The sequence below is a fragment of the Colletotrichum chrysophilum genome (assembly GCF_026319265.1).
Source record: "Colletotrichum chrysophilum strain AFK26 chromosome Unknown scaffold_210, whole genome shotgun sequence".
In the NCBI taxonomy this organism is placed as follows: Eukaryota; Fungi; Ascomycota; class Sordariomycetes; order Glomerellales; family Glomerellaceae; genus Colletotrichum; species Colletotrichum chrysophilum.
Window position 1 is genome coordinate 1 of NW_026517497.1, and position 66,303 is coordinate 66,303.

Here is a 66,303-nt window from a genome sequence, read left to right on the forward strand (position 1 = left end):
GATCACCTTAGCCTCTGAAGACCTGATCTACTACAAGCCTACGACCTACGACCCAGACCACGACCTCAGTGTACTGTTACTACGTGTCAATCCCCAGCTTCTGTTAGCAGACCCTACTGTCGGATAGCTGACCGTAACAATTACTATAATTTATTTCCTTTAGTTATAGTTTTTTAACTACTTAATTACTTTTTTATTATCTAATTACTTTTTTAATTTAACGATAATAAGAAGCTTTTATAAATTTATAAACTTTATTATAATAACTATAGTACTTTACTATTAGACTTTACTACGTATAACTTATAAGTATAAATAAAGTTTTAACTTATACTTAGTTTTATTTTTACTTATATACTTAGTAAACCTATCTACTTATATTCTAAGTATACTTATAACTTAACCTATTTAGGTAGGTACCTATACGTATCTATAGTATAGGTAATTTAAAGCCTATTCCTAGTTATATGCAATTAATATTTCTCAAGCCCTATCAACAACACTAACTACCGTTTGCTCACTAAAGCCTTTGTTGGATTCTCGTCGGCCTTCGCTTTCCTTCGAATATCAACCACCACCCCCTAAGCCATCATGATGCGACTCGTCAGCACGGAGCCTGTCAAGGACCCTAAGACCCGACTCATGATGGTTTTCCCTCAGGATGAAACTCCACCTTATGCTATATTGTCCCATCGATGGAGTCCGAAAAGTGTAGGGGAGGTAACCTTCCAGCATCTCGATCCCAACTCCGAATCACCGAAGGGTCCTGTTAGCTACAAGAAGATCACAGAGTTCTGTAACAAGGCCTTTGACGCCGGATTCGAGTGGGCGTGGATCGACACTTGCTGCATCAACCACGAGGACTCTCAAGAGGAGGGAAAGTCCATCAATTCAATGTACAGCTGGTATCGCAAGGCCGAAGTTTGCTACGCATATTTGGCAGATGTCACTCAGGTTGGGGATATTGGGAAGAGCAATTGGTTCAAGAGAGGATGGACGCTACAGGAGCTCCTAGCTCCCCGGAATCTCATTTTCTTCGACCGAAATTGGATTGACATCGGCTCGAGAGCTCTTCGGCGAGACATCATCAAGGAGACAACGAAGATTCCATCCGAAGTTCTACTCATAAACACCAACACAGACTACAGTGTAGCACAGATAATCTCGTGGGCCACGGGCAGGGAAACAAGTCGCCCTGAAGACCGCGCGTACAGTCTACTTGGTTTGCTCCGTATCACAATGGCGTTGGATTACACCGAAGGAGGTGACAAAGCCTTTGTCAGACCCCAGCAGGGAATTACTAAACGATCTACGGACCATTCTATTTTCTCTTGGGCAGCCAAACTTGAAGAACCTGGCAAACTAAGGGACGCTTTTGCAAAGAGCCCAGATGAGTTTGCGTCTTGTGCGGACGTCGAGCCCAATACCACCTCTCGAGAATTCGCGCTCACTAATAACGGTCTCCGCATTCAAATGCGCATCAACGATAAGGATCCTAATATGATATGGGGCGTGCTCGATTGCACGCGCAAAGGAAAGCACGTCGCCATACCCCTCGAGCAGATTGGGGATGCTGCAGAGCGTCGCTACGGACGGGTTGGACGTCGTGGTCCGGATGATGGCGAAGTTGGAGCTACCGATGTTGAAGCTGCGATCTTCGATGAATTGGAATACAGGGAGGTGTATATTGCACCCACTGGACCACGCAACTTCAATCTTACTGAGTGGATGGACGCTGGGGCGCAATACACCTTTTTCATGGAGCCACCCATGACGCCAGGCAGCCCTCTTGTCATCGATCTGAAAGCCACTGGGAAAGGTCGATGGAAATTCGGACCCAGGGCCTGGGAACTGAAGCTGGAAGAAACAGGTCACTGTGGAGCCATGCTCCTGCAGCATCCACTTGGCGAGGATCAATTTGTGGTCATGCTGGGAGTCCACAACAACAGAGTGTGGACTAACATTGAGCCAAAGAACGGGAGTGGCGAGAGTCTTAAAGAGATATCGAACAACTACCTCGTGACTGCTAAGGACTTTCTTACTTCAGAACGGGGCAAGCCTGTTTTGAATGGCTTGGACGAGCGTGTGCAGGATCTTGGGGGAGGGAAACATGTGAGTGTGAAGATTCGGAATGGGGAAGTGAGGAGAGAGAAATGTTTCAGGGTACGAATCTCGTTCTTGGTTTATAATTCGAAGTTGTAGAAGCACCATCGTTCGTTCAATTGATTCGATATCCATTCTTGACATCTTGCATGTACTCCTCCCGAGTACCCTTCTCACTGCTCCTGTAAATCGCCTCAAGCATCCGGTGCCTCAACAAAGCATCCTGGAAATCAGGCACAGCACCCTCACCCTCCCCAGCAAACGCGTCCCACGCCCTGCCCGTGTTGAACGAAAAGTCCTTGGCCTCCTCGACCTCAATCTTCTCCAGCTTCGCTCCCGCCTCCGCCTTGGCAAAGCTGACCGTGGGCTGAAACCCCTGAATATTGCCCATGGGCCCCTCCAGCACAAGCGTCCCCTTGGTCCCCGTGATTTCCCAGAAGAAATTCTTGTCAATGGCGCTCATGCCGCCTTGGCACACGGCAGTCGCTACGCCGCCGCCCGCAAGTCTTCCCGTGACGGTGCAGTGATCGTGGGACGTCTTCGTGATTGTCCCCTGCTGTTTCCCTTCGCTGTCGACGAGGGGAACCACAGGCCGGTTATTCGCGAGAGTTCCTTGCACTCCCCTAAGCTCTCCGAGCACGAAACAGAGGGCATCCAGCGCGTGTCCAACAGAAATCGACATCAGGTTGGCCCCATTCTCAATATCAGTTGCGAAAACAGCGTCCGCCGGAAAGCTGGCTCCAAACCAAGGACTCGTGAAGAGCATCGTGGTCTGGAGTATGTCGCCCAGCTCGCCACCGGCAACCATGTCCCTTGACTTGAGCACCGAAGGATCATGACGGCCCTGCAGACCGACCAGCGTCCTGACGCCCTTCTCGGCCGCCAAGTTCGCGAGGTACTCGGCCTCAGCGACGTTGCGCGCGAGCGGCCACTCGGAGAAGACTGCCTTGCCGGCTTTGAGGGCCGCTTCGATGATGGGCAGGTGTGCCGGGACCTTGAGGCGGACGGCGACGAGGTCGATGTTCGGGTCCGAGACGGTAGATTGGATGTCGCCGTAGGCTGCGACGTCTTCTCCGAGATTATGGATGCGAGCGGCTTTCTTTGCAGTCTCGGTGGAGGAGTTTTGGAGCGCTACGATCTTGTAGCTGGACGTCGTGGCGAAGTACGGTAGGTGTGCCGCGACGGACCATGACCACGCTCTAGAAGCAAGTCAGCATTTTTTTTTTCTTCCCTCTCGATTATCATCTAGCGACTTACGGCTGGGATGAGAGGCCTACGAAGCCGACCTTGATAGAATTTTTAGACATCTTGGTGACTTTGGCTAAGACGATGAGGTTGAAGGATGAGGAAATAGGCTTAACGTCATGATCACGATATCTTCGGTATGAATAATCGCCTTTTATACGTTCAGACAACTGAAGCCATCAATACTGCTTACAAAAGTGTTCGGCGACACCATCGTTAACCTGACTTCACAAATGCGGATGAAAAGCTATGGCCCGTGTGTCAAACGTCATCCTATTGCCTTACAAAGCTCTGAAAGTTACAAATGCGACGGAGCAATCGCCCTTTTGATTCCGCCTACGGCTGTTCAGACGCATCGGATCTGCGGTACGATTCGTTCTGTTTCTAGCCTAATCGTACCACTACACATACGAACATACGAACAGATTGTCACAGTAGCCGATGCGAAAGGAGTCAAGCACAGGTTTGGGTTAACAATGTGTGAAGGCAGTGAACGAGTGTATTCCAGCTTGGCTAGCCTACGATTTTCCTAAATTGCTCGTACCCAGGCCCATCTACCATTCTATGTGCCCTAGTCTTACCTTTAAAGAGCGTCATGAACGCGCCGAACGAGTGACGGAAAACCAAATCTCAGCCCATCCAGAGACAATAACTCCACTCAGAGCTCGTTCTCCTTCTTGCGGGCGTCGATAACAGCCAACGCCTCCTCGGCGGCCTTGACACCTGAGAGAGCCATGGCGCCAAAGGTAGGACCTGCACCCTAGTCAGCGTCTACGTCAAGCTGAAGTTCAACGGATAAGAACTCACCCATGCGGTTCGCCCCGTCAACCTCCGAGAGCTCCATGCCACCCACAATCAACCCCTTTACAATCTCCCTCGTCCCCTTCACGATCGCGTCCTCGGCCTCCTTCATATCCAACCCGCGCATCCCGCCAAGCTGCTCAATCTGCTTCATGCTCACGAGCCTCTTCACAGAGAACGCACCAAACGGCCCATCGTGGCCCGTCGTCGAGATCACGAGCGGCGCGTTGATTGTGTTCGGGTCCATGCAGCTCTGGTCGTCGTGGTGCATGCTCACCAGCGTCCAGTTCGTCACCACACCGGCAACCCGCACGCTGCCGTCCGCCTCCTTGCGCGTGATCAGATCCTCGACCGCCGTCGCGTTGAACAGCTTCACGTTCGGGAACTGCAGCACGCGGCTGAGCACCGTCGACGTGAACAGCGCGGCGTGCTTCACCACCACAAAGTCGCCCTCGTCGTCGTACGCGACGCCGAGCTCATCCAGGAACACGTCCGCCGGCTTGCGCATGACCATGGCGCTGAAGAGCTGGCCGCCGAGCCACGCGCCGCCGCCCGGGGAGACGCCGGCCTCGACGATGGCGATCTTGAGGTCCGGGCGCGCCTTGGCGAGCACGTAGGCCGTGGACAGCCCGCAGGAGCCCGCGCCGACGATGACGATGTCCGACTCGGCGTAGGTGTCGAGGTCGGCGAAGTAGCGCCGCGTCATGGCGCGCGAGACCTGCGACTCGCGGATGGGCGCGAAGGTGAAGGTGTCCCACTTGCCGAACATGTCCTCGACCTTGGTCTTGGCCTCGGCGGCGGCGGCGGGGACGGCCGGCGCGGACTTGCCGGTGGAGTAGGTTACGGCGAAGTCGCGGACGGGGGAGATGGCGGTCGGAGGAGCCATTGTTGTTGTCTTGATTGTACTTCGAGTGCGAAGTTGTGTGTGTGTGTAATCTGCTTGTGTTAGGGTGCATGATCCTTTCGCTGGTATTACCCAGATCAAGTTCAAGGCCGTATGTTCTCAGCCCAGCCCCTTCACCCGCGCCGGTCGCTGGCGGCACCATGAGATGGCAGCGACATAGGCAGGGTAAGAGACTGGGCACCGGCTCATGCGTTTTGCGTTCCAGAGGTCACATACTCTAGATTGTATGGCTCGAGTAGAGCCTTCTCTGTGGGTGTGTCAGCTGTACCGCATCATCGATCTTACCAGGAGGGGCATACTGATTGTGAGTCTGTTGCGTATAGTACTTCGGGAAAACCTCAAATGAGAGACGATTTAGTTATGCTGTCACCGACGATGTTGGGGAGATGATCTCCTACTTAAATACACCTTCGATAAGCCCAAACGAAAACCTTGCCCTATCTCCTGCGGGGTAAAAGCAATAGTAAACATCATCCTCACATCACGCCCAGCTTCTCCCGCCGCCCATTGGGTTCACCATTGGGAAGCGGGCGTGATCGGCTGCGTGGAATATGCAACCCCGCGACCAAACAAAGTAGAAGCAAGCTACGCAGCTACCTCTCGCCCGCTCGCGCCTTCGCGCTCGTGTAATTCAGCGGGCAAATACATCACAATAGTGGGGGTTCCTTCGCCCCGTCGCCCAACAATCGAGCCGGAAACCAACGGAGCCCCTCCCGAAAGCCGATGTCACCCGCTCCTACGCCGCAACACCCGTCGACGGCCGGGATCGCTGCATGGCTGCGCGCCGACGATCCCCCGCGCGGCGGCTGGGGGCGACCCTGTGTCACCAGAGAAGGAAAAACAACTCATCGTCGCTGCTCGTCAGTTCCAACCTCTCATCGCGGAGCTGCCCGTTCAGGCAATATGGCTTTCTCCATCGTTTGCCAGAATGTCTGTTTGCTGTACCGACCACATCGGCGAAAGGATGCTTCGCCGCCGAACCCGGACGCACGCACGGTTCTGCTTACCTCTAGGGAAATAGTGTTCGGTCATTTTTACGTTTAAGCAAAGCACGAAGTACTGCGTAGCAGAGTAAGAAATTCGCGCATATCGACTGGCATCGGGCTCCATTGAGTTCCTCAAGACTTTCCCAAGGTTTGCTGCCAACTTGGCAGGACGACATGATTGGAGGGGTAAAGGTGAGGTTGAATGGAAACACTTACGAATGCTGTCTCTGTGAGTGGTGGGAAGCAATGGGCGCGGGGGTTTGACATGTTTTACGTAGGCGTGATTTAGAAGCATGTGCTTCGTTGTCTATCAGTGACCTTCACATTATCGGTGTGATTAGTCACTAGATGCTGTGGCATGTCACACACAATTGGCGTGACGCTGACCTCACGATAGATGCAGTTCATGCTCATTAAATCATTCTTACATGCCTCATGTACTTTAGACGGCGCGGCACACCCTACGCCATAGCTATGTTCCATATGCCACGCCAGCAGAGCAGCGTCCAAAGACGCCAAGAGCCTGCCCAGTTCTGGTCGATCTATCGCGTAAGATCGTCGTATGCTCCCAATGCGTCAAAACGCCATGCATTACCGCGCCTTCGCAATCATCCCCGAGTAATCTCGACAGCTCGTCGTCACCGCGAACCCCTTCCCCTGCCGATATTCCTCCCCGGTGCTCAACATCAAGAAACCGCCTCTACGACAGCCGACGTCTTCGCTCTTGACGGTCGACGGCGTTGCCGGACCGGTGGTGCTTCCATCGGTCTCCGAGCCCGTGCAATCTGAAAGCCCGTCGTTGGACATGTCCGCCGCCATCGTCTCCCAGAACTTCTGTGCAGGGCTTTCCGCCAGCTGGCTCAGCTCCTTCAAAGCGCTGCCATGCCCGCGATCGTACCACGCAATGAGGTACCACCTTCTCGGCGCCAGAAACATGACTTCGCACCAAAGCACAAAGATCATGAGAGCCACGGGCTCTTTGAACCGTAGCAGAGACAGGTACTGTTCTGACACGAGCGATGGCCAAAGGATGAAGTGTTTCCATATCCGCGGTCGTCCTGGGAGCGAACTCATCCAAGACTTTAGCGCTACAAGGGCGCTGAGGTAGACCTTGGTGTCGTCTTCCGGTATCCCTGTTGCTTCTGACCCGAGGGACAGGAAGTCCACGAACCGGGCAATCTTTTGTAATGACGGCCGTAGAGCAATGTCGCTGCTGTCGCGCCATTCTTTGATATCAACTTGTGCTAGCTTGTCTCGTATTGGACTCTTGAAGACGTGCGGTGTTACCGTGTCGGAGAACTTCGCTGCTACCCGCATGACGTTTAAAGCTTTGGCCGGCTCGAACGAGTTCACCTGCCCCATGACTTTCTCGTCCGCAAAGGGCCTGTAGTACCCAAAGATTCCGTTGCACATCGCGAAGACGAATGTCGCGAGCCAGTTCTCTTCTGTGACCTCCGGGACCGCCAGTCGAAAGTAGTTACTTGCTTGGATGGCATGCTGGCAGGCCATAGAGTAGTATCGCTTCATCTCGGGCGGCTCGAGGTGGCACAGATGAAGAGCTGCGATCGACAGCATGCTCTGATATATGAAAACATTTCGAGATGCCAGCTGTGGCACCCACCGTGACCAGACGTCACATTTCCTAGGGTCGCTCTGAAGGGAGAAGGTGAACCACGCTTGTGTCAGGAAGTGATGCTTGAGTTCAGCCTCGTCGGCGCGTAGCTTCTCGGCCGGTAATGAGGCATTGAGGGCGTCTCTTGAAGAAGCATGAGCAGCAACGGTCGCCGCACGGCGGACCATGCTTATGGTATCGCCGGTCTTGTCTCCGCCATTTTCTCGGTTGAGGGCGTCTGCCAGGAGACCCAAGTAGCTGCAGTGCTCTTGCCGACGACGACAGTTGGCGCAGACGGGTCCGACGCAGTCGCACTATGTAACACAGTGGTCAGCATCTTCAAGTGGATTGTGAATATTGTACGTGATAGAAGGAGGCTTCGGTATGCTGAGATCATGTCTTGTTCGTGTAGCCGTCCTCATGACTGGCCAAGGCAAGATCGAACAACCCGGGATGTGTGCATGCATACATGTAGCCCATTCGGTGCCAAGTACTTGAACAAGCTCCAGAGCACACCGCGGATTTGCAGATGAGGCCCGGAGGATTTTGCGCTGGGATGCGGGTCATCCTCACCTTGACACGACGCTTCTTGCACTGTCGACACCCGTTCTTCGTCTTCCCGTGATATTGTCTTGAACCCTTCGGCATTCTATCGTTACATACGTCCGTTCTTGCGGCGCAACGCTCTAGATCTTTGTCTTCTTCCCTCGGTTGGGTCGGCAATCGTGGACGTAAGCGGTACCCGATGGATGGCGGGAGCGGGAGAGCGACATGTCTAGCGGCTTGGTGTGGGCTTGCTCCCTGCTTTTAAACCGATCCATACAGTTTGATTTACGAAACATGAAAACTTGGGAGATGCTTGACGTTGTCAGGGATGTATGACCTTTCTGACGCAAACTCAACTGTGGTGGTGGCACGTCCCCCGCTGTGACAACGGGGTGACAGAAACCCGAGCAGCAGCGTGTGAGAGGCTGAGGCCGCAGACCAATTCCACATGAACATCTAGAGCCATAGGCCGTTAAGGCAGCTAAATCCCGATAGCGAGGTGCATCCTGGCCATGCGCAGCTGCCCAGTTCTGGCAAACCATCCGTGGGTAGACACCTGCCAGCTTGAGGTTTCTTCCGGTTCGTGGTGGCCAAAGTCAACGTCAGGCGATGATAGCACTTGTAGACCCTCTGTTGTTTCTGAACTCGGTCATCGTGTAGAACGTAAATGTTATTTGAATTCGGACTTCACAAGTCTCCCACAGAAGATCAGCCAGATGCTTAACCGGAGCAATGTCGTAGAGAATGAATGGCATTTGTGCAGTGTCCCCCCTGGCGAGGGATTTTCAATGACGCGATGCGGGTGTTGTGCAGGCTTGGCTCAGAGATGAACATTTCTCGAAGCGTCACCGATGTGCCGGCGATGGGATAGAGCAGAATTTCATGCCCACCCAGCAATGCCAAACGGGGCTGCTAGCGCTGCAAGGTTTGAAACAAATTCAACAACGTTTCGCACGGCGATGGTAAGCTAAGCCGATATGCATTGACGTGGAGTTAAGCATTCAGGTACCACGTTGGCTCTGCAACGCAGATGTCGCAGCTGCAGATTGGCCAGGCCCTTGGCCTAAGGCTGGTGCGGGCAAAGCACATCGGCGGCCTTGGCTTTCGAGCCTTTACCCGTAACGATTCTGCTTGTGATGTCCACCCAAGAGCGTAGATTTGGAAAGGAACGGCCCAACTGTTCGCCGCTGAACGAGCGCTGACCATCTCCGTACCTGAGACGGCTGCATCGGTCTTCCTATTGCGTGCTTGTGGAAGTGTATGTGCGTTTCCCAGCAGCAGGACAACCGATCTGTGGCGTCAAGCGGCCGATGACTGGATGCTTGTGTCTCATTGGTGTTGGCCGTGGATGAATTCGCCGGAGTTCAGATGACGTTTTAAACCACTACTGCCATCTGCACGCGATGTTTCTTTTCGCCTTGACTGCCCCGCAAGCTTTGTCGTAATGACACTGATGCTTGACAGTAGTTCAAGGTTTGTGCGCGGGAAGGCTAGATCGTTACGCGCCAGGCTAGACCGTCTACAATGCTTCGTTCAGTCCGTGTTAAGGGAGCTGTCATGTTTGAGGGTCGTAGGTTTCCTGGGTGCGGAGCAGGTCAAATGCAACTGATGACTGCACATTGCGTGCTTGAAACACTCGCAGATCAGCAAGTTCGACGTCGCTAATTCGCTTGGTTCTCTCTCACAAATCGCTTCTTTAGAGCTAGCAACCAGGGCGATTTGCTCCAGGACGCCGCCTAGCAGCATTGTTAGAGACACTGAAACTTGATATTTAGAAGTGAAAAAAACTCACCACACGCTGAAGGACGTTAAACGCGCCGAGGAGACTACAAACGCGCCAAGAGACGTTGAATTTTGCAGATGACCTAACAAGCTCAGCAAGGCGCCTCCCTGATTTCTTGGTGCTTCCCTAAGAACGCCTGGATCCTTGCTAGAAGGACGTCCATCCCTGAGCTCCGCGTGCCTATCTGGCGAATGAATTGCTGCGGAATATGGCTTTTGGCGGTACAGTCGGTTAGTGCTGACGACATCTTCAGCCACGTAGGAACTGGTAGCTGAGCGGCTGATATGCGCCTAACAACAACCAAGCGGGGAATCCAGGTTGTTTGGTCTTCATAAGAGGAGCGACAACCTGATCAATGGCATCGCTATTCTTCATCATCCACGGAGATGCGAGACTGAACATCATTCCGCAGGTGTCTTGGAGCAACATGGCGAATCATGAGAGCCTCATTCATGATGCCGGCCAGAGTAGGTCGACCGTGCTTTTGGCTGCGGCCACGTTCTTGATGGTTCCTCTAGCAGTCATTCTCAAAAGACTTCTTTTTCCGACGTTTGACCCTCGAGAGCCACCGATCCTGCGGCCTAAAGTGCCTTTCTTTGGCCACGTTGTATCGCTTGTAAAAGAGGCAGCGAATTTCAATAACCGTCTCTAGTAGGTCCCAACAGAGGCAGAAGACCGTGGTCGTCGTTGACTCTTCCTGCAGTAGAGAACACAAGATGCCGATCTGCACGTTGCCCATGCTGCATGGCAAGATGTATCTCATAAACTCTCCGGCTTTAATCGCAGCAGCAATGCGTACAAGCGACATTTCGTTCTTCCCTATCGAGATGGAGGCCACGGCTTCGATTCTTGACATGCCGCCTCATCACCTCAAAAGGCTCGGCCCAGAGGTCATCCATCACTTCGGGAAGACGATGGCCACAGCCCTCATGAAACAGCCACTGCATGCCATCAACAGTGCTTCGCTAGGATACTGCAGTGAAGTTATGAATGCCATTGGCGCAGGTCCGAAGAAATTACCTGCTTGGGATTGGATCCAAGAGGTCATGGCCATGGCTGCTAGCAGAGCGCTGTACGGAAGGCATAATATGTGGGATATGGAAAAGTTCAGGGACCTCTGGTAAGTCGAAGCAAGTCCATGCAGCCAAAGCTGAGTCTGACTTTGCTATAGGACGTTCGACGACAACTTGGCCATCTTGGGGGCCAACATAGCCCCGAAGCTGCTTGCTCCCAAAGCAGTGGCAGCTCGTCAACGTATGAATGCCCTGCTGCGGCCGTTCTACGTTAGCCATCTGGATGATAGCCCCGACGTTGCGAGCATTGTGAAGGAACGCGCAAGGTGCCTGCGGGACGTGGGAATACCATCTGAGGATCTCTCGAGTATGGAGTTCCTGCTTCCTTGGGCCGCCACAACGAATACTATACCGATGACGTTCTGGTTTTTGATGAATATCTTCGCCGAACCAGAATATGTCGACCAGGCCCGCCAGGAGATTCTAGAAATCACAGAGATTGTCGAACGGGAAGACGGACGACGGGATGCGACTGTCAACACTAGAGATCTCGAGCCGCGGTGTCCCTTCCTCATGGCCTGCTATCGTGAACTCCTCCGATTATACGTCGCCCAGGTCTTCAACCGAAGAGCAATGCAGGATGTTACTCTCGAGGATAGCGACGGTCGTCAATACTTGCTGAAGAAGGGCACCAATATGCAATGGGCTACTAGTGTCATCCATCTCATGCCGGATATCTGGGGCGACGATGTTACGTCGTTCAAACCTGAGCGCTTCCTCAACTTGACGCCGGAGGAGGAGAGACGGAGACGGGGGTTCATGCTGCCGTTTGGTGGAGGCAAGCACATGTGCCCCGGCCGGTTCTTTGCCCAGACCGAGATTGTAGGATTCGTCGGTGCTCTGGCACTCGGCTTCAATATCGAAGACGTCAAAGTTCCCCCGGCGGGTGCGCCGACGTTGGCAGGTGCGGCAAGACATCCAGAGCGGGGCCGCCGGAATGACGAGATTGTAATCTCAAGACGCATAGGATGGGAGGACGTCAACTGGCAGTTCGCATGTTGATTCGTTCAAGATGTAGCAGCCAGCAATTGGGATACCTGTCCGTCAACTGCCGTAGATATCGAAAGGCATCGTTGACAAAAGCCAGTGGCGGGAGTAATACGCATGTCTCGGCTGACGAGCATCCATTCGAGACCCAGTGTGGCTCTCCAACGTTAGCCATTGGAGGTCAAAGTGGTTGCAGCCACCAAGTGGCACCCCTGTCAATCCCCGGCGTCATGCGTCAAGCTGTCAGTCAATAAGCTGCAGTGCAGATAGCGATGTATGGCGATTGGTAGAGGGGTATAGGCGATGGCGAGTGACGAGCTGGACGCAGTGCAACGAAGCATATCAGACGTGATTGCGCCAGCCAAACAACAGGCGGTTGGCAGTCCGGAATGGTCGATCCTGTCAGACGAGCCAGCCAACCAGGTCAGGTCAAGGTCACGTAGACGCGGTCCGTTGGTGATGCGACGCAAGGATGCGGAACGGGGGCCGGACAGTATTCGACGACCTCATTGTCTGATTAGATTGATAGACGGGAACAGGCGGGCGGGCTGATCTCGAGCCGTTGGGGAGTCTCGATTCGACAGCTGGGCGGAACAACGCAGCCGTGGGCCGGAGATGCAGGCGTCACGGTGCTCCTGCAGTTTGTTCAAAGTTTTTCAGGCAGGCGTGGAGCAGAGTGGGCTCGAGACTCGGGGTTCTCTCAAGGATTGTTGCGAGGAAGTGCTATCGGTGAAGGAGATGGCGCAAATCCGCGACCTTTTGCGCAGCTCACCGCCCTATGGTGCTGGGGTGGTGATGACGTCCCCTGCAATTTGTTGCAGATGGTACCCGAAACATGCTGAGCCTGGTGTTTGCGCTGGCAATGGGCTGCAGCATTGGGTACGAACTGAGGGGGCCGACTGAGATGAAGTGCGGGTTGCAACTTGGTGACTGTCACTTTGTTGGTGGGTTGGCACGTTGGCTGTAATCATGTTGTTGGCTGTTTTGTTTGTCCGTTCGGTGGTTCCCGGACGACGATGCACCGAAAGAAGCGTCTGTTTGTTTGCCTATCCGCACCCAGGTAGAGCCGGTAGTGTTTAGTGACAATGATAGTGGAAACGATAAGACGATAATCTTTCGAGAAGAGTTCTTCGCCCGGGTCAGTGGAATCAAGGCCGATTGTCGGCAGGAGCCCAAGTGGAGTGGGTTTTGCCGAGGAGCTTCTCTCAGCTCCTTCAGTGTTCCTTGGAATAGTTGTGAGGTAAGAATTGGCCGGCAGGCGTGGCCAGTGACACCTACTGATGAAGAGCTTTTTTCTTCCCTCCAAGCTGCGGCAGGTAGACCGTGGAGCAGCTGCCTATCGCGGAACCTCCTGCGGGTCACAGGTACAGACAGATTGAAGGTGCGCCATCTGGGGTGGGAAGGAACCAACCCAGGGGGGAGGGGGTCTGTGTGGGGACCTTCCCAATCACAATGAGAACCGACATGGACCGCAGACAGACGGGAGGAAGCAGTAGGGTCACCGCGAACTTTTTTTTCCTTCCTTTTGGCTGTGACGGAAGCTCCAGTCCTCTGCGCCTGCCGTCGCGTTCACGTTGCGTTGTGTTCACTCGTCAGGCCCAGGCTTAGGCCCCGCAGCAGCCAGCAACCACGTCCAAGATCAGCCGGTGGGAGGGAGATACGACATGAAATTGTACCGGAGTCACGAGTGAGATGGTCTTGGGCAAAGCAAGCAAGCAAGCACACACGGCACGGGTGGCCCCGAGTTGGCGGCGGCGGCTACCTTCCCAAGCTTCCCTCGGGCTTCTTCCCGGCCCATGATCGCGCACCGCGCCAATCCGAGTGCATCTTTCCCATCTGCACCGCAACGGAAATGTCAGTCAACCCTCCTCGAGAAAAAGAGAATGCGACACCCTTACACACTGGATGACATGTCCTGCCCGCCAGCATCCGTCACAAATCACGAGAAAGCAAAGGACAACAAGAGAGCACCCCAAAGTCTGCGCGCTTGTGTTACGACCCCCGCTTCCTCAGCCCAGGGCCCAGCGGTAACCCATGGACGGGGAAGCAACAGGTCGGGTGGTTGGGGCCCTAAACCCTGCCGGGAGGAGGGTGCCCCTGACACTCTGACGCAGAGCCGAATGGAACGGACGCCCAACATCTCTCTCATCACTCCAGTCTCTGATTCCCGAGGGTCCAGAAGGGGACCAGAGAAGCGTGAGCGTCCAGGGAACAGCCGCACGGGAGCCCTCTTCTTCTTCTCATCTGGCGGCAATCGAAGTCGAAGCACCAAGGGTGCAGGTCAATTCTCACTCTCTGCGACGCCGCCCTCTGCACCCTGCCATGGCCATGACCGCACGCTTCCCTTCCCGGCCCGGCTGGGTGCACAGCTGATGCAAAGAGCGAGTCTCCCAGGCACAAAAACACAAAATTGGCGATCCGGTCATTTGGTGCGTCATCATTGGCTGCGCAAGGCCCGGGGCAGACCAGGGTAGCAGTCTGAAGGGGGGAAAGCTAACTGCTACCTCACGAGTCGGATACGTACCGCCACCGTCCTCGGCCTTGCAAGAGCGCCCTCCAGACCAGGATCATCTCGTCAGGCTGGCTGCCGCTGCTGTTCGCTATTGGTGATGGCCGAAGATCATTCAGCACCCCAAGGAAGCTGCCAGGTGAGCTGAACTCTGCCTCTCGTGTCAGAAAAGTTTTTGATGCTGTCAACAGATAAATAACTTTTATGATACACAACCTGTCTTGTGCTGTACTATGCTATGCTGTTGGTACTCGACACAAACCCGTGCCTCCTCAAGCAAAGTGACACGAAACATCCTCGTGCAGCTGTGCGTCCGCCACGAGGAATCCCAAGCATGGTGGCCGCCAAAACCTTCAACTTCAAGCACGCCCTGGAAATGAGGCAGGCGCCAGCAAACATTGGCATTCCCGCAGACGGAACACCACAGAAGCCTCTGTCTGCAATTTAGTCTTTTTCGATGCGCATATCTTGCATCGGCAGTGCCGCCGGCAAAGGCAGACGTTGTCCACAAACGTGAACTGCATCGACAGATACTTGATGGAAGAAGATGGCCAACCAACAGTTCTAACTTCACCCACTTGGTTGAGATGCGCCTTCGCCTGTTACAATTCAATATCGCCAACAGCGGTAGCCATCACCAAAGTCGCCATGGCTGTTAACTGGACCTTCGCATCCTAATCACCGCATCATGCTTGTGTCTGTCGGCAACACATACCTTTCCGTTGGCGACCAACATACACGAGGAAATGACCTAACCGGATTCTACTTGCTTCTGAGTAGCCGAATGATTAATTACTGTTTGTTGGACAGAGATGCGGACTCGTGCTCCGGCAGAAACAGAAACACTGGCATAGGCACAGACACTCGTCAAGACACGCCACCTTATTACCCCAACTCGTGCCTCCATTCCCCTTCCCTGTCAGAGAAAAGGTAGATGCTCCGCACGAGCACATGAAGCTTGGCTATCGAATGCCACACTAGAGGAGTCGCACACCACCTTCACAGCTCTTCTCGGCTCTCCACGCCATCAATACAAGAGACGAAGGACTGGAAAGCGGCGCGAATCAACAGTCAGCCAGCCAGAGACCAGCAGCGACAGGCCACAGCCCTTCCCGCGCCGCGCGACTCGCCCGAGCCCCTCGCCCTGGAACCGGGATCATCTTTCTTCACTGGATCAGCAGCAGCATCAGCAGCAGCCGGGCTGCTTCACGTCAGGTCGCGCCCGCCATCCACCCATCCACATCTCCATCTCTGTCATCCCGCCGTCGCTCTTGCCGTCGCCCATCACCGCTAGTTTCCTGCTTTCACTCTACGTACCTTACACCACCTTTCCTCATCCTGCAGCTGCAGCTCCCGCATTCCCCATCCAACATTCTGCATCTGTTTGTGCCCCTCCTTCTTGTGACGCCCGTCGAGTCGTGCATCTTGCAGCAGCTATGCCACTACCATCGCCGTCACCGCATCACCACCATTCTCAGTTGTCACCACTCGACTAACACCCATATTACTCACAGACAACGTACAAGACTTGTCTTGCAGAAAAGCGCATCGACAGCTGTCCCGGCTACTACGACTCTAGCACTGCTGCTGTTTCCCCACCCGCATGAGGTGCCTTGGACCTCAGATGCTTGATGCCAGCACTATTGCCCAACGGACAGGCACTAACAGCCTGCGGTCCGCCTCTTCCTGCATAAGCTTAGGGTCCTCGATCGTCTCGCACACGTCTTTGTCCCTTGCGCAAGATGCTTGACGCTTGTTCTCCCCTCATCTGCTCCCTGCTGCTCCCCACGCCGTCTCGTTCCCTCTCGTCGTTGTGCCTCCTGTCAGTGACCACCACAAGTTCTGCGTTCGTCGCGAGACGCGCCACCTTTGCAGCTTCACCCACCCTGCAGAAGCAATTACCATCACGACTCAATAAGCAAACGGAAGTTCAGCCACACGGTATTACCCTTGTGGAAACCTAGACAGTTGGGTTTTGTTATGCTTTTTGTTTATTTTGCTTTCGTAAGCTCTATACTACCAGATATTTCTCAATCGGCGCAAACCGCATGGCCACAGACCTTGCAGCGAACCGGCTGGATATGTTGAAGGTGGAAATCCGACTTCAGCAGAAAACAACAACGCCGATTCCCTGACCGACACACCACACACAAGACAGGGGCCCAGGGCAAGAAAAACAACCCACCCCGGGCGCGGCGCATCGACATCATCGTTTCCCATCAACGGGGGCCACCTGTCGCACTAGCGCGAACGAACCTCCCCCGGTATCCCTGTCGCGTTCCGGCTGATTTGCGCCCATTTGCCAGCAGCGGCCCCATGGTCACGCAGCCACCAAGTCACCAAGACACACACCACAGACAGGGTCCCTGTCCATCCCCGGCCGAGCGACCAGCAAGACAAGAGGGCCAAGAAGAAAAAAACGAAAAGTGAGGTGTGAGCACAAGCACAAGCTGCTCAATGCCAGTAGCCGGCCAGCCCAGCTCCACCGAAACAGGATCCGACCAGGGGAATCCAAAATAATTCTGCCGTCCGTGTAACAACAGTGTGTCGCGATCCTCTCGACCTTCTCGACCCTTTCTCCTCTTCCACCTTTCTCGCTACTCGCCAACCCGTCCAGAGAGAGAGCCTCATCCCAGCTCCCCATCCTCTCAAACCGACCATCGACGACTCCATCGCCGTCTTCTCCAAAGGTCGACTTTCACGATACTCGCGATCGCCTACACTGAGTGCCTCGTCGCCGTCACTCAGACGCACGTTTGCCTATGCAATCCACCTTGTGGGCTTTGAGCTAAAAACTTCGGCGCGATGGATCCAAGACAACCGCCACAACACCCCTTCTCGCGCAATGCTGCATCGCAATACAGTCGCTCCCCTTTCCCTCCGAACCAAAATCAACCAGCGACTTCAACACCAAACCAGGCTCCTTTCCCGACCGCATCGTCACATCCGCCGCCTACTTCGAACCCTCCCTATGCCGAGCACCAGAGAAGAACATCCGAAAACCCCTACTACGGTCAGGGCCCGAGGTCATATCCTCAAGAACAGGGCTCTGGTCCTCCTCAACCAGGCCACTCTCGACATGCGAGTGCATCCTCGTTACCTCCCGGCCCACCGATGAACAGAAACATGCCGCCGCCGGGTTCTCCTCCCCAGCCGGGGAATCCACAGCCGCCGTCGCATCAAATGGGTCATTATGGGCTACCAGCGCCGCGAGGTCCGCCTCTCAATGTTGGTCCTCCGACCTCGTTTCCCGGTGGTCGCGAGCTGCCGTCGTTAGCATCAATACCGAGGACGGGAAGCACCGGAAGCTCCATGTCAATATCTTCAATGCTTGGGGGACCACCCCCGGTGCCCAGGGACTCTCAGCCTCCCCCTTCGCACTACCCTCCTCCGGCGACCTCTGCCAGCTCCGGGCCGACGTTTGCACCGTCGATCCAGGCGTCGCCTAGAATGCACTCTGCGTCTTCCGAGTACCAGCCCTTCAGGAGACCTCAAACACCTGAGCATGCTCGTCCTTACGATCCGAGAGGTAGTGCCGCAGCATCGCCGCAGGGTGCGTATTCTACAACACCGGAGATGCAGCGATACGGTACACCACAGGCGTACCATCAGCGGGGACCCTCCGCACAAGATGGCAGAGACCCCAGCCGAATGCCCCCGGGCCCTCCCCCGAGACCTACGAGCCAGCCCAAGTCTTTCGCGAGCATGCCTCCGAGGCCTGTTGACATGGGGCGTAACAACGGACCGGAAGAGATGTATGCTCGTCGCGAAGAAATGCCTCGAGGTGCAATGGAATACAACCCTGAGAGGCCCGGTCTGAAGCAAATGAATTTTGACGAACGCTACCGCGCCGAGCGCGAGCGCCGAGAGGAGTTTGAGTTTAGGGAAAGAGAAAGCAGACAACGCGCATACTCGGGGGGCGAGGGAGGACGGGGACCTCCACCGCCGCAGGGCGAGTACCGTCCTCAGGAAGTTCCGCGTGGGCAGCCTCCGCCGTTCAGTCGCCCTCCTGAGCACCGAGAGCAAGGGCCGTGGCCACCGCGGCAGCCCCAGCCATTTGAGCAGCAATCCCGAGTTCCGTACGACCCTGCTGGCCTTCATCCGCGACACCACGAATATCCTCCCACCTCAGCGCCAGGCTACCCGAATCAAGGCCATCCTGCGCCGGCTCCTCAGTACCCGCAGCCGCCTCCAGGAGATCGCTATCCCCCACAGGGTCATCCCCAACAGCCTCCTCCCGGTCAACAACAAGCGCCTCCGCAGCAACCCTTCGATTCTCCTGAGCGACAGCGAATAAGTCATCTCCCTCCTCAAGCGCAGGCGCCTCCGGCGCATCGTCGCCCCGTGGAGGAAGGCCCACCTCCTCCGTCGGTTGCGTACAATGCTCCACACGGCACTCCAGCGTTCGTTGACTCGCCTCGTAATCGCCCGGTGGAGGAACATCCGAACAATGGACAGAGGCACTTGCTGGCGGTTCAGGAGATCAGCCGCAAGGGCCGAGTATCCCCTCTGCCGCAGGCAGTGCAGGGGGCACAACCACAGCTGCCTGGCCCTGCAGGAGAGCCTGGCATCAAGAGCGAATTTGGACGCATGTTTTCTGGTATTGGCAGTGGTGTGACCGGGATTGGTGTGTCTAGTCCAGTCACCGCTGGAGCGCAGTTGCCATATACCAATGCAAGCCTTGCCCGTCGAGACGAGACGGACGGTCCGGCGCAGGACTCTGGGCCTGACGCTGCGCCCAAACCACCAGCCAAGGGCAGGAGGAGGAAGCTCAAGGAGGAAGATGTCAAAGGTGATGAGGAGAGCACAGGGCGCCTCACACCAGTGGGTCGGGCTAAGCGCCCCAAGACTCATCAACACCACCATCACCAGTACGAAGTATCATTATCCCAAGTAGAAGAGACCCGGTGTACTAACCATGATTGCCCTATTAGCCATCATCATCACCATCACACCCATAATCATGGCACTGACCATGCCAACGTTCCTGCACCTATTGGTGTCACCCCTTTTAAGAACGTCAAGGGAACCACGCCGGTTCCATCGCCTACAGGGCTTGCTAAGGACTTGCCGACCGCGCATCACCACCACGTCCCGCGGCCAACAAACCAGCATACTCACCAGGTGAAGGAGGCGCCAGCCAAGCAGGCTGTGCAGAGTCCGACTGCAGTGATCCCTCCCAAACCTAAAACAGTCGTCAGCTCCAAGGCTGTATTGGAATCGGTCGCGCATCTCCCGCGGACTCACCTTGGCGATGTGCTGTACGAACCCAAACTGAAGCCGGCGAGACAAGTGCCGAACGTCCCCTCTTCTCGTGGCTTTTCGACGACACCTACACCTCTGCCATGGGATATGATCAAGAACAAGGAAAACTGCACCCTGACGGTCAAGGTCCCTAAGGTACACCTGACCCCCTCCGCACGAGAGGAGATTACTGCACGGAGAGCAGTATGGGGAACAGAAGTGTATACCGACGACTCGGACATTATTGCTGCCTGCATTCATGGCGGCTGGATTCGGGGAGAATGGGCCGACGACATCGATGCGGACATGCTAGACCTGGATCGTGGCCTAGCCGCCCCCGAGAAGGAGGTTCCAGCGAACAAGAGACGCAAGGAGAAAGAGAAGGAAGAAAAGGCCAGACAAGAAGCGAACGCGGCCACGTTCCTGGACAAGCCACCCAAGACTGGGCCCGTCACAGTCCCTATCGAACGCGACATGCACGTCACTCTCCTGATTCTCCCACGACTGGAGAAGTACAGTAGTACAACTCGATTCGGTATTCAGTCACGCGAGTTTGGTGGCCGCTACAATGGACGGAAGTCGATTCACGACGGCATCAGTTTCCAGATTTTGGGGATCCGCTGGGTGACCAACGGCGCCGGAACACAGAGCCGACTCCGAGGCAAAGGCCGTCGGGAACGCATGCGCAAGGCCATGGGAGAGATGAACGCCGCCAGCCGTGGCCTCAACGGTGCCGAGCTGGAAAAAGAAAAACAGCGCCTCGACAGGATTCGAGACGAGATCGTCTCTGGTCACTGGTGGAAACGAGATGAAGCACGCGAGAACGGAGCGGGCAAGGATGAGAGGACCCCTAGTGAGGGCGACAAGGAGAATAGGCCTGCCGAAGAGCAGCAAGGTGCTCGCGCAACCAACGGTGCAACCACGAACGGCGTGGCGTCGAACAAGGCCGACAAGATGGATCTCGACGAGAGCACGAAGGAGGTGAAGGCATCGGCGTCTTGAAAGTCGGAAGTCAATCTTGGATAACAGCATACTCTTGAAAAGCAGGCGAAGCAGCGGATGATTAAAGCCACAGGCATTGTAGGAGTAGTGATGATTATAATACCCAATTCCTTCGAGTACACGATTGGGATTTTCTTCTACGCTATTGGTATCTCTTTGTGACTCTGTCTTTGCATTGTTGTACAACCGCTATTCTTACAAGGTCGTCTCGCTATCGCCCTTGACTGCCCGTCACCATTCATTACGCAGGTGCCAAACACCATCTCAGAAGTCCGTCACACGGCCGTTGTAACTCCAATCGCCCCCAGACCCCCAGCGCAGCGGCTCCCTCTTGGGCCCGCCGACCTCGCCGGTGCGCGGGTTGACGTCGCCCTCGAACTCGGGCGGCGCGCCGCGGACGTAGGCCGGGTGCATCGTGTCCTCCTCCGAGGCGGAGATGGTCGGGTTGACGGGCTTTTCTTGGGGTTGCGCCTCTGCTGCTGCTGCTGCTGGTGTTGCGGCGGCCTCGGAGGATGTGGGTGTGGATGCTGCTGCGTCGGTTGAGGCAGGAGGGTTGGCGTACTCTTGGAAGGCGGAGGACACGGAGGCGGCGCGCTGGAGGCGCTCGAATTCGGCTTGTTGGTCGGCGGGCAGGCGGGGCGGGGCTGGGCCGCGGGAGAAGGTTGAGGAGGCGCGGGAGGGGATGGGCAGGCGGAGGATTGGGGTGCGGAGGCGGAGGAGGCGGGACATTTTGTGAAGTTGTGGTGCTTTGATGGGTTTCGTGTGTTTTCGGTGAGTGGTTGCTGAGGTTGGGTTGGTGGTTGTGGTTTTGAGGGTGGTTGTGGTTTTGAGGGTGGTGGTGGTGGTGGTGGTAGAAGTGAAGGTAGGAGGCGAAGGTCGGGAAGTTTTGGAGAGGATGGAAAATGTCATTGACCCGCGGCTTTTCGAATTTAAAGTGGGTCTGTCTTCTCTTTCTTGCTGCAGAAGCTTGGGCGCTGCGCCGGTGGCGGAGGGCGGATGGGGCCGAAGGTGGCCGATGCACGGGCCGTGTGAGGTGGTTTCTGGGGCCGATGTGGCGATTGTTTGACGGTTCCTTTGCGGAATCTTGGGGCGTTGACTTGGTTTCCATTCTCCACTCGTATTCTCGTCGGATCATGGATCTTCATTGCGTGATCGATGGAAGCATGTCAGCGAGGTTGACGTCGCGCAATTGTGCTGGGTGAAAGGGCTTCTTACGACTGGTCTCGGACCTGAGCTTGATCGGAGATGCCGCACGAGGGAGCTTCCGAATGCCCTTCGACGCTCTGGATTTCTATTTTGAGCTGTTCATGCTCAGATTTGAATGGATCTTTTGCCGGAATTGGATCAACTCCCTACTTCAGGCGCGACATTCATAGTATGTACTCACGCCGCGGCATTCGCCTCACCCACGCGCGGCCTATTATATGAATTACTGTGGTCTCTTATGTGAACAAACAAGCCAATGGCGGCATTGTGTGGGAATCTTCCGATTTTTCGAATACATAGGGCCGACCACAGGAGGGATAGCTGCCTTGTGACGAGACGCTATGCGATGCCTGTACTCCGCGCATGTGTTTCTTGTAGTTTATTAATTCAGTGCTTGAAGCATAAGAATGCTTCATCGACTACAGTGACAGCACCGTTGATCGAATGCATAGATATTTGTTGGGGTGCCGTATCAGGAATTGATTGGTCCAGCAACTCGGATACAGTATTATAATGAGACGACGATGCTCGACGAAGGCAATGCTAGATGGCAATGTTTACGATCATAAGGGTCGGATCTGATTGTCAGTGGGATTCAAAGACTGAGAGCTAGACGAACCTAATAGTAATTAGTCAACTGAGAAGTTCCGAGAACGAACCTGAGAACGAAAGTCGAGTTGGGTGGCGCTGGGAGAGTCTCAGCAGCCCGTGAAGTCGTCTTTTACTGACACATCAGCAAGATTAGGCGCATAATAGTGTTGGCTAGGTTGGCGGGTTGAATACAAGGATCTCATTCTTCTTCTATCGATACGTATCATTTGCTCTATATGAGTTTCGGGTAGCTTTAAAAGGGCAACCTTTAATCATCATGTCTGCCATGAGTGATTGCAAGAAGATAGAAGATCCAGGAGCGCAACCCGTGATGAGAAGACTTCCTTTTTTTACTCGCAGAGGACTATGCAATCGAACCGATGCTCTTCGGGTACTTCGCGTCGTCTGCAGTGTATGAAAGCAATCTCTTAAAAATAAGTGCCGGGCTGGAAACGGGGATCAGAAGCGCTGAATTGAACAGAGTTTTAAGTGGTGCAGGAATCTTGCAGGTGTGGTCTTTGACTTGCAGGCAGACAGCACATCGTTTTCTGCGTGATTCTTTTCGAAGGAGACTACAAGGTTCATAATTACAGGTCGGTAAGCTGTCGCGTCGAAAGACTCAGCCCGGCTAATAAATAGTTCCTCAACTCGGCTGCGAAGGCCCTTCTCCCCCAGGTCTTCAGGTTCGTACGCGCATCACAGCTTATAAAAGATGTAGTAAGATCATATCATAATTCAAGCAGCCAATGCGACGTGGAAGTTGTAGCTTGGATGCGCCATTTCACGATCATGCCATTTATGAATATTAAGGAGTCTGAAGAGGGACAACCAGCATAAGTGCTCCTAGAACACATCACCCGTCTACCTGGAAACTAGTCGCCGTCACCGACGTTTTGTATCTTTCCTGAATGATACCCTGTTGAACGTGACAAGTAAGGACGATAATGGAGGACATAATAATACTTATACGGTATACCGGATAATTTTACGTTCGTGCAGGCTGAGATCTTTCGCGAAACCACCTCTGTATGAGCTCGCCCTAGATTGGAATGCCCCGAGGAAAGACCGACTGTGAATTCTGGAGAGAATCCTCAGTGTCCGTTGTGTTGCTTTTATGATGATTCACAGAACCGTGGAACTACCACATCTCTAGTCAGACTTACACGCACAACAACAAACCTCTAAATTAAAAGTTAATGTTCTGGTAAGCTGCGTCGATGAGGGTGTGTGAAGGAAATATACCTTCTAACAACAGCACCAGGTTCTCTATCTGCTTGACAGCATCTTTACTTATCACATTATGTTCTGCATAAAGGGAATTGTGAGTTCACTCGACACAGGAGTCGTAGCCATCACGCGTTGCATCTAAAGGACTGGATGGCTTAACAGCTTGAGTAGTTAATAAGGCCCTTTAAATTGATAATCAGTATGAAGCTGCGCTACTTCGAACGGGTCCAAGTCCAAGCAAAGTATATATAGGTATGAATAGTGATCTTTCAAGCACACCGCAGACATCAAGGCGCGCAATGTGGTTCACGAACTGATCCTGGATTGAAAAAGAGAAACGCCAGCCCACACAGTACAGGTCATACCTTACAACAGACCAGTCTATGAAGTTGACAGTTCCTACTACTCTGTCTTTAAGGTATTCAAGCAAATAACATAATACCAAGAGATCATAAGGACGGTATCCGCTCACTGAGGGAACTACCACATAGAAGACGGTCATGCTAACCCAAAGACTCGTGCGAGCGAACTCCATAATTGTCAGACTTTGCCTTTTCCACGTCTTGAAACCACCTGGCTTGGGCGTATATTTGCTTGGTTGTTACATATCTAATCCGTCATTATGGGCTTCTCTTTTATAGCTGGTCACGAAGCATCACACAGACCAAGTGGCGTGTTTTACAAGTTAGCAAAATCCGACGCGTTCATGAACCGCATAAAAGCCCCCCGACAGTGAGTAATTATGTTTCAAGAAAGGAAAAATCGACAAAGATTAAGAACCTTTGAGTCTGAAAATAAAGTGGCGAGCTGTGATCAACTTTGAACTATCTGGAAAGGGGAGAAGAGGCCATCCGTCAGGTTGCCCGCAAACGCAATGAGATCTAGCAGGAGTGTATTCAGTTGCAGTTTCGACGTAGAAGGAAAGGATAATGAGGGAAAATGCCGGCCGACGAAGAAAGCCACTCATCACTCATATGGTCAAGCCTTGATGTAAGACTCATGGTCGGTGACCTTGTGGCTAGCCAGGAGATGAGACGCCATCCTCCATGATGAAGAACACAGGGAAACACCAAGTTGCGAGATGTCTTTTAATTGTGCCGCTTCAAGGAACATGCAACCAGAAAACCGCGGTGGCTTATAAATACGTTACTGATTCCTATGCAGCTGCATACGAGTATGTTTGATTCTGGAAGCAGATAGCTGTAGTTTACATGTACTGGTTAACAAGACTGAACATGGTTATGGATAGACGAAGCTGTTAGACGTACTAGCGGAAGCAATCAATGATAATGGCGTGGGGCTCGAGTGTTACTTGGACAAGAGAAAGATCCGATTCGTCTGTCTACGATCGGTGGATAAGCTAGTTGAGAAGGTATCAACCAACAACCGCTCCATCTCCAACGTATTCATACGACTCATTCGAGAGCACCGGATGTCAGGGACAGCACACTGTTATGTGATCGAGTAGATGAGCCCGTTACGCATGTGAAGAGGCTCACTCGAGAACTGACATCAACTGCCGAACAGAATATTTCGCACTGAAGTGATCGGCGAGAATCATTTGCCCATTATTCTACTATCTTCCTGTGGTATTATATAAGTACCCAAGTTCAAAGCAGTACCCGTGCAGAGTCTTGCCACGCGTCACAGACTACATGCCGTGAAGGTTATTGCGGGCGGTTGAACGCATTGCTTCATATTTAAGAAGCCACGACAACGACTGTTGCGCCTCAACAACGCATATATCCTTCAGCTTCATGATCGTCTCATAGGGTTACAAGATTTCATGTACATGAGTTCCACATCCCGACAAAGATCGGCTGACGAGAAAGGGCGCCACATGGTTGTGCTCAGCTTGCGCTCGATGAGTTCACTGAATACGCGAGGGATGCGAATGACCGACGAAGACATCTTCAATATGCTTAACATTGTGAGTATACTTCGAATTCATCTTTCCTGTGGCTCCCCCAGACTGGAGTAGTCGCACATAGCGTTGAGCCGCTCGAGATGACATGAAGTACCTCACAGATCATTGTGTGGTGGCTAGAGTGCTTGGAGCGAAGCAAAAAAGAGCCGACTTATAAACACATTACCGATCTGTTTTTGGCGGAAGGTTTGATGGCGAAGTTATTATTTCAGTGATGTTGCCCGGCTTCGGAGAGGACGGCGGAGCGGAGATTGCAGGAGAAATATCGACCATGTTTGGTTGAGTTCATCCTCCAGTTCATCCGATGTAAGAACCCCGTCCAACCCATCAACAAGACAGCTCTCAGTAGCGGCCGTATCACAGAACTTCTCCTCAACCCAGCGTCAATCAATTGATGGGATATTCCCCATCTTTCCCCTTGGCCAAGCCTCCTAGACGCATCACACTGACTCTCACATGGCCTCTGGCCCGTTCCCGATCCAACCCTGTCCGCCACGCGATGGACGTCGATCCGAAGCGCTCCAATCATTTCATACCAACCGCGACCAGATTCCCGGACACCGAACCACACCCACCACTGCAAGTGTAAGCTTATTTGCTCGCTCGTCCCGGAGAATTTAAGCTTTGGACGTCCGTTCGGGGGTTGATGAGTGGCATGAGCGTGCTGTGCCTGACTACCTACCCACCCATCCGGCATGCGCATATCTCTCAACTGCCATGGCATGGTGTAAGCTGTGTATAGTGAAAGCGGGATCTTGCGCGCGCGTGTGCCTTTGGTCACCGGCATCCGCGCCACTACCCAACACCACCCCGCTCCGGGCCCAGCCTCCGTCGCGAAATCCCACCAATCCCCCACCCGCTCCGATATTGCGGACCTGGACTATGTTTCTTTCTGGCCCTGTTCTCCGGTCGCTGCCGTTGTATAGCCCGCAATGTGATGCCTGGCCTCCTTGCATGTGCGAAATCTTCGGACTGAAGAGCTGAAGTCTTCATGCTGTGAGTTGACGGCTACGCTCCGAGTCGCATCCACCGGACTACTGCCACCATCATAGACATCCCAAGACACCTCTCGCACATATAACCCCCCCTCTCCCTCTCCTCCGCCTTCCTCCCTCCTCTCCCACTCGTCAACCCACCCGTCTCCCACAATGCGTCTCCTCCCTCTCCTAACCGCCCTCCTGGGCCTGTTGCCCTTCACCGCCACGGCCTTCACCAACCCGATCCGCCGCCCCGGTGGCTCCGACCCCTTCCTGACCTACTCGGGCGACGGCTACTACTACCTCCTCTCGACGACCTGGTCGACCGTCGAGATCGCGCGCTCCACCACCATCGACGGGCTCAAAACCGCCGCCAAGAAGGTCGTCTACTCCTCGGGGGACTCCTCGCGCTGCTGCAACGTCTGGGCGCCCGAGGTGCACTGGCTCGGCAACCGGTGGTACATCTACTTCACGGCGGGGGGCAGCGCGAACCTGGATAACCAGCGGATGCACGTTTTGCGGGGTGAGTTCCCATCCACCATCCCCCCAAAGCCCGTGGGCATCTCGGGAGCGAAGAGACTAACACGAGAACAGGCGGCACGACCCCCTGGGACGACTACGCCTACGTCGGCCGCATCGGCGCCGACGAGTGGTCCATCGACGCCTCCGTCCTGCGCACCGCCTCCTTCGGCAACTTCCTCATGTACTCGTGCTTCCACGGCGCCGCCTACCAGTCCATCTGCATCCAGAAGCTCAACGACGACAACGTCTCCACCTCGGGCTCCGTCTCCCTCATCTCCCAGCCGACCCAGTCCTGGGAGAAGGTCTCGCACCCCGTCAACGAGGGGCCCGCGGCGCTCTACTTCGGCGGCAAGACCTACATCGCCTACTCGGCGTCCTACTGCTGGAGCGCGAGCTACTGTTTGGGTTTGCTGACCTGGGACGGCACGACGAGCCCGCTGAGCGCGAGCGCGTGGAGCAAGGGCAACGGGTGCGTGCTGAGCAGCGGGAACGGGCACTATGGCACGGGGCATAATAGCTTCTTCCAGAGCCCGAAGGGCGACCAGACGTGGATCGCGTACCATGCGACGGCGAACAGCGCGGGCGCGTGTGATGATAGTCGGTATACGATGGTGCAGATGCTGGGGACGCATAGCAATGGCAGCCCGAACTTTGGCACGCCTGTGGCGTTTAGTTATGTGTATGGGGAGCCGAGTAAGTAAGGGGGGCAGATGGTGAAAGGAGGGGAAGGGGTGATGGGAGGGGTTCTTGTATATACTTTCTCTGGGATTTGAGTTGCTCTGCCGTGAGGCCTTGGGGCTTGGAGGCTGCTGCGAGAGCATGGCTCAAATGTATTTATCAACATACGTATATATGTATGCAGGTTCCTTCGTTGACGCAAGTGCACACAGTGACTGGTGCTTTGATGGTAGATACTCTTAATTATCCTATTGCAGGCTCATTGCTCATGGCAATGCTGCCTTCCCCTTATCGTTGCATCGCATTATGATGCATAGCCGGGGCTCTGTTCTCTATATATGTACCATGATTAACTCCTGTTGGTCCTTTGTAGCCAAAGGTGTCCTGTTTCCAAAATAATTACGCCATCGCTGGTGTTTGGTATCATTCGTTCCTTCGTTGGCGTTTCTGTTGAACGCCGGATTCCTCGTCTAGCTGCAGGGTATCGAAACAAAGCAGCGAGGGCTCGTCCTAGATGTGGCCTTTGCCAACAACCTCTCGCTGGACTTCGACCTCTCCGCTGTCGGCGGTGAAGCGTCGCTCCAACACCCATCTTGTTTCGCCTTCATCTTCCTCTTTTATGTAAGAAATGCTATCAGCGGATCCCTTGTGCTTGTGACCCATGCCGGGCCTGCGCTGGGGCGTGGGATCAGTTCGGGGCACCAAGTTGGGGTGCATCGCGGTGTCGGGGCTCTTCATCCACAACCCCGAGTGAGAGATGGAGTTTGAGATTGACAGCTCATCCACCTCTTCCGACTCCATCACCGGCTCGAACGCAGAACTGTGGGTGAAATGGGGCGAATTCACGGCGACGGCCGGGCTAGCGGGGTTCAGGGAAGGCATCGGAGGAGTCGGAGAGCTTAGGGTGGGCATGGACATGGTAAGCGTGGGCGAGCCAGCACCGCTGCCCGCGTCCGAGTCCATGTCACGGCTCCTGATCGAAAAGGCCGAGTTCTTGCGGACGTGGCCATTGTGGATGCCCAAGATATCGCGGCTTGGAGCCGGGCCCCACGGTGAGCTCGCGCCGTCCCCTCTCTCAGATCTAGGAGAGCCCTCGCGGCTTGAGACCAAGCTGGCCTGCGATCCACCCCAAGCCCTTGAACGCAACTTCATCAGGGCCGTAAGACTCATATTATCCTCGCCATCAGCCATCATCACGAGCTGCGCCAGTCCCGGACTTTGCAGACTGGAAGGCCCAGAGCCGATGCCTGGTGGGATGCCTAGACTCATAATCGAGTTGCGGTTGGAGTATTCGGATCGTTCAGTGATGGGCGTCAAATTCGGCTCCCGCGAGATCATGCGGCCAGACTTGCTCCGACCAACACCCGAGGGCCCAAAGAAGCCACCGTTCGCGTACTCAAACGGCTTCTCGTCCGACCCGGTCGAGTTGTCTCTGCTGTGACGGCCCTCAATCGGCGCCGAGTAAAACCCGAATTCTTGACCGTACCAGCCGTCCTGATCGTTGGCAAGGGCACTAGCATTTGCCTCTGCGATAAAGTCGTCGTAGTCAACGTCGTAGTCATCGAGGTCTTCGCGGAAGCCGTTGTCATCGTCGTCATCAAAGGGGTAGTCGTCTTGGGGAGGCAGGCTGGACGACTCTGCCCCAGGCGACATGATCTCGCTAGGAGGCGGCGAAGAGTCCCGTCGGAACTTTCCATTAGCGGCAGCTTCGCATGCAGCTGCAGCAAGGGCGGCCTGATAAGCCTCCATTTTGCCCTGCTCCACGTTTGAAAAGCTCGACGTCATGGCGGAGGACGATTCCTCCTGACCCAGGTTTTCGCTTTGTCTCTTCGACTCCTCGGTGGACGGAGCTGGCATGCCCACACTCAGAGACGTGTGGGCAGTCGATGCTGTTGCATTGGACTGAGCGGAGAGCCTGGAAGTGCTGTCCGACACCCTCTTGCTGCTTTGAGGAGCAGCACCTTCTTGACCGTTGGTGTCCTGGACAGCATCTTCTTGAGCAGTATCGGTTTCCGCGGCGGGATCCTGGGCTACGCTTTCTTGAGCAGCAGTGGCGTTGGACGCAGCTCGAGCAGCCTGGAACTTGGCGAATACGCCGGGGAGAGGCCGGCCGTACTGATCTGTGTCGTCCAAGTCAAAAATCGACTCGTCGAATGTGGAGCCATCGCCCTCGCCAGCAAAGTCAAGCTCGTCCAAGAGACCATTATCGAAGTAAAGGTCATCCTTTTTGGGCAGCGGCGGCGGCGGTGGTGGGGGCATCGCAGGTGCTAACCATTGATTGTTCTGTGGCGCTTCCTGTGGCTTCTGATCCAGCTGCGCACCCTGCTGTTCTTCCGGCTGCTCTTCTTGAGGCTTGCTGCTAATGTTCAATCCCTGAATAGCAAGTCCATCTGCCGCTTCTGACATCTGTGAGTCCATGCTTTGGCCAGGGTAGTAGCCGGGAGACAACGAAGGATTCAGGTCCGGCGTGTCCTTTGAGAGCGCGAAGCCAATGACCCTCCCATCAGCATCTCTTGGTGTCAAGGCCAAACCAGCACTGTGTGGGCTAGTCAGCGCAGATGCAGGATTTGAACGCTGGAAGACGAAGCCTGCGAAGTTCTCCTGGTCGTTATCCGGGTCATTTTCGTCTTCCTCGTCCATCTCAACTTCGACCTCTGGCACGACATCGAGACCCAACGGATCAGTCCCGCCCGCATCAAAGTCCTCCTCGCCGTCAAGACCCAAGGGATCTGTGCCACCTGCGTCAAAGTCCTCTTCGTAGTCGTCGAAATCGTTGCTCATGGGTATCTCCTCCTCCATGCCATCGTCGTCCATCATAGCGTCGTAATCGAACTCGTCGTCAAAATCGTCAAACCTGGAATCGCGGTTCGGGTTGGGAGTAGGATCAGACGTTTTCCTCTCCAGCTCTCGCTGGCGGTGGCGTTCCTCGAGCAACTTTTCCGCTTTTGCGGCACCGACCATATCGAAGCTGAACCTAGAAGACGTACTTTTCATGTGGCGGGGCACGGAGGAGAGCACATCCTGACCAGACAGGGAGGCGCCTCTTGAGCGACCCGTTCTGGTGGAGGGCAATGTCTTGGACAGAATGGATGCAGCGCTGACGGACGGCTTCTTTGAGACAACAGAAGCAGACCGCGATGACGATGCCGTCGAGTCCTTAGGCGGGACATCGGGCAGAGGCTTGGAGTCGAGGTTCATGCTACTCCTTGCCTTTGTGGATGCGACGCTGCTCGACCCTGCAACTGTCTGGGAGATGACGCTGACGGAGCCAGACCGACCAGATTCAGACGCACTGCTAATATTCCTACCCTGGAATGAAGATGGTGCTGCGCTTTCCCTGGATGAAGTCTTGCCCAAGTCCAGCTTCTCTTCAGGTATAGAAGGCTGTGGCTTTGCGCCCGCCGCAGCGTTGGACGAGTCGTTCATAACGCTTCTCCTCGTTCGCGGGGCGCTGAAGTCGTGAACTCGTGTGCCTCTAATGCGCGGGTCGTAGGACGGCTCTCCCAGCCTGTTCCCTCCAAGAGGTAGGGGCGACAGATCAGGCGCATTCTGGCTTGTTTTCCTCCTCATAAGCAGTGTCGACATCGGGTTCTTCAGGAAAGGCAGGCCTTTCCTGCCCTTGGGGGCTTCGGTGCTGTCCTTAGCCATTCGGACGTTGGTCGGCTCGCTCGATAGTCTCGTTCCTGCGGGTCTTCGTCCAGTCGCAGCATAGTTCGGGGCGGGAGGCTGCGATTGACTCGGGCTGAGGTGATGTTGGTGCAGGTCGGTGGGCGTCGCGAAGGAGCTGCTGTGTTTTGAAGACTTCGTGGGTTGTGGTGGGGGTCTCGTTGGAGGGGCCGTATTTATCGGCGGGGGCGGTGCGGGCTTCGACTTTGAGAATTGAGTTTCGTGGCTGGCATAGTCGAAGGCAGTATTGGCCGCCGGATCGGGCGAAAGCGCCGCCATTTGTTGTTGTAATTGTTGTTCGTGTTGTTGTTGCTGCTGCTGGAGTTTCTGGAGCTGCAGGAGCTGGCGCTGGTCGAGCTGCTTGCGCAAGGCGACACCACCGACGAAGCCAGACTGGGAATTGTTCGGAGAGCGCACCGGGGGAGGCGCAGGCTGCTGCTTCTGAGCATATGTCTCCAACGTCAACTTGGGGTCGACGGAGGGTCTGTCAAGAGGCGAGGGCGACTCGGAGCCGGAGGAGGTGACGCGGGTGATGGGCGGCAGTGTTGGAGGCAGCGAGGAATTGGTCGGGGCGGCAGGCGACCGGGCGTCTGGGCTTAAAGCGGCATCTTGAACGAAGGGAGACTTCTGGGGAAGCGAGGGGTCCCACGGGGCGGGCGCAGAAGACTGCTCAGGGTTGGGCGAAGTGGGATTCGATTGCCCCCGTCGATGGAACCGCAGATGGGAAAGCATCGCGGCGAGATTGGGTTCGGGGTGGATGGATGGACCAGAAGTGATCCAATCCACTGGGCGCAGGGGTGGCGGGTGGTCGCAGGACAGGAAGCAATGGTAGAGAGACAAGAGGGAGAGGGAGAGAGAGAAGGTAGCTCAAACGAGCACAGGGCGGAGGTGGAAGTCGGAATCGAGGGATATCGCGGACGAGAAGCTATGCTGGCAGCCAGCCCAGAGAGGGTAGGTGAGCGGGTGGGTTATTGGTGTCAGGCGTGCAGTCGACGTCAACGGGGAGATCAGTCTTCAGCCTCCTGTATGAGACGCGATCATCTCCTTGCAGGCCGGGGCGCAGTCATAGTTTTGCTCAGGGCAGTCTGTTCGGGATGAAAGAAAGTGTGCATGCGCTTGGTGGGTGAGAGTGTTGGTGCGGTGGTGTCAGATGGAAGAAGAAGTGCGGGCGACATTCGTCATGGGAGGTTGTCGCAGTTGGATGGAAGAAAAGAAAAAAAGAAGGCAGCAGCCGGTTGCTTACTTACCTTACTTGGGTTGGTTACCTTGGGTATTTGGTGTTGGGTAGCCTGTAGGTAGGTAAGGTGGTATTCCAGTGGTATTGCTGCCCACCTTCCAATTGCTGCTGTCCGTCCAGTCCAACCCGGCGCATGCCTCCCATGTCGTCTCTGTCTGGGCTGGCGGCAACCGGCTGCTGGGACCCCCAAACTGACTGGAACCCAGAAGCTGCACCTGCTAGCCGTGCGTGCCTTCCCTTCCATTTACACCGGGCGCTCACCTCACTCAAAAAAGAGTACGTACCGGCCGTTCCAAAGGACCAAGGACCAATGCCCAAGGACAGGGACCAAGGACTCGATTCCGCCGCCCGGGCTGGCGTCCTGCAGTCAGTGGGTGTCAGTCGCGTCATCTTGGATCGTTGGGAGTCCTGCTAATGTAGCGCAGGGTAGGCATTCTGCCGGTTGGGTCTCTCTCTGGTGCTGGTGAATAGGTAGGTACAGATATGGTTTGCCTCGCCTTGGGTTGGCCCCTGACCTGGCTGCATCCTGCACGACTTCGGGGACTTTGCATCCTGAATGCCCATAGCCAAGGCCATTTCGTCAAAGATAGGCAGATACTGACGGGACAATGAGCGTCGCTTGCTTGCTTCGACAGTGCACCTTCATTCCCCCTCCTTCTGCCTGGCAACGCGGGTCGCAATCACATCAGAAACGCTCCGATGCAATCTAACTGGGGCCTGATTGGGCCGCGAACATCCACATCCACATGTCCGTCCGTCCCAGCGTCTCCATCCAAATCCATGGATCCATTGACAAGACGGGACCCATTATCAGCGGCCCCCATCTTCAACCTCCCCGAACCGATGCATGCATCTGCTCCCATCTCTGCCTCTGCCTCTGCCTCTGCCTCTGCCTCTGCCTCTGCCTCTGCCTCTGCCTCTGCCTCTGCCTCTGCCTCTGCCTCTGCCTCTGCCTCTGCCTCTGCCTCTGCCTCTGCCTCTGCCTCTGCCTCTGCCACGTGAACGGCGCCGTCTAACTTCCCGTCTCAAACCCCAACGCTCACCGCGTGCTCACCGGCCGTGTCCCATAAACTTTGGATGCTTCCAGCTGCCCGGGACCTTTTTTTCTGGATTTGACTCTGGAACGCACAAATGTCCGGACTCAGACTAGAGCAGAGACAGAGAGAGTCCAGGGGACAACACACACAGTTCACATTGAAACCGCAAATACACCGAGCAAATGGGAAATGAAACGGGCAAAAAAAGAGAGACAACAGCATTCTTGGACGTGGTTCCAGACCGAAAACAGCACGTCCCATGACGCCCCCCTTCCTCCTTGCCTGCCATGCAGGATTTCTTTCGAATTGAGGTTGGAGTATGTCCCAGCCACGACCGAAGCTGCCTTGCTCCTTTATTTTTCCGGATCGTGGGGGTTGCAGACGGGGACACAACATTGCATGGATGAGGCATTCTTGGGTATGGAGATGTCTGCACAGTGTGCGTAGTACGACTTACATAGATTCGAACCGGGAGGTTTCTCCAAACACACTGTAGGCGGACTGTGGCCCTTCTCCCAAGATCCATCCACCTTCAACCTTCTGCCATCCATCCGTTACACGTCGCAGCAACGGGAGCTTGCAGATCATGCCATCATCCCAACATTCGCTTCCAATCATCCCCAACCCGCCTCGCTCCAGAAAGCAACGAATACCAAGCCAGCTGAACATCCAGCCCACATCCCTTGATCAACGCCGTCTGTCCCCAATGGCGAGACATCCGAGTCTCGCCATCCCCCCTCCGTCTCATCCATTGCATCAATCACCAGGACCTCGAAATCGTCCATCCCGCACTGACGACCCGCGGCTGGCTCCTTCCGACGATACTCACCCCAAGCCGCCGGAACCGTCCCGAGTGGGAAGGAAGCATCGAATCCTTTTGCAAGCATCCAACGGCGCCTCATCCCGTCGTCCTCCTCAATGCTGACCCCAGGTCACGCTCCAACGCAAGGGCTCATCAGCCTATCCTCCGACACCCCGCAAAAGAAGAAAAGACCTTTTGCCCTCAGGGACCTCTCCGCCAACGACATGTCAGACAAGCATCCGTCACAGGACCCCTCAGCTGTAACGCCTCGTCTCGCTGCTAGATCCCAGTGGCGTCCGCCGGCGGGCGCGCCGTTTGGCCCGGGAGCCGCGGCCGTCGTCGCTCTAACAATCTACCCGCGACGCGCCCGATCGTTTCCCCCGACGCGTTGCGTAGGGGAGGGCTTTTCTCGGTACATGCCGACGTCAGCCTTTCAAGGCGTGCCTGGGATGAAGGATCTCGGAGAGTTGACGGTGCTATTCTTGTGAAAGTCCACGGCCGGTGGTTTGAGCTGCTGTGAGTGCAGAGCTCATAACAGCCAGGTGATCGCAGGGCTGGTGAGCGGCGGAGGGATATCTGTGGTATCTTGAAGCTTCTCTTTCTCGGAGCTCTTTTGTTGATGATGCAATCTCGTGAGAAGCTGCAAGTGTGGCTTACGGCAATGAGTTGTGTTCTACCAGCCGCTCCGACGCAGACTGGATGTGGAACAATGGCCCTTGACGTCTTCTTGTTCATCATGAGCACCACCAGTACCCTTTGGTTCGCCTCGACTGCGTGTGAATGCCCTCAAAGGCCCTTTGTGATGCACAATGGACTTGTTGAGCGTCGACTAAGAGTTCTTAGTCGAGGCACGTAACTGAACTCTTTGACTGTTCACCATCTTTTGACATGTTCACTCGTGGAACAAGTTGTCGACGTCTCGTCGAGAACATTTATAATCCATGCCAGAACTCACCATCACTGTCATCCAGATCATCAAGCAATCACAATCATCAACAACAATAACCAACTTACCACCACAGACATCCCATATAACAACCGCCAACTCTTCAAACGCCAACTCCCCAACTCAAAAAAACCAAAAAAGTCAGTCCTCCCCCCACCCCCACCTTCAAAATGTGCATGCGCGTCTTCTCCCTCCAACGATGCTTCCCCCCCTCCCAAGGCGGCTGCGACGGCTACTGGGCGCGCTACGAGCACCTCGACGAGTGCGGCGGCTACTCCCTCAACGGCCTGCCGCAGTTCAACTGCCGCGCCGTCTGGGGCGGCTTCGAGTCCGTCACCTCCTCCAAAGTCAACCGCGACGACTTCTACGCCCGCCGCCCCGCGATCTGCCCGTCCTGCACCCACCGCCGCGACCTCGCCTACCTCACCGCCGAGGCCGAGCGCGAGAAGCGCGGCGAGTACTCCGACGCGATGCAGAAGCACATCCGCGACCTCGAATACCAAGCGCAATGCGCCCACGGCGCGCTGCTGGGCCGCTGCCACACGATGATGTGGGAGGGCGTGCACCACGTCATCGCGGGCTTGGGCGTGAAGACGGACGTGGTGTGGAGCGCGATCGAGCAGGCGATCTACCGGCACCTCGGCCCCGAGGCGATGGGCAACGCGGGCGTGCAGGCGTTTGTGAAGTGTCTGATGGAGGCGAAGAAGGAGGTGGTGGACCATGTGCGCGGGACGACGCGGGAGCTGGCGATTGCGCTGGTGGGCGGGCAGGATGAGACGGATTATGATGCGGCGCATGAGCGGCATCTGAAGCAGGACGCGGAGAAGCGCGCGGAGAGGGAACGGAGGGCGGTTGAGATTGCGGAGAGCGCGGCGCGGGAGCGGGAGATGCGGGAGGAGGATGCTAGGGGTAGACGGCGCCAGCGCAGCACGTCGCGATAGTGTGGCGTCTTCGGGTGTTTCTTGGTAGGTTTCTCTTTTTTTATAGTTTTGTTTTCTGCTTGAATAGACCGTCACATTTTTTTACGGTGTTGGTCCTACTTGTCATATTGGGTATTGCCTGGCTGGCATCTGTCCCGTATGGCGAATCTCGAATCAAGCATCAAACGTCGTGAACACGGTCGGGCTGCAATCCTAGGCCCTGCCGATTGCAGAACGTCGCCAGCTCAAGACCCGGCCTCGTCCGTGTTCCCCAGCCTTTTCCAGAAGTCAAAGAATACCTATTCACGTGGTCAACTTTGAATGCGGTCGTGTTCAAGTCATTGCAGACGGGAGTCGTCGTTCGAACACCGCCCCACTAGCCCACCCTTGGCTTGACTCGCTTCGGCATGGGCTAGCTACGCTACATTGGTCCACGATTTGCTGGCGCAATCATGGAACTGGGATCCTCCAGCTTCCCACATCTGGCGTTGTGGCAGAGTGGTCTAATGCGCAAGACTAGAAATCTTGTTCCTTCGGGAGCGTCTGTTCGAATCAGGCCAACGTCGACTTTTTGCAATTTTGACCTAGATTCTACGAATCTTTGACGTCACACGGAAACGGATATCTTTTTTTGACTTATTTATTGCATTGTGATTAACGTTTGATTGCGGTATGTGTACCCGCTTACGGCACTAACCCAACTGCATTTTATTTTTAAACCTCATGTGGCCGTGGTGATGTTGTAAGTACCTCAATTGGTCTGAAGATATCTGCTAGCAACCTCTTGAGTTTGCCTCAAATTGTAGATGGACGATCTCGAAGGACAACGGTAACGGATGCGAGATGTCTTTCTCTCTGAGGGCCAGCTATCTTCACGGGAGCAACAATAACATTGTCTATGCCTGTGCCGGACTTCCTAAGGGAGTCGAAGCCTTTCTTTCGCGAGTTGAGATACAATACCAAGGGTCTAAGAAAGTAAAATTGTTGCCCGTTGACTTTGAAAAGCCACAAAAGGCTGTTCGTCAACGTCTCTGAAAGGACCCTGGCTGTGCCTTTATTGTCTGGTCGGCGCAAAGGGAACTGACCTTGAACGACTGCCTTGACAGGCAACCCTTCTTCTTTACCTAGACATCAACATGGACACGGTAATGCCTGCACATTGGTCAAGTCGTTGTTCTCTCAAAGAACAATGCCACGAACCAACACAAAGCTCAAGGCTTCTTTCTTTTCCCTCGACTCGACTTCGATATAAAACTTACCTCGATCCCACCCTCGACTTGTTTTTCTCTCGTCATCAAACAGCTTCTGGCAGGCAACATCGCAACCTCAACTTCACTTCTACAATATCTTGACTTCTTCTGGCTTTCATCCCAACTTGACTTACCCTTGACCTTGAGGTCCTCAACTTCACCCTTTCACACTCTAACCTTTCCGTCTCCAGACGTATTTGGACAACCTTCTCGTCTTAACTTCGACTTTATTCTGGTTGATTGCCTGCAATACTCTCCAGACACCATCTCTTCACCTTTCTCAACCTGTTCCATCTCCGAAGACACCTACCGGAGACATCACAACCCTTCTCGTCTGAACTTCGACTTTATTCTGATCAATTGCCCGCAATACCCTCTAGGCACCATCTCAACATCACCTTTCTCAAGCTCCACCCTCTTACTTTCAACTTCACCTTCACCTCACCTCCGCAAACTTTTCACCACCTTCCTTCCCTCTCCTCCTCTCACAACCAACAACCCTCACGATGTGCTGGACACTTCTCCCCCAATCGCTCTGCATCAGCTGCGGCTTTCCCGTCCACTTCCCCCAGATCCAAGACCCCTGCCACGCTGTCGTCTCCAACGGGCTTCCCTTCGCCACCTGCGGCGACAGCCCCTGGATGGCCATCCAAGGCCCGGAGGACGTCACCTGCTACGACTGCCTCGTCCTCCACTTCCCCCAGGAGCCGATCCCGGAGAACGTCCGCCGCCGCAGCGACCGCGTCTACCGCATCCCCCGCGCCTCCTTCCAGCCCCTATACGACCCGTCGCCCGCGGTCCCTGGGTTCCCGGCACTGCTGGAAGCTCCTCCTCGACCCAGCTCGTCAAACTTGCGCCGATCTCCTCCCGCCTTCGGAGCAGGAGTCCCTACCAACACTCTCAGCATCAATAACTATCCTGCCACCAACGCGGCAGCTGTCTCGGGACGTCCATCTACGAACTCTGGAGGACGCTGGTCGTCTCGTCCGAGAGGTGGAAGAGGAGGGCCCTCGCGGATGCAATACGGACTGCAACCTAGTCCCCAAGTCACCAACCAAGCCGGTCAAGGAGCCATGGCCCTCGCAACAACTTCCTCCATGCCAGCTGCTGCCCCCGTCGCCCCCCGAGGCCGCGGCCGCGTAACCTACGCTGCTCCCATGCCACGAGGAAACCACACCCAGCAAGTCCCAGCTCGGGCCGTACCCAGACCTCATACTCCAATGCCAGCCCCTCGCATCCAGCCCACGACTGCCCAAACCGAGGACGACGACTACGACGAGGAAGAATACTACTCCTCCGAAGACTACGCATCCGCCACCAACCCCTCCTCCTCCGCCTACTTCTCCGACTGGTCCTCCTCCAACCCGCACTCCGGCCAGCGACTCACCCTCCCCGGCGCCGACTCCCCCTTCGGCTGGGGCCACACCGCACCGCGCCGCAACCCAACCACCACCCCCGTCGTCGCCACCTTCCTCTCCGACTACCTCGCCTCGCCCACAACCTACGCCCCGCCGGCATCCGCCCGCCTCCCGCCCCCGCCCATCCCGAACGCGCAGCCCAACGACGCGGCCTGGATCCCGGTCTCCTGGGGCGAAGCCGCGGAGATGCCCGCGGACCTGGCGCACACCCTCAACGTCACGACCGCCGACTGCGTCTTCCGACAGCACCGGGTGTACTTCGTCCCGGACCTGTGGGAGACGGACGGCGAGGGGGACACGGTGCTGGTGGTCACGCCGTGCGGGACGCGGGTGCGCGTGCTCTCGTATTTGCTGTACGTCTCGACGAGCGCGGCGGTGAACCAGCGCGCGCGGGAGGCGGAGCTGGCGGCGCAGGAGGCGGAGAGGCGGCAGAAGAAGGAGGAGAAGAGACGGAGGAAGATGGGGATGTGTATCTACCACCCGTGCCGTGTGGCGGGGTGCCCGTGTGACCATGAGGTGGGACAGCATCAGCCGCTTAGTATTGGGCATTTCTTCAAGGCGAATCGGAGGGTGAGTGAGGGGGAGGAGTCGGATCAGCAGCAGCAGCAGCAGCGGAGACGGTCGTCGATTAAGGGAAAGGGGAAGGAGGTGAGGTTTGAGGATGATGTGGAGGAGCAGCGTGGGAGATCGCCTACGAGGAGAAGCTTGCCGCCCCCTGGGGTCTCAATCCAGCCTGTACAGGATGATGATGAGGCCCTCGAGACGCCTTCGACACTGCACCTCAGCCCTGTCAAGACGACCAACCGCGCGCCGAGGAAGTTGGTGGAGAAGGATGGAGAGGTGAAGAGCAAGCCATTCAAGGACCTTACGATGCACTCAGATGGGTCTCCTTCCCCTCCTCAGCAGCGAAGACTCGTCCAGAGCGCGCGGGATGAGGCCGTCTCTACTGAGAACACGACGGATAACACGACTGCTACTGTTGAGAGTGCAGCTCAGGAGGGCTCGCAGGGTGCTGCTGTTGCTGGCTCAAGCAGAGCCGCCCAGTCGGAGGCAGACCGCAGCAGCAAAGGGCGAGCTAAGGCGGGTGCCAAGTTCGATATGAGCGATTTGCGCATTGCAGAAGATGACGATGAGATTTTTTGAATGGGATGGGTATTGGAGAAGAAAGGAGAAGACTTTGGACATGGCGATAATGAACTGGACACGACGATAATGAACTGGACAAAGATCAATGGGAGCGTGTGTACTGGCCTTGGAGTTCATGGACAATAGCATCATAGAAAGCTGAGTTTGGCATTAGAATATCAGCTTTTTACCTCAAAAGAGAACAATTATAGATCCAAGCTGAAGGCCTCCTCATAGCACATGAGTCGTCAGTGACAGACAGCAAGAGCATAAGTGTTGAGCTTCACAGCCACGTGCAGCCCTTGTCCCGGCCGAAACACACATGAAGCTTGTTCTCACCCCGCTGTCATCTCACTTGAGACGAACACACGGGATGAACGGCACAGCACCACTGCCAAACACCGATTCATTTACACCACATCACATTACTGAGGAACCATATTTGAAAGGATGAGTTTTATGTCGCATTAAGAAGCAGACACTAGGTATATGTAGGGCTTAGTCCGAGAAAGGGGGGAGGGAACTAAACATTCATGTAAGGCGTCCCTTTGCTAGCCCCCCGGCTCGAGACCAATGTTGATGTTTCCAGATATTTTCTCCCATATCCAGGATATCTGCCAAATGTCCAAAACAAAATTTGGCGGCGGGCCGTGGAATACAGATATTCAAAAAGAGGCCGCGCCGGACCAAAAAGAGCCCCGAGAGAAAAAAGAATGAGGTATCCCCGTTGTTTCCCAATTGCGCCGTCAAGCTGTACGTATATAAAAGCAGAAGATTGTTGTGGCCGAGGGCTTCCGTTTTATCGTGGCGGGTGAAATTGAGAGATGAGGGAATACCTCCTCCTTTTCCCCCGACGAAAAACCGCAATCCAATTGAATGTTTTTCAAACACCCTCGTCACGGAACCGCTAGAAACCCATCAAAATGCCAGACATTTGTCAAGTCTCTTAGTTGGTGGAGAAGTTGTCGCCGAGGGTGACGTCGAGGTGGCCGGTGTAGTAGCCCTTGCAGCCGACACCGTCCTCGGCCTCCATGCCGGACATGTAGGCGCCCTCGTTGGTGCCGTCGGACTTGACCCACGAGCAGGTCTTGTCGTTGGCGGCGACCTTCATGCCGTAGTAGCTCATGCTGGAAGCAGCAGCGACGAGGACGGAAGCATCAGCGCCGGAGTTGCCGCCGTTGGGGGTGGAGCCCCAGTCGAACTCGAGCCAGGTGCCGGCGAACTGGCCGATGAAGGTCTTGGGGACCTCGGAGCCGGGGCCGCAGGCGCAGGAGCCCTGGGAGTCGGCCTCGAAGGCGACGTGCTTGTCGACGCCCTCCTTGACGGTGAAGGTGATGGCGGCGAACCAGGCGCCGTCGATCAGGCCCTTGGGGCCGATCTTGTTGAAGCAGGAGCAGGTGAAGGTGTCCTTGGAGGAGGTGAAGGTGGTGGTGTAGTTATACAGGCTCAGGGCGTTCTCGTCGATGATCTGCATGTTGCAGCCCCAGTCGCCGTCGGCGCCGGTGTTGCCGGAGTAGGCGATCTGCTCGATGGTGGCGCGCTTGGTCTTGCCGGAGCAGAAGGGGGTGTAGACGCCGGTGCCGGAGGAGGAGCCGGAGGAGGTGGCGGCAGGGGCGGCGGAGGAGGTGGTGGAGGACGCGGCGGGGGCGACGTTCTTGATGAAGGTCGCGTCGCGCTCCTGGACGGCGTCGACGGTGCGGCGCTCGTGGAAGTGCTGGTGGCCGTGGAGGGAGGGGTGGGCGGAGGCGGCGGCCGCGAGGAGGACGAGGTTGTTGATGAGCTGCATCTTGAAGGAGGTTTGTGTTTTTACCGTTGCGTGTTTCGGGAGGATGTCGTCGTGAGAAGGAGAGTCGTCAACTCGTGAACGCTAGATAGTATGTATTGGGAAGGTAAAAATGGCTTGGCTTGGATTCTTTTGCTTTTGATACCCGTCCGAAAAGAGTGACAGCGATTTGACTCGCGGAGTTGTGGACGATGGTGGTTGAAGGAGAGGGAGCGTGAAGCAAGGAGGGAAACCGGGATGGGGGCAGAGTGAAAAAGGGAGGGAGGTGAGGCCCATTTTGAAGGGAAGGAAACAAATCTCATTAGATCGCAGCGCACTCTGAGTCTGGCTGTCTCTGGCGGCCCCCCGTCCATGTTCCTTCTTGGATGTGGGTGTTAACGAGCAACATGAACGGACAGGGGTGGACAGGCGCATCGACAGGGGCGTCGTCACCAAGGAGGCGCGTCCAGCTCTATCGTGCGCCGTCCAACAGCCCATCACGGCTCGTCGATAACCCTGTCTAGTCAGGAACAGACTCCCAAAGAGGCAAGGCGGGCCCAGGAAGTCATGACCGAGAGGAGGGCCAGCCGACGTGGTGGGCGTCTTTTTTGGTTCCAGGGCTTGAGAAGGTGAGGGCCACACACACACGCACCGCGGAACCAAGACACACGGGGCCACAGGGGAGGGGTGTGTTGTGGAGATGTTCCAATGGGCGGTCCAGCTCTGCTGCCAGTTGTTCCAGCCGAGAAGACAGAGAGAGGAGGTGACAGTCACTGGTGGAGAGTGACAAAGTGCCCAGCTGGGACTCTGGGATGGATCATGGAGGAGGGAGGGTGCACCGCCGGACGCCCAGGGCCAGGCGCAGGATTGGACGGTGTGTTGACGGTGATGCGGGAAAAGGGGGTGGGGAAGGTAATTTCACCGCACGCCAAAGCTTGGTCACGGATCGAGTCCAAGCTGCTCCCCGGGCATTTCCCAGCTGGGCGCCTCTGGGAAACAGATTACTGCGACTCTGTAATACCGCCTATTCGTGCAGCGGCCTGCCAATTGGCATCTTGGAAACTGAAAAGTTGGACACACAACCAGAACCTGGATGTATGTACATATCCAGTTTTGGTGTGTGAGTGGGATGGATGGATGGATGGACTTCGGATGGAGAAGAGCAGCATGACGATCCGGGCGCCAACGAGGAACTCACACAAGCAAAAAAAAAAAAAAACCACGCGTTGGCCCTGCGTCAGTTGTGCAGCACTGGGAAAAAAGGTACTTTGGCGGCTGTTGAAGTTTGTGCGCAACCAAGCAATGTGTAGCTCTGGCCGTACATACTGGGAGCGATGTACCTGGCATTAGTGCAGGTAAACACCGCGCTGGACGAATGGAACACACAACATTGAACCCGTCAAGGCCCGTCGGCTCCAATTGCATCCAGTGAGAGTCCAGTCCGCCCCGTGGATCCCAAGCAAATGCCGGCAGCAAGCGCCGCCGCCAGGTACACCCGCTCGTTGGCGCGTGTTGTCGTGAGGGGGAAGCGTGTGAAGAGCAGCCACGGGGGGTCTGGAACCTTGGATTGGGGACGTGGACCCGGAACTGGACCTGCAACGGCGAACTCTTGTTGGACGCCGCTCAGGAACAACTCACGCATATGGGTACAGCACCAGCAGTGACACACTCACACACTGACGCTCACCAGTCACACAACCTCTCTGTCTCTTGAAGCTACACAAACTTGACCTAACGTGAGGTAGGGCATCCACCACACCGTCAGTGGGTTTCGCTGGTGATCCCGTTCCGTTGCCGTACCGCAGTGACACACACCAACGAGAGAAAAAAAAAAAAAAAAAAGAACTCGTCGACGATTCAGGTTTCTCGAAAAAGTCCTTCACAGGAAGAAAATTCTCACAAAAAACAACGCCCCTTCCAAGCTTACGGTGGAGATCCGGTGGAGGCACACACGTCCCGAGGTTGCATAAAGTTAAATCTCTCACCACGAAACCCGTTCAGCACAACCGCAACCACACACCCGGCTTCCCAAAGTTGAAGGCCTTCGTCGTCACTGTTCGCCCTCCATGACGTTGTCTCACAAACAGCCTTGATGGTGGGCTCGTTCTCGCCAGCTTGGACACCTCCTCACTGTCAAATCAACCATCAACATGTTGTCAGCATGCATATTCTAGCCCCCGAAATACCCCTCTCGAGCCCCGCGAGAGGACTGTCCACGACGGAATACCGAAGCCATCAGACCGAGTTACTTGCACTCACTCATGCAAGCCAGCATGAACACAGTCAAATCGTCCGATGGGGAAACCGGATGACAGCCCAGTGACGGACGCCTTGTTGACAAGCTGCTTGCGGCTGCATTGGGTTCTGGAGATTAAGCCAATCCATCAATCAAGGCGGTCAACCATGTGAAGTCCACCTGGCATACAGCGTTGCTGTCTAGGCATTGGACAGGTGGGGGTATCCCATCAAACCCATCTCGGTATTGCTCCTCGTTTACTTTATTATACCGCCAACATGCTGGACGAACATCGCGGCAGCGCCTCGCAGCTCATTTACTGAGCTTCGTACTCGCTGCGGTGTGCTCCGTTTTCATGCCAGCTCCATCTACCTCTCCCGACCGGCCCCCATGATCCGATCCAAGGTGCCGCTGCCGCTCAACGGCCCGTACGCGGCCGGGGGTTCGCTGGCACTGGCAACTGGGCTGGCGAAAGGGGGCGAGGCTTCTTGATCTGCTCCCAGCTGGTTCCAGGGCAGAGGCGACGGGTACGGAGGGCCGGTCCCACCCGGGTGTGGGCACACAGTCACCACTTTTCTGCTCGCCCTTTGCTGGTTCTTCCAATTCCCCCTTCTTTCCAAGCTGGTAGGTAATTCAGCGATACGTCGGATTCTCCACTAGGCGGTGCAGGAGAAGGAGGAAGAGGAAGCAGAGACCAGTGGCGATCCCCGAACGCGTCATAGGCCTCGTCAGGGCAAGGAAGCGGAGCTACTGCCGGTCTCAGGGAACGGTGGTTTTGCCATGTTTCTCCCTCGACGGAGGCCCTTGACTCCTTAAAACCGTCTGGTCTTTTTAGGCTTGTGAACGAACGCCTGGGGGGCTTTAGGGGGCACGGGGGGTTGTGTCGCACAAATGCTGGACAAGCTTATTGCTGTTTACCGCAAGAAACAAAAAGTTCAGACGACCTCACGAAAAAGAAGAATCTGGCAAACAAACATTGAGGCTGCGTGAGAAACAGAAAACACACACAAGAATTTGAGAGGCCGCATCTGGGCTATGGCGTACCGGTAGCTGCATGTGGGATGCACCCGGATAGCGGATGATAGGGCCTGGATGATTGATTGAATTGATTGATTGATTTGTTTGCCTCTAAGAATAGCGTTTCTGTTTTTATTGTGCTTTGCCATCTCGCCCATCCATCCGCCCGTGGTGCATGTGCCAGGGAACGCCATGTTCAGCGCAGCATTAGCTACCTATCAATGGCACGCGGCCGGGCTTGTTGCCCCGGCAGGGCAGGAGGAACGCAGGCGCACTAACGTAGGAAATGCCCGTTCCTGAAGATCACTCTTCGCTGCATTGAGCGATCACCCGCTGGATCGAGAGGCTCAGCAGCGTTGCTTGGATGCTTGGATGGGGCGGATGCTTCTTTTGTTTTTTGCTGGTTTAATTTGGGGTGATTTGCGGGATCCAGAAACTATTGCTGGCCGGACGGGGGCCTAGGAGGCGTTCTAGAATTGCTGATCTTGGCATTGGATGACTGGCGCAGAGCGCTCTGTGCAGGCGCCGCTGCGGCGTCAATTTGCGCTATTGGGGGAGACGAGATGATCAGCGAGCGCGCTGGAGGTGCAACTTTAATTGTCAAATCGATGATCAGATTATAGGAAAAGCATGGAGAGAGTATAAGCAGAAAATTTGGCGTCCTGAGCATCAGTCAGATATCTGGTGGATCAGCCCTGATGGTCTAGCGGTATGATTCTCCCTTAGGGTTGACGCTTGTCAGCGCGCATGGGAGAGGTCCCAGGTTCGATCCCTGGTTAGGGCCCAAATCTTTTGATCAACCAACGTCAAATACCTTTTTATCAACTCAACATTGAGCGCTTGATTGATTCAGTTTCCAATTTAGTCGCGGGCAAGTCTAGATTTCGCCGCGATGTTTTTTTTTCGTCAAGAATGATGAGTGTAAGTAAGTAGATATCTTATGAGAGGCCCGATCACCTCCTGTGGTACCCCGATTCCCTCGATGGTCAGTTGTTACGGCGTTTTGAAATAACCGCATGAGTACACATCGGTTCTCGCGATGAGAATTGGGACAAAATGCCATCCGCGTTTCATGGTTCCCTTCAATTCAGAGCAGCCCAAGTAAATCTTCCTCCCTTCTGTGCGACAGGAACATGATGTTCAAGACCACCGTTACAAGAATAGCTCTCAGATCCAGCATCAACTCCTACACAGCCACAGAAGGAACTGTCTTCGTCGGGCCCAGAGACATATCCCATCATGCGCCTCAGCAGACATTAGAGCAGATGATCCCTTCAGAGACTCTCCTGTATCAAAAACAGACAAGTTGATTCGGACTTTCTCGGCTGACGGCAATTATGGGTCTACATTCCGATTGCCGCCCATCCGTGTCTTAGACACGGGCAGTTGAAGACATTCTCATTTAGCTAGGGGGACGGCTTGGGTCTTGGCGAGAGGGGCAGCGCCGTTGACGTCTTCTTTGCGTCTGTCTTCTGGCTGTTTGAATGTGAACGCCGTCGACGTCTTCAGATTCCATGCTGTGATGTTTAGATATCTTTCTTCTTCATCACAGAGACCAGCGCTGGCACTTAGGTTTCTGGGTGAACTGACTATACGGAGCAGATGGCTTTGAACGCTACCTCAAATTCATTACAGGCGATGCAAGATCATTCGTATGATTCTCAAGTAACATTAACCTTATGAAGGCTTTCGAATGTTTCCCGGTAGAACAGCGCTTCAAAGAAACCTCGTTAAGCTAATCGTAAACTTACGGAGAGGCGCCTTCGAGTGAAGGAGTTGCAGAGCATGATTCAGTTATGTGATGGATTGCTCTGGAAGATCAGCGGTCCAAGAGCTTCTGGACTGTACTGTGATATTTTGGGCCACCTTATTGCGATAACTGGGATTGTGTACTAACAAATAGCTAGCCGTCAAATTGTCATCCAATCTTTGTTAACGATCCATGAGAATTATCTAGCAAGATTTAATACCGCAAGCCATGCATTCTCGCGACGTTGTAGTTGCAATTGGCGACGTTCTGAGAAGTTATATTTCAAAATTGTGGGCTAGCCACACAAGGGGCCGTCACTACTGTTCCTGTCCATCAGTATGGGTGCAACGCGATGTCAAATCACAGATATCTTCACCTCGTACATGATGAGTGCAGCGCCCTGCGACAGTCAGAGCTACGGCTCGCCTTCACTTGAGCATATGTCAGGAAGCAAAGCTATTGTAATCCCGTAAGTGCGCCTTTTCAGGCTATTCCTGCGAAGAATCTTAACATTTCGCCAAGCATCGAAGCATACTCCAATCCAAAGACAGCCTTCTTCGCGCTGGCCAAGAGCCTCAACTGACATCATTGGTGCGAACTTACGTATCCCTATGGATTCCGTGGATCGAATTCAGTAAACGTCGCCTCTTTCTTGACGTAGGCTTCCATCTTGGCCCCGAGCCATCGAGGTATTGCCTTTTCCGTGATGTTGCTCGGTCTCGGTAACCTTCCCACTGGCAGCGCTGAAGAAGGTTTTGACGCGTCGCGACTCGTAACCATAGGGTTTCCGCTAAGCTTCACCTGCGTCTAAACTCAATGCCTTCTAGTGGTGAATACGGCAATGCCGCGGGGAGCAGCTCGGTGGTTATTTCCAGATTTAAAGCATCAGGAACCCGCCTCCGCATCCCTTTGTTGCCGCACGCTTTAATTTCACAGCATTGGAACTGATTCCCAGGACAAAGAGCCAACGTGCGGCTTTTAGACAACGCTTGAATCTTGAAAAACCTGTGATCCGTGAATTACATATCAATACTTATTATGCTGAGCATGAAGTTCTCGACAGCATTAATCGCTGTCTCGGCTATTGCAGCGGTAAGTGGTTTTCAGCGCAACTTTTGCATGCCCGATCCCACCGGCTGACGAGTAACATTTTTGAAGGCCTTATACTTCCTCGTGATATGCATCTACCGACTCATTTTTCACCCACTGGCAAAGTTCCCGGGGCCAAAATTGGCCGCGATTTCAGATGTAGGACCAGGTCTACATCAAGAACCAGATCATCGCTAACATGATTAGCTATGGTATGCTTTGGCATGGACGTCTGGCCGACATCCATTCATTATGGAGAAAACTCACCTCAAATATGGTCAGTCACTGCTACAGATCATGGACCGTAGCTCGTGCTGAAGCAGTCTTATTATGAATCATAGGCGAAGTGGTTCGAATAGCACCAAACGAGTTGTCATTCGCCACGGTTCCAGCCTACCGTGACATTTACGGTCACACCATGAAGGGGAAACGGCCATTCTACAAAACATCGTGGTATCAGACCACAGGCGATCAACCTGACATAGTCACAGTCCTGGATCCTCAGGAGCACACGAGACAGAGACGATACCTAGCACACGCTTTCAGCGCAAAGGCCTTGCATGACCAAGAAGTCGTCATCCATCGATATGTCGATCTCTTCCTGACGCAACTGGGGCGGATTGGCTGTGAAGGGGGGCCGGGTATTAACATGGAAGAAGCGTTCACTTGGTTGACCTTTGATATCATTGGTATGATCCCTTTTTCTCACTGCCGTTAACCTCAGATAGGTCGGTCTTGCGGCTGAAATCCCCCTACTGACTTGGTGTATCATTCTAGGCGACCTAACATTCGGCGAGTCCTTCGACGCAGTAGGCCAAGGAAAGACCAACGTTTGGGTCTCCATCATCATTGATGGCGGTTACTTCAACATGCTCAGCAGTCTCCGCAGGCGGCTTCCTCTCATGAACCTAATCCTCCCATTCATGCTCCCAAAGGACTCCGCAGCCAAGTACGCAATGCACAACAGATTAACCGGGGAGAAGCTCGATAAGCGGCTTGAGATGGGTGACTCGGCCCATCGCGACGACTTCTTTTCCTACATCCTCCGCAAAGGCGGCAACGAAGTATCCAGGGCAGAGCTCGTGAACCAATCCAGCACGCTGATCGTGGGTGGCTCCGAGACAACGGCAACATGCTTGCTTGCTCTGGCTTACTACCTGCTCAAGGACAGAGCTCGTCTTGACAAATTGAACGAAGAGGTGCGAGCTGCGTTTGGATCTGTTGGGGAAATCACTGGCGAGTCTGCGTCTAGGCTGCCGTATCTCAACGCCGTCATCGAAGAGAGCCTGCGGATCTTCTCGCCTGCTTCCTTCGGATTGCCACGCACGTGTCCTGGAGCCGTCATCGACGGACACATGATCCCGGAGGGAGTTACGGTGAGTGTCGATCAGTGGGCTACATCGCACAGCCCGCAATATTGGAAGGATCCATACTCGTTCATACCGGAGCGCTGGCTCGATGAATCCTATGGAGACAACAAGGAGGCTAGTCAACCGTTTTCGAAGGGACCGAGAGCATGTTTGGGGTCCAATTTGGCTTATCTGGAGATGAAGATTATTGTGGCCAAGATGGTCTTCTTGTATGACTGGGAGCTGGTTAGCAAAGAGGTGGATCTGATGGGTCAAGCACGCTTGTTCCTTATGTGGAAGAAGCCTGCTTTGATGGTTCGTTTCCATCGACGAGAGGATCTTCCCAAGACAGACTGATGAGACTGAATGAAAGAATTATTGCTCTTGGGGTGTGTTGCACACAACAAGCACAATATCGAGTTTGAACCTCAGTATCAGACAGTGGTAAGAGAATGTTGTCACAGCAATTTCAGGTGCTAGAAGTTCAGTATTGCTGTGATTGATCCTGGTGAATCTAGTGCATAGGTACATCGCGTGCAGATCTGATCTGTTGCGCAGGCCAGCGTATCAGCTCCAGATACTCCCGGGGCAGATGCGCCTCTATCACACCTAGAATAGCCTCCGGTACCGATTCGCTTCTCAGCCAGTGCCGCTGATTCACGCGGCTTATCAGGACACACCAGAAAGCCATCATGACCAGAGTCTCAGGGCGCTTGCGTTCAGTCATATCTTTCAAGAACTCCTCGGATGCCGCGCCTCCAAACATCATTGCTGAGACCTTACACGAGGCATCGCCGGCTTTCCCAGCTATTTTGAAGCATTTTCTCAACAGCTGGAAGTCCTCCTCGTACAGAGGTCTGGGGGCTGTTCCATGCGACATGGCTCGCAGTTTTGCCTCCATTGACTGAATTTCTGGCTCCCACTCAGGTCCCTCTGGAGATGGAGGGCTGACGGACCATGTATCCAAAGACGACTGGAGAGCTGTCCACGATGTACTAGCTTCTAAAGGACCTCTCAGCTGACGGACGAGCGTTGCGCAGCCACGAACGGGAAAGATCCATTCAGGAGGCCCGGGAGGGTCACTGTTGAATAGGAGTGAAGAGGGGTCTTCGAATGAAGCGAAGTAGTAGTTGGACATGAGCGCCGAGCAAGCGAAGAGGGCGTGCACTTGGTGTGCTGCAACTTCCGGGGACAACGCATCGCGGAACTGGCTAAAGGCTTTGGCTTGGTGGCCCCACGCCACGCGCTGGTAGTTGATCGAGCTGCCGGGGTTGAGGTGATAGAGATGAATGGCCGATACGGCGAGGACTTCGTGCAGGAGGTAAGGAAACTTCGGTGCCAGATTGGGAAGGTCCGATTTCCATGACATGAGCAACGCCTCGTTTTTGAGAGCAAGGCATGGTAGCGTTGTCGTCAGGAAGTGGTTGAAAAGAGCAAAGTCAGAAGCTTCAAAGGTGTCGATGGAGGTTGAAGGGCTGCTGCTGTCGATACGTTTTGAGGCTAGGGAGTGAAGTGGAGGATTGATTGAAGTGATAGACTCTGTTGACAGGCTGCAGGCCAACGAGAACTTGCTGCAGCGACCACATGGAATCTGTTCATCGCACTTATAGATGCGTTTGTCAGAATCATTGAGGTGAACTTGGGTTCTGAAGTGATACCCACAACCTGCTCACCTTGATCTTCTTGGTCTTACATTCCTTGCATCCGTTTCGTGACTTGGTATGTGACCTACGAGACTGGCCCATGTTTCTCTTCAGTTACCACTGCAGTAGAAATCATTCGACCATCATCGAGAGCGTTTGAACAAAAGCAGTCTGTTGTGAAGTGAAGTTGGCCTGCAAGCGTCGCTGATCGTGGTAATGTGCTTATGAGATTTCGTCAGCGGCGCTTACTTGAGAATAAGACAGCGTTTATTTATTGCTTCGCGACCAATGAGAATAGATTTTGAGCAGCTAAATCTGGGCCTGCGTCTATCTTGTGGCCGTAGCTGAAAGAGGCAAAGTCCGATAAGTGACATGGATATCAAAAGCTGGCAGTAACCAAAGTCCCTACTAGCTACATCATCATAATAAATGCACCTCAGTCTTACTTCCGCTCGTAGGCCTGTTGCTCCGCATCTGCCGGTCGGGTCTCCCATCCCCCGTTGACAACAGCCTCCTGATCGAGCTTCTTAACGTTCCTGACCAAAACACCGTTGATCACGAGGATAAGCGTGGCAGCGAGCTCTTCAAAGAGGTACAACCACACCTTCACCATTACAGAACCGGTCGCGGCGCTGAGTGAACTGTTCTCCGACGCGACGTAGGCCAGCGTCGCGATGACTCTCACGCCCACAAACGGCAGCGCGAAAAGGACCGCTGTGAGGAGCATGACGGCGGCCTTCTTCTGAGGGCGGCCGTCACTGCGTATGTAGCCTTGAAAAACGGTGAAGGCGGCGCCTGCAGCGAGAGCTACCCAGCTGAGGAAGAGAATAACGGCGCCGACCTTGGCGAGGGTCCAGCCTTTGGAGACGTCGTCGGGAGAGGCGTGCTTCATGAGGCGGGACATGCCGATCGCGATGAGTACGACACCGAGCATGGTGAACATGTGGAACATGAGGACGAAAATGAGGTCTCGCTTGTGGTTTGCGCTGCGCTTAGAGGGGCTGGTGAAGTAGAATCGACTGTAAAATGCAGCATTAGTTTTGCGCCAAGGCCTGATGTGCTGAGATGGAACACTGACGCTTCATGTAGAACACCAGAAAGTGCGAGCAGCAGAGGTGACAAGCCGACACTGGAGACGATTGTGGCGCCGCTGCTCTCAGGGTCGCCCAAGGCCATGCCGGAGCCGATGATCTTCAAACTGCAAAAGATGAAGAGATAAACCCATCCTAGAATTGCCCATCCTCGTACGCCGTGTTTGAATGTGACGAATAGTGTGGGGATAGAAAGGGTGATGAAGATGATGAGGACGGCGAGGGAATATTTGTCTGAGACGGCCATGTCGTCGATTCAGCTTGGGAGTAGCGCGTGAATTGAAGGGGGGTTTTCTGGAGGAGAGGTCGAAGCTTAGTATGAATGAGGCTGGAATATCTGATGATTATATGTTGTCCAAGACTGAAATAGAACTTTTGGAGATGATGTGGGATTGAAGGCATTCCGACATAAGGAAAGCCAAGACTCTTATATCTTTGTAGTCGAGCGCAGGAGCTAAGTGAGTGAGCGACAAGGCTCTGATGTACAATAACACGCTGCTCGCCGATCAAGATGCATTTTGGTACATCATGTAAAGCAAGGCAACAGCCAACAGCCCCCATCACTGCCTCACGATACTCCTGCTCGACATCAATTCGATGCCTGACGCGGGCAATGTGGTGCCTTACGCGGAGAGACCAGATCCATTTCAGCCCTAGCTGACGGCTGACGCAGTCGAGTGCTGCGGTCAAAATTGGGGTCAGATCTGCGCTGCGGAAAGGCGACAGCGAAAGCAAAAGGGACTTTGGTGCTGAGAAGTGTCGATTCGCGAGGAAAGATGGGGCCTTGGCATGAGGTTAGCATTAGTCTACCCGTTTTCCCCGAGGGTCTGAAGCCGTTTAGGCGGTTTCCTGCCTGAGACGGTCGTTTGGATGCCTTATGCGGTCGCAAGGTGAGCAAAGCTACGAGAGCGATAAGCAACGCACAATGTGGCGCATGGCGGCACGCTAGCGCAGTCTACACTGCCCAGTTGAGCAATCGCAGCGAACATTCGTCGGCTGTGACGTTGTCTTGGATTCCGTAGTGTTTGTGAACGTGACTTGGCTCAATTGTTGTCTAAACGAGAGGAAAGTACTCAATTCCATATGTCTCTCCACATCTCCTTGAAACCGTAATGAGGAGCTTTCGAATCGTAGATCTTGGCCGTCTTGCCCTCCTTACTACAACGATCGAAAATAGCCGCTGGTCCAGCGCCGGCCGAATCAAACATTGGCTTGACAGGCCTTGTCGCCCTCTCTCTGATGGTCCCAGCTACCTGTGGCGCGACGTCGGCGTAACACGCACTGAGCTCACGCTCTAGTGAGAAGTACGGTTTCTTCGCCAGCTCTGGTGCCATGAGGTTGTAGGACCGCGTGATGGCGTTCATGTTCTCGATAGCGAGGGTCATGTACGAGCGTTCGCCCTCAAGCCAATCCGAATCACGAAACGGCGCTACCGGAGGTGCTGGGGACTCCCTCGGAGCCGTGACAGCTGCATCTTTGGCTGCCGCATCCTCCGCCGCCTGTTGCCGCATCTTAACCATGACGATGTCATCCGTCGAGTTTGTAGGCACTGAGATACTGTCGCTGTTCCTCTTGCGCGGGTTGTGCAGCTCCTCAGCGCGAGCATAATCATCCGCTTTTTGCATCTGCTCCTCGAGGCTGCCGCCTCGAGAGGAGATCATCCTCGCGACGTGCCGCCGCCAATCGTTCCTCAACCTCGCCCTGAAAGCGCCCGCAACCTTTGCCAGCTCTTGCTGCTTCTCAATCCAAGGTGGAACAATCTCCTGCCGCTTAATCATCTTGTTCATGATATACTCCGTCGTATCAATGAACGGATTATCCGCCCTAGTATCTCTCTCGACGCCCTTGCCGCGAGGGATGTTCTTGAATTGCCCGAGGGCAATAGCGTTTTCTATCCTCTCGTTCGCCAGTGCAGCAAGTCCAGATATGGTGTTCGGCATCGCTCTAGCGCCTGGCTCGAATCGCTCACGGAATGTCTTCCTCATCTCCTCCCGCTCAGCATCGCTGAGCCCATTCTTCTCCTTCATCCCCATACCGGTATACGTCGACGCTCGTTCGCGTGCGTTGGCCGCGCGCTGGCCAGCGTTGACTTTCGGTTCTCGTCGTATCCGCATATCGACTGGCGGGATCTGGTATTTCCCGCGCAGCTCGGGCTTGAGAGGCTTCCTCGCATCATTCAGCATGCGAAGTGCAGTGTCGGATTGCGATTCCTCGCCAGTCCAAGGCTGCGTTGTCGCCATGATTCGGGTTCCTTCAGCGGCGGAAGTGGGCATCTCAGCCTCGGCAAAGGCAGACGCAAAGTCGGATCTGAACTTGGCTGTTTGAACCTTGTCGAGAAGCTTCTCCTTGAGCTCTTGATCAAACCCCGCATCCTCGACTGCTCGTCGTCCAGCACGGCCTCCCGTCAATAGAGCTTCCTCGGTAGCTTCTTCCAGTCTGCGTGACATAGCACCCTTCTCTTTAGGGGGCCCATCTTGCTGCTGTTGCGTCTCGGCAGCTTCGGCAGCTCGTTCGGAGGAGTAAAATCGCGGGGCAACTCGGATTCTAGGCTCGATTCGGTTCGTACTTCGAAGGCAGCGTCCGCAGACGAACGACGTTCTCGTAAATCTAGTCGCCATATTTCCAGTTCCACGCACCAACAGGCGTCAGCAGTATGCGCATGGTCGGTTGAGAGATGGAATCGCAAGGGGGCGACGCGATGGTTATCGTGATGTCAATGAAAGGAAAGAAAGTGGCGATTGACGGAGTTAAGCACTGGCCAACCACCACCTAGCCGAAGGACCCACACAAGCTCCGTCGGAGCTGGTCGCTCACGGACCCACAACTCCGGCCGATGAACGCCGGCACCGTATTTTCAATAGGAAAGCTGTCTACTCCTCTGTCTTATTGAGAAATAGCAAAGCGCTAATCATATGTCAGATTTCTCACGATATTTAAGATATCAAGTCTGCAAATGTAAACAAAAGTAGAAAGAAGTCCCCCAACTCAATGTGTTGCGTCAGCAAGCCAATTGTCCCAGTCCTGAAGTGCAATCGAATCCATATCTTCTCCAAAAGTAAACCAATTCTCATCCTGGAAAGCTTCATTAATGGCTCCAATATTTGGAGGATGCCGGAATGAAGGATCGACATCGCCTCCAGAAACCATCTTCATCGTACGTTGTGCCAGTTTCTCAAAGATCTGGCGGTATGGAGACTCAGGATGCCAGTCCTCTGCGATTGCGAGGACTTTGAGGCACGCTTCAAACGTTGCCGAAATGTCCATTTCTTGAGCCTCTTCGCGAACTCGCTTCGATTTCCACAGACACCCGAGATAGGTAAGACCTGCTGAAAACAGCACATGCACCATGCTCCAAGTGATTTGGACAGCTGTCCCTTCGTGTACGTCTCTGAACAGGAAACAGAGCTTCGAGGAAACATTGGCGCAAGTTTCCATAGAATCTTCAATCTCAAGCTGCGTTTCAAGTCCTAGAGCTGACGAGCAATCTGGCGTGAGACAGTGGCGGCGTAAAAGAAGTAGAGCGCGGAGATATTCAAGCTGAAACCACTTCCCAGAGGCATAAAGAGATTGTGGATTCGGGATAGGGTCCAATTCATGGGGTTTTACTTCAGCGTACCACTCCTCTAGCTCCAGTTGAATCTCCTGGATCAGGTCTTTCCTATCCACGGTGCTCATTGTTCTGACGAGAGGCTGGACCTGCGGGTAGAGACAATTGCTGATCTTACTCCAAAGACGACGTAGTTTGATTGAATGTATGAAACCAGTCGAAAGTGTTGGAGAAGACGTGCTGTCAGTCCGCGGAGGACGCAGAAAGCCGGTTGGTGTGATTGCTTCATCGTCAACGTCCATGGGAAGCTTAGTCCTTTGGTCAACCTTCTGATGTCCATAGCAATACCCAAGCGGAACTTACGTCGACATAGATCGCGTCATCCGATATGCCCAGAGGGAGCCCCAACGCCAGTGCGAGGGCGTGATCAAGGTTGTACGCCACCCAAAAACACCGCTTCGACAGCTCTTGTCCCAAAGTATTGGCGTTTCTGTAATATACCGCCGTGCGCTGATGCAATCCCATTTCGATACAATGACGAAGAGCCATGCCTACAGTTTTCCTGTTGCGAAGACTCGTTAGTTTTGATCATAAGTCGACGGAAATGGAGTGACAGTGAGTACCAAACACTGACGCCTACGGGAGACCGAATCGAAAACACTGCACAGCAAAGGACGCATTGAATCGAGGTTAAATTGTCCAAACTGAGCAATGAATCCATGTATTCCATGGCACTGCTATGATAAGCCTGTGGCCAGCACACCATTAGGCGAGAACAGTTTCAATTAGGGCGATTGACTCACCATAGCAATATCGTAGTGGTTTTGAACCAGTGCTCCAATGGCATGTACCTGCCGGGAGGAGGGGGACTGACTTAGCAATCTGCTTAAAAGAATGGGTAAGAAATGCTCTCACCATCAGAACGAAGAATAGAGACGACTCATCAACAAGAGTCTGGTCACCCTCCATATTCGCTCTCATGTAATGGTCCTCCCATTTCTGGAATGTTGGCTTGTGCAAGATCGGATATTGTGGATGAATATTTTCGAAATAGGTCTGAGACAGGTTGCCAGGAAAGCTCGGAGAGGGAAATCTCATTGAAGACCCATTGTTCCCTGCGAAACGAAGGGGCCCTGATTCTTTACTACGGGTAACGATGCCCATCGCAGTGCTCACACTACGCGAGAAGCAAACTGTAGAAGAAGGCCCAAAATACCGTGATCTTCCACAAGGATCTCTTAAAGACATTGAAGTAGATTCCGATATGCCGGCATCGGCAGTAAGTCCAGTATCTGTCTTCTTCGTGAGAGGCCTTGAAGATGATGAAAGGCTGTCGAACGGCCTAGTGGGTTCACCAAATACTGAGACTTCCGTTATTGCCGGCGCACACACTGTATCGAAGCTTCTAATCTGGGCTTGAGGCTGTTGAGATGGATTGTTTTCGTTATGGGCTGCACCAGAGCCCGATGCATTGAGTAGTCCTTCGAGATAGGCCACGCGCTCCTCTAAAGACTTGAGATAGTCTCTTGGTCGCTGCTGGCCAGTCTCTAGGTCAATAACGACACAGTCTGTGATTGCTTTTAGCTTCCATGCCGAAGATTGTCATTAAAAGGATTCCTCAATACCTTGTTCCGATCCAACGCAGTGACCGCATTTAGGGCTCTGGCCGTCGCACTTCACAGCCGTCAGCATGCTGTATCAACAAGTCGATAGCCTCCATGTCTGTGATCAATAAGACGAACCCGCAATCTCCTCTCTTTACAAAACGTGCACGCGAGAGCCGTCCGCTTGCCAACGCGGACGCGTCTCGCCTTTCTGTTCATTTCCTATGAATAGACGTTGTTGGTGCGCACCTCAGCACGGCTTGCATTTCTGGCTGTGGGGTCGCGGGGTCCTCGGCGTAGTCGTGTATGGAGGATTTGGAGTGGCCTTGCTTTACTTATATACTAAGTCAGGCAACTGTGGGGAAAATTGATGGTCCCCCATTGGCAGATTCTACACGTGCGACAACGACAAGCTAGGTAACATAGTGTCGAGCTCTTCGCATGCCTCCAGCGAAGGCAAACTAGCGTCTGATATTATTTCACATCACAGCTGAAGTTCCGACTCCGCATACATGAATAAGCATCACATGTAGTTAAGACAGGAGCTAGATATTGCCTTATAGGTTGGTTTGATGTTATCCTTATCTCAACCACACAACCAACATGTCCAAGTCGCCAAAAAGTGCTTTCCAGATGTCAATGAAGACGGAAGCCCATCTAAACCTCCATGATGACCCTTGCCGTGAACAAGGCTCATTTCTTCCCGTCTGCAAACTCCGAGTTGTTGCCCCTAATCCAGTAGGTACCTTAGTCAGTTATCGCCAAGATCAACCGTCCAAGTGCAAGGAAAAGTCTTACCTTGGTTCACAACTTGATTCATTGGCAGGTGACTCAGATCCGACAATAACGGGCGTTTTCCCATGCTTGTAGGCATTGAACCACGGGCCTCTGAAGATGGCATCAATCTCCTCCACACTGAGGCCCGAAACTTCAGGAATCATCAAGTACACGTAGATAAGGGCAATTAAACACCACCCAGCAAAGAAAATGAAGGCGCCCCAGTTGTGAGTGCTTGATAGAAGCGAAGGCAAGCTGAACTTGATGGCGTACAGAAACAACCAATGAAACGTCTGCCCAACAGCGCCGCCGAAGGAACGAATTTGGGTTGGCCAGAGCTCGCCACCGAAGACATATGGAAGGATGAAGAGGCCTGGCCGCAATAGACGGTTAGATGTTATCGCATAATTAAACAAATTGTGGCCATGACTTACCAACAGCATATCCGAATGCGTGGACAAAGATGGCTGCAATTGCTGCCTCCGATGCGGACTGGCTGACTTGGCCCTCCTGATGGACCTTGACGAACGCGCCGATGTAGATGTGTGATAGCATTTGACATGTGATACCAATGAACAATGACTTCCTTCGACCTAGCAGATCGATAAAGAAGAAGGAAGATATCAGGCTGAACATCAGTTTCGAGAAACCATACATTCCGCTCAAGAAGAGAGTGTTTCCAACTCCGCCCTCGACGCCAATGATCTTCATGATGGGGATGAAGTATGAAGTAACCGAGTTTGCACCCGACATCTGAGCCATCGCATACGATACAAGCGTCTGTTGGAGCCGTCGCAAGTTGGCAGAAATGGTAAAAGTCTCTTTCGCAACCTCTTTCAGCGTTGGACGTCGCTCGAGAGTCCCATCCTCGGTTCCATTCATAGCCGACGAAATCGAATTTCTCATTTCTTGAAACTCTGCCTCCACTCGTGGGTGATCAGCTGGTAACCCACGGACCTGTGATAAGGTTGACAGGGCCTCCTCTGGACGGTTAGCTACCAAAAGCCACCGAGGCGATTCGCTAGCAAAGAAGCTGGCAAAAATGGTGAGTGCCATAAAGATGGCCGGCGCAAACCAAACAACCTGGTACTGCAACCGAATGGCGGGCAGATGAAGGTAAACACCATAGACGGAAAAGGTTGCCACAGTCAGGGAAATGCCCATGGTTACGGCATACCACGAGGTGAGTAATCCGCGAATCTCACTTGGGGCAATTTCCACGATGGACATGGGCCCAGTCACAGACAGCGCGCCGATGCCACTTCCACAAATGATACGAGCTGCGTACAAAGCCGGCAATCCTGGGGCAAGGATAGCAACCAGCTGTCCAATGATCCATATGGAAGTATAGAGGCGAAAAGACCAGAGGCGGCCAATGCGGTCATTCGTGAAGTATGAGGCTGCTGCGCCAAAGGCATAGCCAATGTACACGATAGAGACAAAGTTTTGGATCTCATCGGCGTTGGAGCCAGAGCTGATGTGAAAATGCTGCTGGAAGCCTGGCAGAGAAGGCAACACAGAGGAGGACCCCTGGTCCCAGGCTTCATTTACGAACAGCTCGTTAGTTGTGATGCACTGGTTCATGCAAGACTCGAAGAAGACTTACTTGGTGGAAGACCGCTCATGGCATAGACCGCGGACGAAAACAGCAAGTTGCGGTTTGAGATGACCGCCCTCGGAGCGCTATGCAGAGCCTGCAAAAAGGCCCTTACTTGCGTCAATCGCTGAAGATGACTATTCAGGCCCATTATTCCGATGAAACCTAGGCTTTGATTCGATAGGCGTTTGTATGATTTGATGTTCCTGAAGATTGAGCTGCAGACCCGATGCTTTGGGCGCATAGCCGCCTCCATTTGTAATTTGTATTAAAAACTCATTGAGGCAGCTATGGCTTACACTTTTCAAGTCTATGATCTGCCATTATCCTCAAATATCCGACCTTGGCAGGGGGGATGGCATCCAATCCGTGTGTCAAGTGATACTGAATCCGGGGAAATACGAACAGCCAATGATGTTCAGGGGAGCTCCAAGTGTGTAGCTAGATTTGGGCTTATCAGCACCCACTTTGATCGGAAGAATACGGAGAGCCAATCACGATCGCATGATGCGCAACAGGGGCCTGCAATAGTCCCACCTTCTTGGTCTTGTTGCTCGGAGGAATACGTGCAACTGCCAACCGCAAGTATGCATCACTCTGCTGAAAACTCCAAGCGTCGGGTAAAGGAGGCAAAGGTCGGCATTTGATGCTAGTCTGATGTCAGAACTAACATGAATCTCCCCGAAGATCATGTAACACGGAACAATACTGGTGAGTCAAGATAACGGCAGAGAAGTCGGATCTTTCTCTGTTGCTGTTCCTACCGTCGATATGGCTGGAGGTCTCTATGATATTTAATCCCTGATTCAGAGTATGATGACTTTTCTTTCTCAGACTCTTCTTTGGCTTCACAAGTAGGCTTCACGGCAACTAAATACCTTACAATGCAATCCCCCGATCAGAAGATCATCATCATTGGCGCTGGCGTGTTCGGCCTGAGCACAGCTCTGTGGCTTGCTCGTGGCGGCTACAAGGACATCACAATCTTTGACCGATGCGCTTTCGACAAGAACTTCTACGACCCTTCAAATGGCTGCGACGGAGCCTCCGCCGACATCAACAAGGTTTTTCGCATGGCCTATGGAGACAAACTCCGGTATGAACCAGCCATGCCGTCCCTGACTGTTGATGCTGAAGCCCACGTTTAGCTACCAGAACCTGGCACTCGAGGCCAAATACATGTGGCTCTCGTGGAATAAAGCAGTTGCTGAGACTGCCTCCTCGGACCTTCCGCCCGGCCTGAGTCCAGAGGACAAGCTTCTTCACCTCTGTGGGGCTTACTTCCTTGCAGAGGGATCAGACATGCGAGATTACTATGCCGAAAGTCTGGAGCTGATGAGCAAAACCACCCCTGACCATCGAAAAATGTTATTTGTGAAAGTATGTGCAGGCGCAAACTACGTCGATGCAGTCGTCTGTGCTATGGCTGATGTTTACCGTGCAGGGCGATGCCGAAGACGAGGAGCGTCTCAGAAACATTGACCCCACATGGGTTGAGAAGTACCACATAATTGACAAGATCAATGGCAGCAATACCAACGGCTTCATAGACATCAATGCTGGTATCACCATCGCAGACAAGGTGACTAATCCCATGCCCATCCAAACGTTCTTTGACATCTGACTCGTGCCAGGCCTGCGTCTATGCTCGCTTCTTGTGCGAGAAGGAAGGTATCAAGTTCGTCCTGGGTGATCCTCAGGGCAAGCTTGAGAAGTTGATCACCAAGGAAAAGAATGGCTACAAGAAGGTGACCGGTCTTCAAACCTGCGATGGTCTCAGCCATCACGGAGATCTTGTGATTGTTGCTGGTATGACTTTGGCAAACGACATTTTGGATGCATGCGCTCATCATATCTACAGCTGGCAGTTGGACTGCGTCTATCATCCCCGAGGCTCATCGTACGGTTGAAGCCACCGCCGGAACCGTTATGTTCATCGACATCCCCAAAGAGAGAACGGATCTGAGGGAGAAGTTTCACCCGGATAACTATCCAGTGTGGTCTTATCGCAAAGGAGACGGTGATGAGTGAGTTCTGCATTGAATACGTAACTTTCATCAGACTCATTCATGGCTTCTGCAGATATTACCAGGGCGGTGGTTTCCCCATCAGCAAAGAAGGCCGACTCAAGTTCGGTTTCCGCGGTCGCAAGGTTGGTAATGTTTTGGTGCAACTGTACAATAATGTCTGCTGACCACGGCGCTTGCTAAGTTCACCAACTTTCAAGATCATCCCACGGAACCAAATCTGTAAGCATTCCCCAGGATCGTCATTCTGATCCAAACTTATCACGTGCAGTCGTATTTCAACGCCCCGTACCAAATACACCGAAAAGCCGATCGACACGGTACCTCTTTACGGCTTGTGCCGCATGAAAGAAGTTATCGCCGAGGCTTTCCCCGAGTTGGTCGAGTTCGGCTTCACGGATAGCAGAGTAAGTGGCCTGATTCCTCTAGAATACGTGTTCCTTTGCCAATGGAAACAAAACAGCTATGCTGGTATACGGACAGCATTGACAATGATGTGAGTTAGCCCATAAACCTTCTAGTGAGCTTCTACTAACGTCCACAGTATGTCATTGACTACGTACCTGGGTACTCAAAGTCGCTTTTCATCTGCACTGGAGGATCGTAAGTCGTTGGCTATTCCGTCATTCAAATGCTTCAAATCTGACACACAGTTTTCAGAGGTCATGCATTCAAATTCCTTCCCATACTAGGCAGAGTAAGTGTCTTTATAGTCCGAAGAACCCCCGTCTCGACGATTAAAGCATTATCACAAAATGTAAGCTAAAGAGATTTGCAGCATGTCAAGAATCAGCTCGAAGGCATTCCGGACGAGTTTACTCCATTTTGGGAGTGGCGAGTTGCCAAGGAAGGACATGACAACAATGGATTATCCGAAGGAGAAGATGGTCCCAGAGAGGTCTCCAAGGTGGAGATGGCAGACCGTGCTGACTTCAAGTTGGAACCCACGAGATTTGCTTGAGGCCTCAGGTGGACAACGCTTTCGGGGAAAAGCTCAGGATTTCAGGTACCCTGTATAGATGGAATAGGACCAGTCAGTCTCTTGAATGACTTTTCTTGACAACGAATTCAACTTTTGGGAGTGCGGTTGAGGGAGCCTTTCTGATTGGTCCATGCGGCTTTCGCTCGGGTTTGAATCGGAAATCACGGTGTGCCACAGAACGGTCTCTTTTCTAAACGCCGCGGCCTAGCAATCGAGCCTAGCCTCTGGGTTCGTATCTTTAAAAGATTCCAGCCTTGTGCTAAGTACATATAAAATACTTGAAATTTCTAGATATGCCCTTCGAATTTGCAAGGCATGACTCTCAGCCAGCCAGCAAGCCACGCATTGAATCAACACCGCCCCCATCATGTCACCTGTCCAAAGTAATACCTCGATAACCAACCAAACTAAGACAACTATTCCAGCATCAAAGCTACACCGCCAACCAGCAAACTCTATTTTCAACGACAATAGCTCTCAGGACGACCAGACAGAAGACTCACCCCCAAATGGAGGTTACGGCTGGGTTTGCACAGTAGCAGCAGCAGTGGTCAATGGCCATTCGTGGGGGTTCAACTCGGCGTACGCCGTCTTTCTGGCATACTATCTGGAACACGATATCTTTCCAGGTTCATCGCCACTGGAGTATGCCTTCGTCACGAGTTTAAGCCTCACTTGTCTCCTACTGATCTCCCCTGTTGCAACAAAATGTGTTCAGAGGTACGGGATCAGGCCCACGATGTTCTGCGGAGTTGTTCTCGAAACAGCCAGCCTTCTTTTGGCCAGTCTATCATCGGAGATATGGCATCTTTTCTTGACTCAAGGAGTGTTATTTGGCATCGGGGTTGGTCTCCTTTTCATACCTACCGCGGCTGTCGTCCCCCAATGGTTCACCACAAAAAAATCGTTGGCCACCGGTATTTCGCTTTCAGGCGCAGGGCTCGGCGGGGGAGTGTATGCCCTTGCCGCGGGTGCAATGATAAGAAGCCTGGGTCTCCAGTGGACGTTTCGAACTTTGGGAATCATCGGCTTTTGCGTCAACACAACCTGCACGATCTTGATACGCGACCGTAAAAAGGCGACCGATTCGAAACAACCTACTTTAGAACTTGCGCTTTTCAAGAAGGCAGAGTATCTTCTACTCCTCGGTTTCGGCGGTTTCACAATGTTGGGATACTTCGTCCTCATCTTCAGCCTCGCGAGCTACGCAACTGAGATCGGCTTGCCGGCCTCCGACGGCGCTCTCATCAGCGCACTTTTCAACTTTGCGCAGGCCGTCGGTCGCCCTCTGATTGGATACTTCAGTGACAGCTTCGGGCGGATGAACATGGCTGCGTCGATGACTCTCCTTGGTGGGTTGCTCTCTCTCGCAGTCTGGGTCAATGCGAAAAGCTTCGGGCTTCTGGTCTTCTTCGCTGTCAGCGAGGGGCTGGTTGCAGGGAACTTCTGGGCTACCATTGCACCGCTGATGGCCGAAGTTCTCGGATTGAGCCATGTTCCGTCTGGCTTGAACCTGATGTGGCTAAGCATGGTGCTACCTGCAACGTTTAGGGAGCCAATTGCCTTGCAAATATATTCTGGGACTGGGAGCTATCTTGGATCACAACTATTCACAGGTTTTATGTACATTGCGGCAGCTTTCTGCCTGGTTCTTCTTCGAGGCTGGAAAGTAGGGCACGAAAAGGTCGATTCCTCTACAAGTCCACGCGAACGTGGAGTGAATAGAGCACCGTCTGACCGGAGTAAAGGTGGTGAGGAAGGGGCCTCGCAATCGGCTTCTTTGACATTTTTGGAAAACTGCGTAACATGGAGAAAGGTCTAATTGGTGTGCCTATTAAGCCTACTTCAACGCAACTAAGGATGTGACCAAGCCAATTGAGCTCAAATACATCATGTGAACTCTGATTGCATATCCTACGTATGCATGAAACGTCAGACTATAATCGTGAATCTGTCGTTAGTGGTAACTCTGGCACAAGTAGAATTCTCACATTTTCTCTATCCTCTTATATACCTAGCCATCTAATATCACTGTCAATTCAGCTGATCATGCCGTGAAATCAACCAAGACCTCGTCCATCTGGGCGTTGAAGGTGCCAAAGTACTCCTGACGCTTCGTCTCAAAAGCGTCAAACATTGGCTTCGCGGTTCCAACAGGAATCTGCTCCTCTCCGCCAACCCATCTCTCGTAAACCTCATCCACAAATTCATTTACAGGCATGCCGATCTCATGCCCATTCTTCAAGTCCGGTTGGTTCTTAGCATCGTGTAGCTCTGTCTGGACTGCTGGAGGGTACACCTCGACAATCTTGACTTTGCTTGCGCTGGACTTCAGCTGGGCTCTGAGTGCGAGAATGAAGCCGTGCATGGCAGCCTTCGAGCCGCTGTAGTTGGGGCAGCGCTTCATCGGGATGAGACCGAGCTGAGAGGTGGTGTATAGCAAAGCCGTTTGCTTATTCTGCTTTTGGAGGTGCGGCAGGAAGGCTTTGGTGAGGTGAACGTGAGAGAGGTAGTTTGCCAAGAGCTCATCGTATACGATGTCAAGGTCCACCGACTCAGGGGCCGTGAAGTCGATGCCTCGTTGGACTCCAGCGTTGAGGAAGACGCAATCCAGATCAGGGTGTTCCTTGATGATCGACTCTGCGAACTGCGGGATCTACGGGATGAGGTTAGACCGAGATCGACGTCGGTTGGAGTTCAATTTGACTTACCGAATCAAGCTTGAGAATGTCAAGAGGTACTCCTGCAGCCTTGTGGGTACCGTGTTTGGCGACGAACTTGTCGAGGTTCTCCTTTCGTCTTCCCGCAGCAATAACGAAGATGCCGTTCTCAACGAGTTTGTCTGCAAGAGCAGCACCAATGCCAGAAGTGGCTCCGACGAGAAGAACTTTGCTGTAGGGAAGGGTCATGATTGCGATTTGGGATGTCGAGTTGCATTCAGGCAGGTCCGTGAACGATGAGTTGATGAGTAGGCTAGAGACTGTTGTCAAGCTAAGCGAAAAAGTTACGATAGTGATTTCAGAGGACTCTCTGGTTGCTTGTATTCTTCTGGATCTCAAATACCTAGACAGAAGCGGTTTTAGACATGATATATGCTGATACAGTCACCCATGGTCCATGTAGGAGCTATTTCCACGGACATCGCGTCTCCATTTGTAAGCGACACTCGCATTTATCAGCCCATGTGGTCCTATCTAGTTTTAGAACTATTTGGAGGTGTTTCCCGGCTTCCACTGGCGTGATGTTGTACGCGGGGCGGTCCGCTTGTGGGTTGGGCCGGTCCAGTATCGCCACACTTCATCCAATGAAAATTTCACGATGAGCTCGGATTACCCCCACAACCAACATTAGAAGTTCGCCCCTTTCGACTAACGTACATGCATAGCGAGTGGGCCATCATAGCGAGCGGGCCACTTCTGCTACTGCCCATACCTCTTCCCTTTACAACAACTCCCCTCCACGTATGACAATGAGTTCTTCTTCAAATGAAAGCCGCGTTATCTTTGCA

General features: G+C 53.9%; 18 protein-coding genes and 2 non-coding genes across 20 annotated transcripts; 10 read left to right on the plus strand and 10 right to left on the minus strand.

Annotated features, from left to right (window-relative positions):
- Positions 1-2,218: 2,218 nt before the first annotated feature.
- Positions 2,219-3,410, minus strand: COL26b_013179 (uncharacterized protein; the record flags this gene model as incomplete). Its single annotated transcript, XM_053185802.1, has 2 exons — positions 2,219-3,302; positions 3,361-3,410. The coding sequence occupies 2 exons, from the start codon at positions 3,408-3,410 to the stop codon at positions 2,219-2,221; spliced, it is 1,134 nt and encodes a 377-aa protein (XP_053030236.1).
- Positions 3,411-4,006: 596 nt separating this feature from the next.
- On the minus strand, positions 4,007-5,035 carry STI35 (Thiamine thiazole synthase; the record flags this gene model as incomplete). Its single annotated transcript, XM_053185803.1, has 2 exons — positions 4,007-4,101; positions 4,156-5,035. The coding sequence occupies 2 exons, from the start codon at positions 5,033-5,035 to the stop codon at positions 4,007-4,009; spliced, it is 975 nt and encodes a 324-aa protein (XP_053030237.1).
- Positions 5,036-6,630: 1,595 nt separating this feature from the next.
- On the minus strand, positions 6,631-7,839 carry COL26b_013181 (uncharacterized protein; the record flags this gene model as incomplete). The annotated part of the gene is made up of 1 exon (XM_053185804.1): positions 6,631-7,839. One exon carries the CDS (start codon positions 7,837-7,839, stop codon positions 6,631-6,633), a length of 1,209 nt encoding a protein of 402 aa, XP_053030238.1.
- A 2,932-nt stretch (positions 7,840-10,771) lies between these two features.
- Positions 10,772-12,055, plus strand: COL26b_013182 (uncharacterized protein; the record flags this gene model as incomplete). The annotated part of the gene is made up of 2 exons (XM_053185805.1): positions 10,772-11,100; positions 11,152-12,055. 2 exons carry the CDS (start codon positions 10,772-10,774, stop codon positions 12,053-12,055), a joined length of 1,233 nt encoding a protein of 410 aa, XP_053030239.1.
- A 5,821-nt stretch (positions 12,056-17,876) lies between these two features.
- COL26b_013183 (uncharacterized protein) lies at positions 17,877-18,846 on the plus strand (the record flags this gene model as incomplete). The annotated part of the gene is made up of 2 exons (XM_053185806.1): positions 17,877-18,427; positions 18,474-18,846. 2 exons carry the CDS (start codon positions 17,877-17,879, stop codon positions 18,844-18,846), a joined length of 924 nt encoding a protein of 307 aa, XP_053030240.1.
- A 293-nt stretch (positions 18,847-19,139) lies between these two features.
- COL26b_013184 (uncharacterized protein) lies at positions 19,140-20,795 on the plus strand (the record flags this gene model as incomplete). Its single annotated transcript, XM_053185807.1, has 2 exons — positions 19,140-19,373; positions 19,674-20,795. The coding sequence occupies 2 exons, from the start codon at positions 19,140-19,142 to the stop codon at positions 20,793-20,795; spliced, it is 1,356 nt and encodes a 451-aa protein (XP_053030241.1).
- Positions 20,796-21,059: 264 nt separating this feature from the next.
- COL26b_013185 (uncharacterized protein) lies at positions 21,060-21,524 on the minus strand (the record flags this gene model as incomplete). The annotated part of the gene is made up of 1 exon (XM_053185808.1): positions 21,060-21,524. The coding sequence occupies one exon, from the start codon at positions 21,522-21,524 to the stop codon at positions 21,060-21,062; it is 465 nt and encodes a 154-aa protein (XP_053030242.1).
- A 5,370-nt stretch (positions 21,525-26,894) lies between these two features.
- COL26b_013186 (uncharacterized protein) lies at positions 26,895-27,946 on the plus strand (the record flags this gene model as incomplete). Its single annotated transcript, XM_053185809.1, has 2 exons — positions 26,895-27,246; positions 27,318-27,946. The coding sequence occupies 2 exons, from the start codon at positions 26,895-26,897 to the stop codon at positions 27,944-27,946; spliced, it is 981 nt and encodes a 326-aa protein (XP_053030243.1).
- Positions 27,947-28,433: 487 nt separating this feature from the next.
- COL26b_013187 (uncharacterized protein) lies at positions 28,434-32,321 on the minus strand (the record flags this gene model as incomplete). Its single annotated transcript, XM_053185810.1, has 1 exon — positions 28,434-32,321. One exon carries the CDS (start codon positions 32,319-32,321, stop codon positions 28,434-28,436), a length of 3,888 nt encoding a protein of 1,295 aa, XP_053030244.1.
- A 3,460-nt stretch (positions 32,322-35,781) lies between these two features.
- Positions 35,782-36,552, plus strand: COL26b_013188 (uncharacterized protein; the record flags this gene model as incomplete). Its single annotated transcript, XM_053185811.1, has 1 exon — positions 35,782-36,552. The coding sequence occupies one exon, from the start codon at positions 35,782-35,784 to the stop codon at positions 36,550-36,552; it is 771 nt and encodes a 256-aa protein (XP_053030245.1).
- Positions 36,553-37,015: 463 nt separating this feature from the next.
- COL26b_013189 lies at positions 37,016-37,097 on the plus strand. The gene has a single exon. It is a non-coding gene; the product is annotated as a tRNA-Ser (tRNA).
- A 1,190-nt stretch (positions 37,098-38,287) lies between these two features.
- COL26b_013190 (uncharacterized protein) lies at positions 38,288-40,342 on the plus strand (the record flags this gene model as incomplete). The annotated part of the gene is made up of 1 exon (XM_053185812.1): positions 38,288-40,342. One exon carries the CDS (start codon positions 38,288-38,290, stop codon positions 40,340-40,342), a length of 2,055 nt encoding a protein of 684 aa, XP_053030246.1.
- A 928-nt stretch (positions 40,343-41,270) lies between these two features.
- Positions 41,271-42,110, minus strand: COL26b_013191 (uncharacterized protein; the record flags this gene model as incomplete). The annotated part of the gene is made up of 1 exon (XM_053185813.1): positions 41,271-42,110. One exon carries the CDS (start codon positions 42,108-42,110, stop codon positions 41,271-41,273), a length of 840 nt encoding a protein of 279 aa, XP_053030247.1.
- A 3,921-nt stretch (positions 42,111-46,031) lies between these two features.
- Positions 46,032-46,123, plus strand: COL26b_013192. Its single transcript has one exon. It is a non-coding gene; the product is annotated as a tRNA-Pro (tRNA).
- Positions 46,124-48,827: 2,704 nt separating this feature from the next.
- Positions 48,828-49,884, plus strand: COL26b_013193 (uncharacterized protein; the record flags this gene model as incomplete). The annotated part of the gene is made up of 2 exons (XM_053185814.1): positions 48,828-48,867; positions 48,992-49,884. 2 exons carry the CDS (start codon positions 48,828-48,830, stop codon positions 49,882-49,884), a joined length of 933 nt encoding a protein of 310 aa, XP_053030248.1.
- A 157-nt stretch (positions 49,885-50,041) lies between these two features.
- COL26b_013194 (uncharacterized protein) lies at positions 50,042-50,896 on the minus strand (the record flags this gene model as incomplete). Its single annotated transcript, XM_053185815.1, has 1 exon — positions 50,042-50,896. One exon carries the CDS (start codon positions 50,894-50,896, stop codon positions 50,042-50,044), a length of 855 nt encoding a protein of 284 aa, XP_053030249.1.
- Positions 50,897-51,612: 716 nt separating this feature from the next.
- COL26b_013195 (uncharacterized protein) lies at positions 51,613-52,508 on the minus strand (the record flags this gene model as incomplete). Its single annotated transcript, XM_053185816.1, has 2 exons — positions 51,613-52,189; positions 52,249-52,508. 2 exons carry the CDS (start codon positions 52,506-52,508, stop codon positions 51,613-51,615), a joined length of 837 nt encoding a protein of 278 aa, XP_053030250.1.
- Positions 52,509-53,334: 826 nt separating this feature from the next.
- COL26b_013196 (uncharacterized protein) lies at positions 53,335-54,879 on the minus strand (the record flags this gene model as incomplete). Its single annotated transcript, XM_053185817.1, has 1 exon — positions 53,335-54,879. The coding sequence occupies one exon, from the start codon at positions 54,877-54,879 to the stop codon at positions 53,335-53,337; it is 1,545 nt and encodes a 514-aa protein (XP_053030251.1).
- A 5,791-nt stretch (positions 54,880-60,670) lies between these two features.
- COL26b_013197 (uncharacterized protein) lies at positions 60,671-62,774 on the plus strand (the record flags this gene model as incomplete). Its single annotated transcript, XM_053185818.1, has 11 exons — positions 60,671-60,882; positions 60,935-61,166; positions 61,231-61,368; positions 61,421-61,595; positions 61,648-61,813; positions 61,869-61,961; positions 62,085-62,220; positions 62,277-62,309; positions 62,358-62,416; positions 62,474-62,510; positions 62,592-62,774. The coding sequence occupies 11 exons, from the start codon at positions 60,671-60,673 to the stop codon at positions 62,772-62,774; spliced, it is 1,464 nt and encodes a 487-aa protein (XP_053030252.1).
- Positions 62,775-64,842: 2,068 nt separating this feature from the next.
- COL26b_013198 (uncharacterized protein) lies at positions 64,843-65,704 on the minus strand (the record flags this gene model as incomplete). Its single annotated transcript, XM_053185819.1, has 2 exons — positions 64,843-65,451; positions 65,507-65,704. The coding sequence occupies 2 exons, from the start codon at positions 65,702-65,704 to the stop codon at positions 64,843-64,845; spliced, it is 807 nt and encodes a 268-aa protein (XP_053030253.1).
- Positions 65,705-66,303: the final 599 nt, after the last annotated feature.